At 48.4% G+C, this 70,444-nt stretch overlaps 1 protein-coding gene across 6 annotated transcripts; it reads left to right on the forward strand.

Annotated features, from left to right (window-relative positions):
• Positions 1–775: 775 nt before the first annotated feature.
• On the forward strand, positions 776–34,058 carry LOC110479561 (axonemal central pair apparatus protein HYDIN). 6 transcript variants are annotated; one of them, XM_085589451.1, is made up of 30 exons: positions 776–1,015; positions 2,708–2,813; positions 3,904–3,972; positions 4,284–4,403; positions 4,537–4,671; positions 4,872–5,071; positions 6,848–6,972; positions 7,553–7,754; positions 8,289–8,364; positions 8,721–8,820; positions 9,317–9,435; positions 10,466–10,689; positions 11,535–11,602; positions 12,387–12,622; positions 13,316–13,416; positions 13,800–13,935; positions 14,497–14,661; positions 16,872–17,024; positions 18,877–19,112; positions 19,464–19,719; positions 20,688–20,828; positions 20,996–21,139; positions 21,627–21,940; positions 22,122–22,281; positions 23,393–23,491; positions 24,154–24,363; positions 25,573–25,710; positions 27,851–28,028; positions 28,941–29,055; positions 29,660–34,058. In XM_085589451.1, exons 2-30 carry the CDS (start codon positions 2,742–2,744, stop codon positions 29,736–29,738), a joined length of 4,371 nt encoding a protein of 1,456 aa, XP_085445577.1. In that variant the 5' UTR covers positions 776–1,015; positions 2,708–2,741; the 3' UTR covers positions 29,739–34,058. The 6 variants fall into 6 exon arrangements, with proteins under 6 accessions (XP_085445577.1, XP_085445580.1, XP_085445579.1 ...); XM_085589453.1 differs by lacking the exon at positions 776–1,015 and adding an exon at positions 1,022–1,280; XM_085589452.1 differs by lacking the exon at positions 776–1,015 and adding an exon at positions 1,022–1,255.
• The last annotated feature ends 36,386 nt before the right edge of the window (positions 34,059–70,444 follow it).

The following is a 70,444-nucleotide window of genomic DNA, read 5'->3' on the forward strand; positions in this document are numbered from 1 at the left end:
GATGAACTTGGAAAGAATATTAAAATCTCAAGTGTAAGCAGGAAAGTTGCAAGAATTATGGTTCTAGTGTGTTTTTATTACAGTGCTTGGAATGCAGCTGCAAATCAGTCTTGCATTTCATTTGAAGATGGAGGTTGATAAATAATGTATACTGTTTTTTTTCCTTTTTTTGGCACATTTGTATTGTGAAAGAAAATGCCAAAGGGCAGGATGTAATAAGGTCGGTCTTCTGGAGCACTGATTCCTGTCTGCAGATGAGGTGAGGAGCCATGGCAGCAGGGAATGCCTTTGCTCGCTGTGTGTCCCTAAGAGGAGCGAGAAGCGGAGCGCCAGCGCAGGACCTGCAGCCGGCTGAGTGCCGCTGGCGCTGCACACGAGCGGCGGGACCCGGGGGGCTCCCGCTGTGGAGCCGCGGCCGGAGCCGGGCCGAGGCTCCGGCGACATCGAGCGCTGCCGCCGGGGCCGTCCCGTGCCGGGCCCGGCAGCGAACCGCTCCCGACCAGGGCTGGAACAGGCGGGGAGCGAGCGGGGCCCGGGGCAGATGGAGGGCGGCTCGAGGGGGCAGCGGGGCGGGACCGGGTCGGGCCGGGGCGGGATCGAGCCGGGCCGGGGCGGGACCGGGCCGGGACCGAGGCCCGCCCGGCGCCATCGCCCCGGCCCGGCTCTGCCCCGGCCCGGCTCGGCTCGGCCCGGCTCGGCCCAGGTCCCAAAGCTCTGCCCCGGCTCGGCCCGGTCCGGCTCGGCCCCGGCCCGGCTCGGCCCGGCCCGGCTCGGCCCCGCAGTCGGTTCCGCGGTTGCCGGGTAACCGGGACGGGCCCGCAGCGTCTGTGACGGCGCTGCGGCCTCAGCTGCCCAGAGCTCGCCCCGGGCTGGTTGTTCACAGCCCCGGCGCCTTCAGGCGGCTGCGCTCGGCCATTCCCCGAGGGAAGCGTTCGCGGAGCATCGCTCCGTGCCAGCGAGTCTTAAACTTGCAGAATATTGGTGTCTGCGAGGGACTCCTCAATTGCAGTTGAAGGTAAAGATTGCCTCAAGCTGTGCTTTCTGGTTTTGTCACAGCTATGCTCCAAAAGAGAATGCCAAAGGGAAATACAGGATGGGAGAATGCCAGTCTTCAGTTCGGTGGAATCTACAACTGAGGGGATGAACAAGATATGGTCTACTGATGGTGCTTTCTCCTCACGGAAGAAATGGAACATTTCCTAAATATACTAGTCTATCCATTTTCCCCTATAGTATTTACTTCAGCTGCTTAAAGGTGAATGAGTTCTGCTCAAGTTTTGGTGGGTTGTTATGATCTGGTTCTTAAAATGATTAGGGAGATGCCCCTGAATTAAGGTGCAAAATGAGACCATATGTCAAAGTCGATAGTCTGGATGTTATGTAACAATAAATGTGAGGAAGAGAGAGAAAGAAATAGAAAAAGGAGTGGGGGCGGGAGGGAGGGCCTGGGAAGGGGGGAAGAAAGAGAGTGACAGAGACAGATTTAGTAGAAAATTATCACCATTCCATGGATCTTATCCCATCCCACTAAATCCTCTTCCGGTTTTCTCTGTGGTGAAGTCTAGCAAAACGTAAGACTCCAGTGGATTAATGCAGATTTGGGCAAGGTGGGACTGCCCAGGTACCTCCCTGGGTTGGGCAAGTTGGACTCTGTCTCTTGCTACTTTTCAGTAATATCAAATCCTGAGCACCAGTATATCCTTTGGGTCTGCCACGAATTGGGTTGTGGATTTTCAGGTCTGTTGTGTTACGTGGCTTGCCATGCAGTCATCTGGTGCGAGGCCTCAGGGATGGTCTGGGGGCACTTTGGAGGTCTTTGATGAGTTATGACACCCCCTGAGCTGCCCCTCGTGGGAATGTGCCCTGGATGTGGCCTTCTGGGGCTGGGGGTTTTAGAGCTGAGCCAGTTTGTGTGAGGAAGGATGGGTGTCCACTGCCCCTTACCAGAGGTGACACCGCACACCCAAAATTTCCTCCTTCCCCTCTCTTGATGGAAGGTCTGTGTGCAAACCTGGCCTCAGCAGATGAGTTTGGGGCTATGACTTCCCCAGCCTGAAGGCAGACAGAACTGATTTTCAGGACAGCTGCTGGGTTTGGCTGTGTTGTAGATATAGTTTTCTCCCTCAGCCTTGTTCACTTCTCCCCACACCTGAGCTAATAGGAGAGTTGTGTCACCTTTATCTTGTCTCAAGTTCCCTTAGGCAGCTTAACTCACAGTCCCAAGTTCCAGTCAGGAGGCATTTTCAGGGCAGGGTGGGCTTGGGAGGTCTCGGCTTCCTTATTCAGTTTTGTCACAATGGGCAAAAAAATCCTTTATCACACTATTTAAGCCATTAGCCACAACATTCCAGTCTCTCACAAGTCCTGTGAGGAGCAGCTGAGAGAGCAGGGCTTGTTTAGCCTAAAGAAAGAGGAGGTCCACTCAAGCTATTTTTAAGTGATATTTAAGCAATAGGCTTTGTCTGTACTGTCATTAATATCCAGCTTTTTAGCTCCAGGTTTCAGTATGAGCCATCTTTGAATTGTACAGCATAGCCATATCGTTCAAATAAAGTCCAGCTAGAGGTCTAACAATACTAGCTACTTATGCCAAACGAGCACTCAGCTACTTTCAAATAATATCAAATATTTTTAGCACCACTATATCCCTTGAATGTGCCATGAATTGGGTTCTGGATTCTCAGAGTTCCATTGTTGCTCCTTCCAGTTTTGTTGCTCATCGGGGATAGCCTCCTTCCAAAATGGCTTCTGGATTCCCGAAAAAGACACCGGCACCTCGTCTTCTGCGCAGGGAAAGACTGAAGCCTGACACTGTGAGTAGCCACTGGGGCTGTGTTAAGGCTGGAAACTCCCCTCGTGTCCCTCCTCTCCCTGCCCCTGTTGTCAGCAGCGCTGTGAAGCTGCAGACCCCCTCGCCACCTCTTTGTGCCCTGCTCCTGCTCTTGGTGGATGCTGTCCTGGTGCAGCAGGGAAGGCTGTGTGATGTTTCAGGGACAGTCCAGCATCCTGCCTGGCTGTGCCACTGGAGCCAAGTGAAACCAATGTGCAGCTGAAGCCCTGAGCAAGTGCTTCTTTCCCTTTCCCTTTGTCACAGCAATTCCTTCTGTCAGGCTGGACACTCACCTGTGCTGCCCTGAGCAACCTGCCCGTGGGCACCTGGGCATGTGGGGGGGGGAAGCTCAAACAATGCTCAAAGCCTTGAGAGTCATGGCTGGTCCCAGCTGGAAGAGCTTCCAGGCCAGCTGTTCTCTCTCATCTCCTGTGTGGCCGCAGATCCAGCCCTGCAGGCAACACTGGAGTCAGGGCCACAGAGGTCCCTTGGTGTCTGGAGCTCACTGGAGTGAAGATGCCCCACTGCTGAGGCTCTGTCAAGGAGATCCCTCTGTTTTCTTCTGTGGAGGGGCCTGTGAGCCCAGAGAGAGAAAACAAATGCTAATGAGCAGAGAGAATGAAAACTTGGACACATTCCTGTGCACCTCACTCTTGGTACAACTTTGCTTTCTGCATCTCTTGGACTCACCCAGCAGTGCGATCTCCTTGCTGTGAGCTTTGAGTGTTGTGCAGGGACGGAGTTAGGGGAGTTCTGAGAGCTCGTCCCCACTCTCTGAAAAGGTCACTGCCTCACTCCAGTGAGGAAACAAATGCCCAAAGAGCAGAAGTCCCCAGACATGTCACAGCAAATCATGCAGAGACTAATGGGACACAGCCATGTGGTTGGAGTATGTGCATTGCCCTCTGTATTATTAATCTATTGGTGCTAAGTATTTCAGCAGGAAACTTCCAGGGCTTCCAGAACTGTCCTAGTTCCTCGTGATCACAAATTATGCATCGTTTGTAAGTGCAAGAAAAAAACTCTATAGACAAAGGAATTTCTGAGACTCTTGCTGGTTTTTTGCCTTTTAGCTGACTCCCTCTGCCTTCCAGAAGGAGATGTCTCTCAGCACCAAGCAGCTGCTGGCCAGAGCTAAGAAGGTGAGTCTGCCTCTGATTGCCCAGCCTCAAGACAAGTGTGAGACCTCCCATCACAAGGTAGCCTTTCCCTGCCCTTGCTGTTTGATGTGATCATTGAGGTGGATGCCAAAAGAGCAGCTTGGCATGAGCCTGCTCAGAGTGTGCTCCAGGAGCTTTTGATGAGCCCAGGGCAGAGGTGGAAGCGCCACTGTTTGTCCGGTGTGGGTGGGGCAGATGTACTCACCCAGAGTCTGTACTTGACTGGGGATCAGAGCAGAATCTTCCTCGCAGCAGCTGAACCTCTCCCTGCTCTCTCTGGGCTCTCCTTGCAGTTGTCAGCAGCTGACCCACAGCAGAGCTCATTTCAGCTTTGCCCACCAGAGGTGGTGTTTCAGAACTACACTCCTGGTGAGGTCTGTGAAGTGCCCGTGGTTCTGAGGAACAGGGACAAGGTAAGTTCAGGGACATGGAGGTTTAAGGCTTTGCTGGAAGAGGAGAGCGGAGAAGGGTGGTTAAGGATGGCACCAGGGCATGCCCACTTGTCTCTGCAAGTGGCAAAAGCATCATTCCATGTCTCTCCTTCAGGTTCCTCGCGTGATGAAGGTCACCTTGGAGAGCTCACCTTATTTCCAGCTGGTGGGCCCCAGTGGCGTGTACCGCAAGGTGCCACCGGGTCTCTCTGTCACTGTCCGCATCCTCTTCAGCCCTGAGCAGAACAAGGTGAGTCTGGAGGTGCCAAAAGATTGTTGTCTTCAGTGGAAATGAACCTGCAAGGCTGGATTCAGGGCATCTGGCCTGGGTTTTGAGGAGCTGTGCTGGTTTCCGTGGAGTTGCACGGGATCTAGAACTGGGAGATCCTCTTTGTCCATGCTGAACATGGGGATAAATGCCCTGTGCTGAGACAGTTTCTTTTCCTGCAGGATTACTTCCACCAGCTCCTCTGCACCAGTGAAAGGGAAGGGTTCATTGTGCCAATTCGGGCCATTTGTGCCCGAGCCATCCTGGACTTCCCTGACCAGCTGGACTTCTCCAAGTGCCCGGTCAAGTACTGCAGCCAGAAAACCCTGCTGGTTCGCAATGTGGGTAACCGGGCAGCTCACTACCAGCTGAGCACCCAGAGGTGAGGCAGCTCATCTATCCTTGGGCAAAGGATCTCACCCTTGGGTGATAACAGAGCTGGGAAAGAGCAGCAAAAGGAAGGAGAGCAGGGCAGCTGCTGCTCTGCAGCCTGGCTGGAAATGGGCAGGACGTGTGGGGTTTGCTGTTGCTTCTCATGTTTTCAACAGGATGAAGCCATTGAGCTTTCTCTGTCCCAGATTTCCTGGAGGGTACTGGAACATGTTAGTATCTGGCATGCACCCTCCTGAGCAGAAGCAGTTTCTGAAATGCTTACTCACCACTGTCAGCCAAATAGACCCATTCTCTGGGACGCCACAGGCACGTGGCTTTCCAGTGCTCCTCTCATGAGATGCCTCATGTCAGCTGTGCTGCAGACAGCCTGTGCTGGTCCTGCCAGTCTCAGAAGACAATCAGTGTTTCTCCAGTTGGCTGAACTGGAGAGGGTGATGCATTTTTGACACCGTATCTGCAAGGAAACCAGTTCAGTTGGCTGGTGGTGAGTGGAGGGTTCTGTGATCCTGGAGGTCTTGCTGTAGGAGCTGAGGTCAGGAATGCAGCACAGACCTGCTGTCTAAGCTTAGGCAGCTGAGTGGCTTTGATTTTTTTTTTTCCCCTGGCAAAACAGAGGTCAAAAGGCAAATTGACTTTTCTGCTGTGAAACGTGGGGTCTGAGAGGAGCTTCCACCAAAGCCTGCCAAAGCTATTGAAGCAGGCTGCTGGGATGCTGTTCAAACAGGCTGCTGCTTTTGACTCTGCAAATATGTAGGCAGGAACTTGTAAATGTGTGCACAGGTTTTCTCTGGGATTTCCAGCTCTTGTTTTGTCACCACCAAAAGAAATACCCAAGAAAGTCTGGTATCCTTTTACAATGTGCTTGCCATATGTTCTAATGGGTACTACAGAGCATGTTGGATCCTGCTTGCTAGGGTTTTAAAGAGTTTCTGAACTTGAGGAATGAAATATTGAAGTAGATTAAATAGAGCCTGGGTGCAGTGATAGAGGGAAAGATGGAGCTTGTGATCTGCTGACTGTATTTTTCAGCACAGAGATGGAGCTGCTTTAACCTAACAGACTGGATTTATTAGAATAGTCAATGCTGTTTGACGTCAGCTGTAACACCATCACTTGAAAGTCATATATGTTGAGATGATATTTGGGTTTCTTCCTGCAATAGGTGTTAGTGAACAGATGAGGCAATTCAATTAGCCATAACTTTTCAGTCTTCCTTGGGTTGGGGGCAGCTTTTAATGAGATCAGTTCTCCCCAAATCAAATAATTTAATCATGGCAGTTAAGGCAGCAGTGGACAGAAGAACGTCTGGCTGGAGCAGATAACTCTACCACAGGACTTGAAGTAGATTGTAGCCTCCTTGCACACAGCATTTACCAAAAGTGGAGCTGAACTTTGAGAGCCTTGGTCACAAAATTGCCAGCTTGGTCCTTGATATCCTCATGGCCATAACTTTTGCCCAGCTCTGTCAGTAAGGGGAGCTGATGCTTGATGAAAGTAAGCAAGATGCAAATGACCCTTGAGCCTCATTGCACAGAGCTGGATGCAGAGTATGGGGGAGATGAGGTCATTTCATCCCAGAGGATCTTGTGAGGGCTGGATCTCCTCACACTGGAGTCAGTGGCTGTTTCTGACCCCGTCTGTTCTGTCTTCTGCTGACTGTGGCTGCTTTGCTCTTTGCTTGCACAAGTGAGCAGAAGTGAAGTGGACTGCAGAAGGGATAACATCCCCAGATGTCCCCAAGAGTCCTGCTGTCTCTGTGTTGCAGCCCTTTCTCTGTCCTTCCGGCCACGGGAGCTCTGGCCGTCGGTGACGCCGTGCAGGTGACAGTGGGATTTCAGCCACTGAAGACCGGTGACTGTTCCGCATCCCTTGTGGTGCACTACGACACAGGTGAGAGCTGGGCACTGCCGAGGACACTCTCTGCATCCCTCAGAGCAGAGCCCTTTCTAAGCAGAAAGGCTGCTGTGGCCACGGGTTTAAAGAGGGAGATGATGATAGTTTTCATGGTGTTCCTTTAGTAGTCATCTCGTTTGTAGTCATATAGTTTGCCATCTTGATCTTTGTAGAGATCCATAGAAATGCCATTTCTAGAGAGCATGTCTGATATTTGTTGTTTACATCTGGCCTGGGAAACACTCGGCTACTCACCTGCAACAGGAATGATGAGCTTGAAGTCTGAGCTCAGATGAATCCCAGGAGTTGGTTGGGAATAATGAAGGTTTGAAAGCTCTGGAAACGAGGGAGCCTTTGGTAGGGGTCTGTTCTAGAGGGTGAAATGCTGGCAGGCTGTTCAGGACATCCTCCTGCTGTGCAGATGCAGCTCTCAGCTTGTGATAAATGTACTGATCCATGGAGCTGCTCACTCAGCTAAAAGCTGTGACAGTTTTTTCTATTACCTGTGGTTCGCTGTGTTCCTTGTGCTTCCATCAACCAGCGAGCTGAGCAAAGACTGCCCTTTGCTTTGTTCCAGGTGAAGACACCCACACAAGCCTTCATGGAAGAGCTGTGGATGCCCACATCAGGCTGGACCAGTACACTGTGAGCTTTGAGAAGACGTACGTCAGCCTGTCAAACCACACAGCTGTGCGCATCCACAATATGAGTGACATCACAGTCTGCTTCCAGTGGAAGGCTGTTGACAGTGGGCAAGAGGAGGATCAGCTGGAGCTGAGGTAGGTTTGAAAGATCCATTTCAGTGACATCCATTGCCCAAGGGTAAAATAGCATACAGCCTCAGGAGATTTCAGGAGGATGCAGGGTGCTTTTGAATGGCTTAGGGTAAGTAAAGCATCCCATCTCCACCTGCCTCCCCCAAGCAGCTGTGTGTCAGGAAAAGCTGCCTGAGGTTGCTGGTGGATTCTTCCTCAGCTGTGACAGAGGCTTTGAGCCAGGAGGTTCTCTTGAGGGCTGCTGCCTTTGGAAACCTCTCCTGAGCCTGCAAGTGTGGACTGAACAACAAGTGACCCTCTGATCCATTTGGGACCCCATGGCTCAGGGTCAGCCCTTTGCTGAGGAGCTGCTCGTGGCACTTCCACTTCTCTCTGCAAAGCCATGGCTTGTTAAACAACTTGCTGGGTTTGTCTTTCCTGTGGCTGCAGGCAGTATCACAGGCAGTATCAGCAGCAAAAGGAGAAGTTGTATGATTTTCTGAAGGAGTAGGGAGTGGACAGTACTCACTGAGAACGCTTTGCTCTTCACACCCGCAGCCTCCAGAATGAGATGGCAGAGGTCAGAGAAGATCCCATGGTGCTCTCTGATGGCATTTTCTCCCTTGAGCCAAAGGTAAGGGATGGCTGAGAAGCTGCCTTCCTGCTTCTCTTCCTCCTCTTCCTCCTCGTCCCTGAATAAGGTCACTTGACTGATCCCTGCCTCAGCTGACTTGGTGTGCCAAGAGAGAAGTAATCTGCATTCTGGAGAGGTCAGAGAGCTGGTTGCAAAAAGCGTTTCTGCCCTGTGGGCTCCTGGCAGGCAGCAGGAGCCTGACTAAAGCTTCCAAACTCTGTTCTCAGTGTTATTGATGAGAGTTACTCACTCCTTGCCTGTCGCTGATGCTCTAAAGAATGCCTTACAGGACTGTGGTTGAAACCAAGAAATGTGAGGTCTGAAGAGAAATGTTTTGCTGTCTCCTTCTGCTTTAGGAGGGCGAGATCAGGCCGAATTTTTGGGCTGAGATCAGCGTGTCCTTCAAGCCCCAGGAAGCCCGTGCCTATGAGCGAGCGGTTTACTGCGACATCTCAGGTACAGCGCCTTCCGCTGCCTCTCTCAGCGCAGGGAAGGCGAGGTGCAAATACTCCCCCAGATCACTGGGCTCCTGTGTCATTGCTGCCAAGGGTCCGTGGGCAGCAGGGCAGTGCTGGCACATGCCCACTGTCCCTGCAGCTTCCAGGGCATCTCCTCTATTCTGATTTTTTCCCTCTCAGCTGTTCTGAATGCTGCCTGTATTTAGTGTGCTCCTCCTCCCTTGGGAAAAACACTCTCTGAGGTGCACCCAGAAGGAGAAAGCAGAAGATTTCTGGCATTTCCTAAAGTTTCACTCTCAATAGAGGGGGGGGAAGAATAGATGGAGTCTGTGGATGTACCTTATTTCCTGAGGAAAGAGAAGGGTCTGGATCTTCTCCTGGGACATCAGGAGCTGGTCCCATGCAGCTCAGAGACAGGGACTAGCACTGAGGCAGCCTGGAAAATGCAGGATTACAGAAGGAATTACTGTATTGAAATAGAAATCTCTCCCCAGGCCGTGAGAACAGGCTGCCCCTGTTCCTCACAGGGGAAGGCCTCGGGCCCCGGCTCCACTCCTACTTTGAGGAACTGAACATTGGGGAGGTTTCTATCAGAGTAACCCACAGATATAAGGTGAGCAGCAGCCTTGAGGTGGATCCTGGTGGCTCCTGGGGTAGCAGTGAATTCACAGGTCCGCAGTGTGGACCTGTCAATTCCTGGCAACTTGGGTAGTTGTGATCTTGGTCAAATGTGGGGGGGTTTCTTGGAATCTCGATCTTTTGGATGGGGTCAGAAAGGTGTGTCTGTTGTTCGTGAAAGCCCAATCCCTTCTTTTGGGCAGTCTACCTTGGAGGTCAGCTGGAAGGCTTCCTGCAAAACCGCCTGACACATGAAAGCAACACTGGGACAAAAAGCTGCGTGTTCCAGTCCCAGCCACAAATCACCTCTGTGCTCAGGCTGTCCAAAAGCAGCTGGAACAAACTGGCTGCATTTGAGTTCAAGTGCATTGCAAACAGTTTTCAGTCATGTCCCTCCTGCCTCTTGGTGGGAGTCACGAATCCACCTGCCTGGCTCAGCACTGGTCAAAGTGCTTGGCAGTGCTTTCCTTTGCTGAGCAGTCCCTCACCACACTTCAGCCATGGTGTAGCTCTGGCTCTAGAAAGAGCAAAGTGTTTCTGGGAAGGAAGCAAAGAACTTTCTACATCTTTGCTTCTGGTTTTTCCCACCTGCAGTGAACAGGTTGGGCTGCAATGGAAGCTGAAGGTGCCCTGCCCGTGGTGGGGCTGGGCACACTTGGAGCAGCAGCAGCAGCAGCAGCTCTGTGCTGATGTCACTGGGAATGCTGCCATGCCCAGTGCTGCTCTGAGGGCCAGCTGTGACTGAACTTGGTGATGCTGAGCAGCTCCTCTGTGCTGCTGGTCAGAGTGGACTGTCAGTGCCAGTGGGAATACCCCAGAGTGACTCTGGTTATGTGAAGTTATCACTGCTTTGCATGAAAACCCCAAAGCCATACAAAATTGTATTTTTTGGCTTCTGCCATGCAGCAGCACAGGGGATCTCCTGCCTTTTACAGGTGTTAATGGTTTAATTTGGAAGTGACTCAGACTGGGGTAAGAAAGGAAGATTCCTCATGTATTTCCACTTTGCTTTTCTACTGCTCCAGGCGGTCCTGTTGAACAAAGGGCCCATTGATGCTTCCTTCAGGCTCATCCCTCCAAGCACAGCCATGGGCTCCTTTTTCAGCTTCCTGCCCCAGGAGGGCATCGTGGCACCGCACGGGCTCCAGGTCATCCAAATCTCCTTCTGTCCCACCATGCTGGGGCAGTTTAAGGAAGAATTCTGCTTCTACGTGCATAAATCCCCTAAGCCTGTGACCTTGACTATCAGGTGAGGAGGGCTTTGGGAGCTTGCTGGTCTCATCTGTAGCTGTGTCTTGGTAATCCCCTTCCATCTACTTCATTTTGTGGGGGAGCAGAGAAAAAAGGTGTTGCCTGAGGTCTTAGTCTTGGCTCTGACATCCTTTAGTGTGGGCGTGCCTGCTGCCCTGTGTGGGTAGCCAGGAGATGGAGTGACTCCTCCCTGCAGGGGTGTCTGCTGCTTAGGCTGTGGCAGGCAGCGGGATGGATCAGCTCTGGGCAGTAGCTGCTCTGGGATGTCCCCCTGAACAGCCAGCAAGGCCCCCAGGGCTTTGGAGGTGGGCCAGCCTGGGTGATTCTGCACCAGCAGCAGTGTTTGTAAAAACTTGTGTTAATAATCCATCCCAGATGGGCAGCAGCAGCAGCCTCACCTCACCTCTCACAGCCATGCTGTGGGGCACAAGCCGTGCTCTCAGCTCCTGTGCAGAGAGTGCCCTGGTAGCTCCTTTCCACAGCCAGGAAAGGGCTGATGTGGGAGACAGGGAACTGTGCCAAGGACAGGGGCATCATCCCATGGCAAGGGATAAAATCCTCACTCAGCAAAGGCTAGAGGTGGGAAAAAAAGAAGAAATGTGATGATAGGAGAAGTAAAACTCACTTCAGCTCCAAGGCCTTCCCAGATAGTCTGTCAGCTGCTGTGCCCACTTTGGCTGCCTCCTGTCCACATGGGTTCTGTGCTGAGCGCAGGGTGCTGGGTTGATCTGAAACCCAGGGTGGCTCTGCCAGCAGCTATTAGCCAGCCCCTCCCTAAGGGCACGAGAAGCCTTTGTGATTCCCTTTAACAGAGGCACTGCCTCCCTGCCTTTGTCCTCGCAGGGGCTCCGTGATGGGACCGACTTTCCATTTTGATGTGCCCGCCCTGCACTTCGGTGACATCTCCTGTGGTGAGTGTGCCCTGGGCTCGCAGCACAGTGTCAGAGCTTGGTGTGGTGCTGAAATGGAGCACTTGGACATAAGAGCATTCATCACTCGTGTTTCTCCAGCACAGCCTCTTCAGGGTGTTACTTCCAGGGCTGCTGGTGCCTCAGGTACCCTTTTGCCATCGTGAGAGCAAACAGGACCAAAGGAATAAAAAGTCAGCATCACTGTTTGGCCACTTCTTGTCTCCCTTTGAATAAGTGGCACAATAAAGAAAGGCACCAGGCAGGAATGTGGTTCTGTAAGAGCAGATTCATCCTGATTAATCAGGTTTTATTCCTAAGGTTTCTTCAGCTGGGGGCAGCTGTTTTATCTTTGTTTCTTTTAACTGCCCTGCTGAATGTTGTCTGCACGTGGTCACCTCAGTGGCATTTGAGATTGTGCCATCCTTTTTGTGCCTCCCTCGTGCCTGTTTTGTGCCACTTGTCCTTTTCGTGCCTCTCTTGCCTCCCTGCTGGAGTCACTGCAGGAGCTGACAGTGATCTCTGCTGATGGACATGGAGAAGCCCTGGGCTGTGCCTGCACTTGGTTTTTCCTCGTCATGTGGGTTTAAATGACTCTTGGTAAGCAGGCTGTGGGAGATGTCTCCTTCACACAGAGCTGGCCGGCCAAGCCATAGATCCACTGCAATGAGCTGTAGTTCAGATAACAAAGAAGCAAAATCCAAGCACAGTTTTCTCCCACCAGGATATTCACATCAGGAATCATGCAATATTGATGGCTAAGTGGATATTTGTGTCATTTTCTTAGGTTTTCCTCGCACCTTGAAGTGTCGTCTGTCTAACACCTCCCTGATACCCATGGTCTTCAACCTCCGCATTCCTGGGGATGGCTTGGGAGAGCCCAGCATTGATGTCTCTGTGAACATACTCCATCCCAGTAGCCAGGTTTGGAGGAAGGAAGCCCAAAGTCCTACAAGGCCAAGGGAATTTACCATAAGCCCCTGCAGGGGGAGCATCCGTGCCCTGGGAGCCCAGGATATCAAGGTATGGGAAGAGTCCAGTGGGTGGGGCTGAAGTTTCCCTGGAGTGTGGGAGGGCTTTAGCTCTGGTGCCAGCTTTGAGCACTTGGAGCCCTGTGTGAGTGAGAGATCTGCACTGGGGAGAGGCCTCTGCTGGCTGGCTTCCTCGGGATGTTCCTCAAGGAGCACTGTGTTGTTTCCAAAATCACAAGCTGAGATCACATACCATATGGTCAAGTACTGAAGCCATTCTGTGTTTTTTGAGAGCGATTTCTTTGATTGCAAGTGGGCAGAGGAAGGATGAAAACAAGGTTGCATTAAAGAGAGAGATACCATTGTAGAAAGCAGTTTTCTTTTTTTTCCTGGTCTCCTTTCTCATCTCCTGGGCAGCAGATGAGTTGTATTCACTGTACAGATGAATTGTATTCACTGCTGTATTCCTGCTGTAAAGCTGGACTCAGTCCATTCAAGACAACAGGCTTCTTCTGCATTTATGTCATTGTAGTCAGGTGAAAAATTACTCCCTTTAGCAAATCTGATCTTGCCAGAGAGCTTTTTTTACTCCCAAAGACTGTGCTCTACTTATGGACCAGCAGAAGAATTAGAGCAAAATCCTCCCTTTGTCTACCATGGAAGAAGAATTGGAGGACAGCAGCCATGAGTGATGAGATTTTGGGAGTGAGTAAATCCTTGCTACACTTCTTTTCTCTTGTACCAGGTCACCCTGTGCTCCAACACCATTGGAGAGTACAAGCTGGAGCTGGTGCTGGACGTGGATGATGTTGGCAAGGCGGCGTTTGCACTGCCCCTCACAGCCAGGTACCAACACTTCTCCTGCACTGCTTGTCCTTCCTCGTGCATCCAAGCACGCTGCCTGGCTGCAGCTCCAGAGGAGGAGTGTTGCTTCATGAGCTGGATCTCCCCATCTAGACATGAGCAGAGTGCTGAGAAAGCAGCCCATGGTGAGATGCTCCCTGCTCACAGCCAGGCATGGCCCTAGGCCTTTTTCTGAAGGGAGCAGGAATAAATTAATCATTGCCGTGGGATTTGGTGCTTGAAATGGAACAAACTTCCCAAGGGCTGGCTGTCCTCCTTCCTGCAAGTGGTGAACATGTGCTGGCTTGTGAGCACCCTGCTGCATTGGTTTGCTACCTCCATGCTGTCAGTCTCTCTAATTCCCTTGGGATCATTTCTTTGCCCAGATGCGTCGCTCCTACACTGCGAGTGCTCGACCCTGTGGTGTCCTTCGGGCGCTGCTTTCTAGGGGTCTCCCGTGTGAAGAAGCTGACCCTTGTGAATGACAGCGACTTTCCTGGCTGCTACTGCCTTCTCCCTCAGGTTTGGCCTTGCATCCATCTCGTCCCCTCAGCTGTTACTGAGAGGGTTACTGGGGAATGAAAGGGTTTGGTCAGAGCTGGCCGGTTTGTGCAGCACCTTCCGTGCGGCGCTGGTGCCGCAGCGCCGGCGGGCAATCCCCCGCTGTGGCGGGGAGGGCCACGGGAGCGGCCGCCCCGGCTCTGTGCCGAGGCTCCCGGGGGCGGCGTGGGCAGCGGCGTGGGCAGCGCTCGCACGGAGGTGCTACGAGGAGCCAAGGGGAAGGGACCAAGGAGAGGACACTTGTGTGAAGCCCAAGGAGGTTTTGTTCCAGGAACCAGCCAGGGACAAGTGCCAGAGAAAATGGGGTCTGGCTTCAACTAAAAAGGGTGTGGGCGCAAAGGGGTGGCAACATGGGACAACCAATGGAAGCAGATCACATCCTACACCTTGCATCTTGTTTTTTGCCTTTTTGCTTTCTCCTGAGAATTTTTCCAAGCGTGTGGGAGTTGCTCTTGTGGGTACAGGTTAAGGAGATTAAAGTTTCCTCAGTTCTGAAGTTGCTTTTGATTCTGTCCCTTCCAGGAGAGAAGTCTGGAGGCTGCTACGTGGTACTGCAACTCTATGGCAAGTGGGATTATCAAGGCTCACAGTTCGGAGGAGATCCTAATTGCACTCCTGGCCCGCTTGGTGGGAGAGTGCAGCATCACCGCCGAGCTCGCCGTGTTTGGGAGAGGAGGATCCCCACTGGTGAGAGCAAGGGGAGATGTGTGCCTTGAGCATCTCATCCCAGTGGGGTGTAAGCTGCACAGGGATTCTTCCAGGAACTTGTGATCTATGGCTGCTGTGGACAAGGACAGAAGGGACTGGTGGCACAAGCAGCAGCTTATGCCTAGAAAAGAGGAAGAGTGGAAGCCTCAGAGGTGGCAACCTCAGTGCCTGACACAGCATATGGTTACAAATGTGGGAGATGGGATAACAGCCCCAGTCTGAAACCCAGAGCAGCCCCTGGGTCTCACACTGCGCCGTGTTATCAGATGAGCACAAGTGCTGCTTCATTACAGCTGTTCAGGATCACACAGGGACATCCCTGAATCCTGCTAAAGCAAGCACTGTGTACCAGACCACACTGAAGGAATGTTTTGTGCTGAGCTGGACTGAGGCTTCTCTGAAAGCCAGGTCCCTCAGATCCCACCCATCATATCTCCTCAACAAAGGCCAGCCAAAACTATAGGAATGTCCACACAACTTGCATCTGGAGCACAGACTTTGCTTGTTTTTTCCAGCAAGTTTGGAAATGGATAAGGCAAGAAATTTCTGAACTAAAGCCTCCTAAAAGAGGACTCTGAAGATTCTAAAGAAGATTCTAAGGATTCTAAAGAAGATCCTAAAAGAACTCCTAAAAGAGGCACATATCATAACAGCAAAAGTGACTACAAAATACAGGCCCAGTCTGCCAGGCAGGGGTGCTCTTCATCCCTAAATAGTCTGGTTTGTGACAGGAGCACCCCACCAAAGGCAGCAGGGCTGCAGGATGTGGCTGTGTGTATGTAGCAATACCACTGAGGACAAGGTTGCTTTTATTCTCGTTCCTGTGTGTCGCATTGCCTGGAACGCTGGTGAGCAGGGCTGTTCTTGTCCCTTTGAAGAATACTGCAGCTGAAGGGTTTGTGTGGTTTTATAAGCCTTTTCCTCAGTGAGGATCTATCCCATTGTCACACACTAACTGAAGCCGGGCCAGGCATCCTCCAGCTGCTATTCTGCTCATCTCCAAAGGGCTCTGCCCTGCCTCTGCTGCTTCTGCCCCACTGTCACCTGGAAGCTAAGCCAGCTGCTGAGGCAGAGCTCCTCCCTCCAGCTTCTTCTTCCAGGGAGCCTTGGGCAGCATCAGCCAGGCTGCAGCCCCCTGGGCCTCCCTTCTCCCAGAGGGATAAAAGATCCTTCATCATGCAGGGCTTTAGTTCCTTATTGTGGAGGTACCAGCCACGCTACATGCTTTGTCTCTTCTTTGCACGCTCATGTATGTCCCAAAGGGATGTGCATTATTTCTGGATGCTGCTCCTTCTGACTGAAGGTCATTCTGGCAGCTGTCAATGCCATTCCCTCAAGTCAGACCTCACTAAAGGTTTGACATGATGGAGGCTGGCTTCTTCTGTAGTCAAATCATACTCCAAGCCCTCCAGTGAATCTTACTGGTGTTGTGAGGTTTATGCATTTGAGTCCTGTGTAAGAGTTGGGGTATTTAGGACCAGGGAAATCCAACAAGACTCAAGAAACTGTCCTGGTTTCCACCGGTGGGAGCAGGTAGTTTGGCAAAGGGATCCATGTTCGTTGTCCCCACCATCTGTGCCAGCTTTGCAAGAGGAATCCTTTTGAGTTTCAGACTACTCTTAAGTCAGTTCAGACTTCTTTTTTGAAGGAAAAACTACCTGAATTATGATGCAATTACTGATTAATACCCCCTACTCATATATATGAAGATTACACATAAGCACCAACTGAAGGCAGCTAACTTGCCTCATCTCTACTCTGAAGAGCCTGCTTTGCTTCTGACTTGTGCTGGTTTCAGCAAGCAGTGTAGCTTTTTGAATTTTAAAGAACTTGGTGTTCAGGGATGGCTGTGCAGCAGCAAAAGTTAGGGAGGTGGTTTGGGCCAAGATGGAGCCGTGAATAAAGCAGGCAGAAGGTGGAGGAAATAGCAATGTGGAGGAGGTGTGAAGAAGCAAGCATGGCAAACAGCACTTGTTTGTCCCCTGATGATAACGGGAGCTTGTGGCTTTCAGGTGGATCACTGCAGACCCCACACTTGCTCCAGGCCTTCTGTTTCAGTCTGCATCACTGACAGCTTCAAATGGCCATCGTTATCCCCAGGCTAGGAATGCTCTTAGAGCTGGCTATGTTTTTAAAACGGCCTTTGTTGCATGCTTTTTTTAAACTTTCCTACCTTCTTCCTGGGACAGGAAATCCATTTAGAGTGCATTGGCCAGGGACCCGTTGTCTATGTCTATCCAACGGAGATTAACTTTGGCTCTATCCCAGTCTTAAAAGATCGTTCCAAAACTGTCTGCCTCGCCAATCAGTGTGACCTTCCTGCAAGCTTCCAGGCAAAGATGGTAAGTGTCTGTGAGGCTGTTTTCCAGGGAAGAGTGCTGGCTACTAGCAGCCCTTGACTTGTTTTTTGTATGCAATGTTTCTTTAATGTTCTGTGTGAGTGGAAGCAAGATATTCCATCCGAGTGCAAGCAAGTGGAGCCAGGATCTCAGGCACACCTCTGTGAAAGAGTTTGCAGAGAGGCTGGAGCAGAAATGGGTCTGGATCCTGTTTGCAAGTTCTCTCTTGTGGAAGATACTCAGCTGTGCAAGTCATGTTTTTGGAGCTCTGAGCTCAAGAGAAGCCTGTGGCTCTTTGCTCCTGAGAGGGCATGGATTTCCCCATGCACCCCCCATTCCATCTGCATTTGCTTTGTGCCAAACTTGTGTTAATGGCAGAAAGCAGGCGGTGAGATCTGCCCTCCAAGTGCTCGTGCCAAGGCAACTTTCAGCACTCCTGTGGGTCAAACCAGTAGGGCTGTTGCAAACAAAAGCACCTGTGAGGGTTGTGCAGCCCCAGAGCCTGTGGTCTCCGTAGCATTGCAGAATATCTCTGGAGACCACCTGCAGAGGAAGGTTGTTTCATTCGTGGAGGTCACACAGGGGGACAAGTCACAGGGCTGGAGCTGCAGCTTCTCCTCTGGCAGGAGGAGCAGCCGGGAAGGGTGCGTGGCTTAGGGCTGAGTGGGATGTGCTCCCTGCTGGATGGGGCATCTGGGAGAGGCTTGAAAAAAGCTTTGAAAGGAGAGTTGATCTTCTCTGTCTTGGGTGGGTTCAACTTCTGGAGCTGGTTAAAACCAAGCCTGACACTGTGGACTTGTTTGTATTTGTGGATAAAGCACCAGGTGTTGTGTGAGAGTTCAGGCTCAGCCTCCTGGGCTGAGGAGGAGCGGGGTGAATTTTCCTCTTCCTGCTTTTCCAGCTGTTTAGGGGATAAATGTTACCCCAAAATGGAGGATTGCCAGGGCAATCCTGACTCCACAATGGAATTCTGCTTCCAGCCTCTGCAGGGATCAATGCACCTTGGCTGGGTGGTCGTGGTGTGTAAAGGATGGGTTTCACGTGCTCCTACCAAGGCCAGACCTGCAGAGCTGTGTCTGTACAGCAGTGCTGGTGCAAGGCCTTTCCTCCCTCCCCGGGACACCTGCAGCTCTCTTGCCCCATCTGTAAAGGGAGGTCTGTGAGAAAGCAGAGGACCAGACCGCTCAGGAAGGCCATGCCATGCCCAGAGGGCATGTCTTGCAGGTTTTGTTCTGCTTCCTGCTTTCCTGCTCTGCTCTAACCATGTAGAGGTGTCTTTTCCAAAGCAGAGGGCACTGGGGCAGCTGTCTACAGCTGATGATCAGTGGGAAGCGAGGGCCTCAGGCCTTAAGGGGATGTTGAGAAGCGCTGATGGCCCCTTGGGAAAGGAGACTTTGAGGTTTTGCTCAGCTGGCTTTGTAGTTATTCTTCAGGCTGTCAGCAGTGTCCTCCAGCTGTGTGGCTGCTAGGCTGGGATTTGAGCAGTCCTGCCTTCCTCCGGCCTTGAGCCTTCGTGCAGACCCAGCTCCACTGTTGGGGAGCCAGTGGAGAGGAAATAGCTTCCCTTGGCAGGCACTCCAAAGAGAGCTGGCAGGGGGAGTGACCTTCCCCTGAGGAGGAGCATCCCTTGGGTTGAGCAAAACGGGGCTAATGATCTGAGTCTGTTGAAGGAAGGTAAAATACAGGTTGTATAAGTTCTTGGGGAGCTGCTGTGCTGGATACCATAGCTTACATTTAGGGAAATTAAATGTTTGTGGTTTTTACACTCATCTCCTTAGCCTTCCTATTTCCTGCACCTCACAGCAGAGCGGGGTCCACGGCTTCCATCTAAGTTTGTGTTTGGCTTGTCTTACAGGCTGGGAAACGCTCCTGCTGGAGGGTTGAGCCCAGTGAAGGAGTGGTCCCCCCTAATGCTGAGCTGCCCGTGCATGTCATCGCACACCTGAAAGACACACTGAAATTCCAGGGGGAGGTGGAGGTGTCCATTGAGAACAGCAACACGACCGTCATCTCTCTCCAGGCTGTGGGCACTGGCATCCCAATTCGCTTTGACAATCTCCCTCCGGTGGTCGATTTCAAGTCCCACTTCAGGTAGGAGACTCTAGAAACTTCCATTTCTCCTGTTCGTTCATCAAAGAACAATTTTTCCATAGTTCTTCAGATCTTCTTCAGTACTCAAAGTCCTAGCTCTGTTTGCGTGAAGGCACAGGAATTCCTTCAGAAATGTGTCATCTGAGAGTTGCTAGATATCCTGGCAAGCCACAGAAATGGAAAAGCTGGAAGACCTGGCAGGGCTGAAGCTTTGAGCCTGGGCAACCTTTTGGGCAGAGGTTTGATTGCAGAGTGTGCAGTCAGGGAATGCCATCATGGTGAAGCTGAATCTGAGTGATGCCAGGGAAATAACAGCTCCCATGACATTTTCCATCTGCGCTTCTCTTCTAGCTTCACTCCCTGCCATTTCCATTTCAAAGTGACAAACACAGGACGACGCATGTATCGGCTCCGCTGGAGAACAGAAAGTTTCCACACCTTCCGGCGCAGGACTCGTGCCCCTGCCCGCGGTGGCAGCAAAAGGAAAGGTGCTTCCCAGATCCCCAGACCTGGCAGCCCCGTGTTTAAGGTCCGGCCGCTGCAGGTGGACCTGAGGCCAGGCCAGACTGTGGAGATGGTGCTGGAAGGCTGCTCCAGCACAGTCCAGGTGAGGCCCCTGACATGAGCTGAGCTTTCCCTATCCGATCCCTTCCACTGCAGCTTCTTCTGCAGCCCCTTGACATTTGCCTGGGAAAAGGAGCAAGTGACTTCCAGAAACTGTTTTAAGGCCAGTTGCTTTCCTTGCTGGCCACCATCAGTTCCTATGGCTCTTTTCTGTTTCCCTAGCTACCATAAACCCAACTTGCTGATCCAAAATACAAGCTGAAGGAAGTATTGCTCCTTTGGCAGGCAGGGGTTACTGGCGTCATGTGCTGAGGCAGAAAGCAAGAGCAGGGGAAAGAACTTAGACTAGAAGGCCAGGCAGGAAGCAAATGAAACTACTCTCAAGTGGTTTTTCCGAGGGAAGCAGGGAGTAAAACAAAAGCCCTGTGAATGGCAGCAGTGTCTGGGAGCAGCATTGCTTTTCCTCTGAAGACAAACATGGGCAGAGGGCAGGTCTAGCTGGAGGAGGAAAACACAGTGTACAAACACAGCTGTAATGATCAGTGCGATGTCCATCCGGGCAGGAAACTGTTCCCAGGGATCATTAGAATTGACAAATTTACTTTGGTCAACTTTTCTCTTACTGCTTGCCCCAGTCTCTCAGCCAGCCCTGGTGTCCCAGGGGCAGCCAGGTTTTGCAGCACCCCTGGAGAGCAACTCAGAGAGGGAGATTTTAGCAGTCTGAGAGTGTTCTCCTAGCTGGACCTTTCTTTCCAGGGGAAATGAAACTCTGCAGAGAAGCTGCCAGCTATGTCTGGTATGCATTCTCTGGCTCCAGGAGCCCTGGGCACAGATATTTAGACTAAATAGGTGGCAGCACAGAAAGAAAAGGAGACCTTTTGAGGAGAGTGGAGACTGATGACAGTCTCTAATAATAAGTGACAGGAATATGGCCCATGGGTGGGTGTCAAGCCAGTGTGGCCTGTTGGGCCTGCCAGCATGCACTGGGTGACAAGTGAATCGTGCATGCAGGAGGTGAAGGAGCAGCTGCTGTGTCACAATCTGGTGCGGAAGGAGGAAAAGGAACAGATCGCAGAAGTGGATGTCACCTGCGAGTTCATTTGCCCTGCTCTGCAAATGTCTTCCACAGCAATCGCTTTCTGTGTGGAAAAGGTAAGTCTCTGGATTGCATCCTGGCATTTAAGGGTGTAACTCTTCAACTGGGAGGAAGGAAATAGAAATAGATGCACTTCTGGGGTTGAAAAATGTGCAATGCATGGGAAGGGGAAGGAGGTCTATGGCCACTTGAGGTTGTTTTCCCTTGACTCCTGTTTCTGTAGAAACCCAGTGATGTCCTGACGCTGCAGTACCAGCCTTTGTCTTTAAAAAACACCTGCTCCCTGCCATTCAGCATTGTGCTGGACTTGGAGCAGCCATTCCTGATCTGCAGTGCGGACCAGCAGCCCCTCCCTGCAGATCCCAAGGTGAGCCTCTGTGGGCTTCTTCCGTGGGCTTGGAGGAGGAGGGATGTGGTGGTGCGCTTCTGCTGGGAGGTGCTCGAGCTGAGGTTTATTCGGTAGTGTCAGCAGTGGATTGGCCTGAGCTGCAGCAGGAGAGCTGCTGAAGAAATCAAAATCTTACCTGAATTGGTAACATCCATGCTGGCTCTAAAACATGAGGAGAGGGGAGCAGGCAAGCAGATGGAGGCAAGCCATGCAGTAAAGAGGTCTCCTGGAAAGCATGCCAGCTCTCCAGCAGCTATCCCCTTGTATTGCTGCTGAGCACAGAAACGTGAGCCCGAGGGAATCTCAGAGCAGAGCATGGTGGCTGCAGACAGATCCTCACTGTAAAGAAATGAGGGTGAACTGAGAAACCCAGGCTGGGGTCACACTTGGAACGTTTACTGTTTCCTGCTGTCAGAGCTTGGGACGTCATCCCACGGGTGATTAATTACTGCTCATGTCCTTGCAGCCCATGAGACTGGATGTAGGGGAGGAACTTCATCTCTGCATCCAGTTTAACCCAGCTCAGGAGAACAATCGGAATAGCTGGGTGGCAGAGAAGGTTCTCAGGATTCGCTTCTTGGAGCATCCTCGTGAGGAGCAGATCACTGTTCGGGGAGAAGTCCACTTCCCGAACCTCCATCTCCAGGCCGAGGCCGTGGACTTTGGCTGCATCATAAATGACACAGAGCAAGCGCTCTTTATGGAAATGACCAACTGCAGCCCAATTCCCGTCCAGTACCACTGGTCATTCCTGACAGACCGCCAGGTGAACACCATAAGGTACGTGCATCATCCCTGTGCTGCTCCGGGCGTGGACCTGCTCCAGCCTGGTTTTGGAGTGGCTGTTCCTGAGCTCAGCACACAGCACCCAGCCAGGGGCCGCGCCGCAGTGAGGAGCTGCTCTTGCAGGCACCTCTCTCTCCCACTACAGCTCCACAACCATAGGTATGTTGTTTTCCAGGTTCATCCCTTCACCACCTACATTCAAACCCAAGAAGAAGGCAGTGTTTCCAAGGAGATACTCCAGGCCCAAAAGTGTGGAGGAGCCAACCGAAACCCCGGAAAGGATGCAGGATTCTGCCCAGCAGCCAGCAGATGCAGAGGATTCCCTGGAAGCAGAGGTGGATTTTCTTGTGCACCTACCACTTGTATTGCCTCCTCAACTTCCCACCAAAAAGTCATAGTCGTGCCAACGTCCCTTTTGCTGCCCTTCTGTGCTGTGCCCTGAGAGTGGCAGCTGGATGTGGAGTGTCTGGAGAGGGAGAAATAGGAAAGTTTTGCTCAGAGAAGCTGGCTCAGGTCCTCCAGACCTATGCTGAGTTTGGGATTTTTGGCTTATTTCCTTTACAATGTAAAATGAGGTCTTCATCTGCACCATGATGAGAAGGCTTCCAGCTTCCTATGTGTGTCAGTCCATGAAGAGTCCTGATCTCCATGTACCCCCTTCCCAGCCCTGCTAGAGCGCTCACATCTCTGCCTTCACCCAAAAGCTGGTATTGCAGAGCTGTCTTTTCTAAAGCAAGGCTTTACAAAGTCAATGTCTCTTCCTCCAAACAAGGAAAAAGGCCTTTGATCTGCCAACTTGCCTGGTGAGCATTACTTTGGAGTGGGAAGTGACCCCTTGTTCTGCATTGGGGGAACAGAGGCTGCTCATAAGGCAATAAAAGAAAAGATGTAAGGAAGCAGAAGAGTTTCTCAAAGGCCCAGTGTTGGCATTAAGGAGAAGGGTTGTACCTGCTCCCACACAAACAGCAGTTGTTTCAACACTGCACAGGTTTTCTGAATCAGGAGAAACAAAGCCCTATAGATGCAACAGACAGGGTGGCTGAATGTTTTCAGATAGAAGCATAAAATCATCTTTATTTCCTGGTTGTTGCCGTGTATGCTCAAGTAAACCAGGGAAATTCAAGTGGCCATCCTGGAATCCTGGAATGGTTTGGATTGGAAGGGACTTTCAGAGATTGTGTAGTTGCAGCCCTCCCTGCCTGAGTGCTGGGGGCTCCCAGTTCCCTCACACGAGTTTGATGTAGGAAGTGCAGATGGAGGCCAGGTCTCATGTGGGGGTGGGCCTGGAGCCACACTCATCTGATGGCCTGGACATTTTCACACTTGATTTGTGCCCAGGTCCCTTTTCAGCTGCTCCTGGTGTGCTGAGGTGGTGGAGCCTGCAGCAGAGTGATCGTGCTCAGACCAGCCAGCTGCTCACTGCAGCCCGTGGTGCTTGTTTTCCAGGTGCTGTCATCCCCTGCTGGGGAGTCTCGGAGGCTGGGGAGGATGAGGGGATTGAGTCAGTTCTCCAAGATGGAGCACCCCAAGGTGGGAATGCAGGAGGTAAGTGGGAATTTGTCTCACGTCCATGTTTCCAATGTGGGAAGCGGTTCTGTAGCCCCACTGCCACTGGAGGGGCCTCACATCTCCCCAAGCCCAGCACAAAGCTCTGCTGAAGCAAGTGGTCACTGGAGAGGCCACGTGGGACGTTTTGTAGGGCTGCCCCAGGATGCTCCCGATGCAGCACCTGTGGAGGGCATTGCTCCCATGTACCTCATCGGGTGGTTGACAGGACATTTTTGGAGGAACTTTGCTGTAGCAGCTTGAGAGAATGGCACGTAAATCAGAGAGAGGGGAAGAAGCCTCAGAAGTCAGATGAGCCCCCTGCTCCAAGGGATCCCACCTCCAAGCCTCCTGTTTTTCTGAAGGCAGTGAGGAATGTTTCCAGAGACAAGTTCTGCAGCAGAGAGAGCTCCTTGCTGCCGGGAGACATTCCAGTTGACTTCAATGTAGTGTATCCTCATGGATAAGTGATTTTGGGAGAAGATTTTCCCCATGGTCCCTCCACTGGTCAGTGGCATGGACACAGGATGAGATTAGGATGATTCTGGCTGTGTCTGGGGAATAGGCCCCTCCAGCTATGACTCCACTTTATTCCAAGACACAGCTGCTCTTCTGCATCCATTTCCACTCTCAACATCTTAATCTCTCCTCCCCTCCTCCAGGTTTTTGATGTGCTGCCGGTGTGGGGTGAGCTGGAGCCAGGAGAGAGCGAGCTGGTCACCTTCACCTTCTTCGGCCACGCCAACATCATCGCCCGTGTCAGGGCTCTGTGCCACGTGGAGGGAGGCCCCACCTACGAGGTGGTGGTGACTGGGCAGGCTTCATGCCCCAGCTTCCAACTGGACGTGGAGGAGATTGACTGGGGGCTGCAGGTACCACAGGCTTCCCCTGGCCCAGCTGCTTGTCTTGGCATCACGGCCACCTCCATGCCAGGCTCTCTCCCCTTCTCGGCTCCTTTGCTGGCTCTGGGGCTTAGGATACAACCCTGGAGAGATATGTCCAGCATCCAAGCTGGTTTATAATGGCCATCTCCACCCCTCCCCTCCCTTTCCCCCTGGCCGAGGGACAGGACACCATGCTCTTCAAGGCACCTAACACTGCCTCCTGGGGAACACAAGGGTCCCAGTGAAGATGTCTGGAGGGACATGTCCCTGAGATATCCCTCCCCTGACCTGCTCCTAAGGCTTGGGCCCCATAGGGATGCTCTTGTCTAATGCTCTTGCTTGATGCACCAAATCATCCAGGGAGGAAGTTGAGCTTTCAGTCACTTCATTAGCTGAAAACAATGTCCCAGAATAATCCCCACTTTACTCCTTTTCAGTTCAAAGTCCACAGATTCTTCCAGTTGCTGGCACTGCCTGTGTTGTCCTGTGTGTCTCTCTTGTCACCTATATGTTTCTTGCCAATATTTGCCTTTTCTTCTGGAATGCCTCCCTTGGAAATGCACGAAATTTAGATACAATTCAATGGGGACAAAGTTGTAGAAGCAAAAGAAAACTGTTCATTAGGAACAATTCAGCTGAGCCGGGTGTGCGTCTCCCTCCCCGAGAGCTGAGCAAGCACACCCTGCAACAAAATGGCAATCTTTCTGTCCCCTTTCTCCTCGGCCAGGGTGCTCCCTGTTCCCTTTCCCTTTGGATGGGTACTGGGGAACTTCCAGCCTCTCCAACACCAACTTTCTGTCCCCTCCCTCTCCTCCTACTTCCTTTTGGTGAGGTCTTCAACCCCGTCCCTCTGCCAGCTCAGAGCAACACCAACAAACCAACCTAAAGAAATCGAAACAACACAAACAGCAACACGTAGAAGCAGTGGCTTTCATTCTTTCACTTCATAACCTTTTGGGTTCATCTCACACACCTCAGTGCCACCTCCTCTGTTTCTCCTGGCTGTTGGGGACCCCTCAGAGTCCAGAGGACCTGGTCCCCTGGTTCATTTATTACTGGCCCTTACATGCTTTTACCCCTTCTCTGTACTTGTGGGGTTGCATTGTGGCCGTGTGTTTTCAAGGCCAAGAAAGAGGAAGGCGACTGCCAGCATCAGGCCTGTGTCTGTAACTTCCCACTCCTCTGTCCTCTCTCCAGGTGTTTGACAAAGTCCTCAAAGCAGAGGTCACCCTGCGGAACACCGGGGTACTTGAATTCGCCTACGCGGTGCCAAACTCTGGCGCTGGCACTGCAGCAAAGCCTCTGCCTGGTGTGCCTGTGGTCATGCCCTACACAGTGAGTAGCACAAGTCATCGTCTCTGCCCTATGTCAGGTGGCCCAGGAGAGGGTTAAAGGAAAAAAGAGGGAAAAAAGTGGGGGGGAAGCCCCAGTCCCAGCCCTGAGAGACAGGGCAGTAAGCAGTTGCTGCTGGGGCAGAGGCCAAGCAAGTGCTCATATAATAGATTCCCCCATGGCCTTGGCTGGCAGGTAGCCCATGCCAGAGGCACAAGTGCTCAGCTCTCTGGCTGTGCTGATAGTGGAGTTGGGTGCTAGCTCTTCTGAGGATCACTTTCTTCCTTGTCCCTGCCTCCCTGCTGCCAGCACCAAGAAGCATTTGCACCTTCCTTGCTTGGGCTTGAAGCTGCTTTGCCAGAAGATGCAGGGTGTCTGTGCCCTCTTCCAGCTTTGCTTCTCTGCAGGAGCTTTGTGGGGCGGTGAGGGGAGCATGGAGGAGCAGGGCTGCAAGAGCACAGAGAAGAGGTGTCAGCATGCCACCATCCCAGCTTCTCAGTCCTGCTGGCTGTCTTGGAGCTCTGGCAGTATTGTGCCTTTGGCGCTCTCGGGAATGGGAAGGGGGCTGCGGTGCCGGGTTTCTTCAGCCCGGCTGGCTCCCGACACCGAGGGCGAGAGCGGCTGCCCCCCGACAGCTGCTGGAGCCGGGCTGGGCTGGGGGCACAGCTGCTCTGCGGCACGGCTGGGCTGTGCCCAGGGCAGGGACAGGGACAGGGAGCGCTCTGCTGTGTGTTTGCAAAGGTGTTTATTCCAGGAGGGGCAGGGACACAAAGACACGGAACAAAGCCCTCCATCGACTTCTGTATGGGGAGGTCTTAGGGGCGGCTACAATCTTTAATCCATTGGGAGGAACTGGGGGTGGAACACGAGGCGGGAATACAATGTTTAAACCAATAGGGGATTACAGGGGAGGAGAACATCTTAAGCCAGTGGGGCCTCAAAGGGTACAAAATGGATAGGGAAGTTTCTAGAGAAAGGGGCAGGCATGGGAAGGGATTGGCATTCATGGGAGCAGGAACAGGGAACAAAAGGGCAGGCCTTAGGGGAGATGGATAACTAGGGCAAAACTGACAATACAGGGGGAAAGGAACAATCCATTGAGAATAAACTATGCCATAACAGTACAAAATGGGTGGGGGGGGATTACAAAACTTACTCCTAGGGTGGAATTACAATCAAAACCATGCACTGCAACCAAGGGGAAGCCAAAAGGCTTTCCCATTATTTCGTGTGTGTCTCATGCAAGGGGTGACACGCTGGTGCCCTCCTCCTGTGGGCATCTGCAGACACAGCTCTGCTGGGCCGTGCACTCAGCTGCTGGAGCAGCATCCTGGCGCTGGCAGCTTGGCCGGGCTCCCTTTGGCTGCAGCCAGTTGTGTGCTGGAGTAACTCAGGAGACCCAGGGCAGGGCTTGTCCTGCTCAGCCGCTTCTCCCTGCATGGGGAACAGGAATGGGGAGCCGAGGATCCGGCCCGGTGTGCAGGGCTGAGCCAAGGAATGCTGCAGCCGTGTCCTGTCACCCAGAGCCGTGTTTCCCTTCAACCTCGCTGCTGTGAGCCCAGGCCTGGGGCTTGGACAGCATTTCTGAAAGCCCAAAGAGGAGGATGGCCCTTCCTGCCATCACTCCATCCCCAGAATTCATCCTAGTCTCTGCTCCTGCATTTCCAGAGCTGTATGTGTGCAGGAAACCATGAGTCAGGGTGGTGTAACTGCAGAGGCAGAAGGTGTTTTTGTTGGGATCATGAATAAGGGGTCAGGCCCTTGGGCACCAGCCAGAATTGCTGATGTGCTGTGCCAGGAGCTCCTGGCCCTCCTGAGAGTGCAGGCACTTGAGTCCTCTTCCACAGAGCCTGGCAAAGAGGTTTTATTTTTTGGGCATGGCCCTTGCTGGCAGAGGGCATATGCCACGAGCAGCAGAGCTGTGCTCACATCAGGCTGTGCTGGGGCTGCAGCCTTGTGAGAGCTCAGGAGGACTCACTGCACCCCAGGGTTGGAGGCACAAGCTTTTGGGCACAAGGGAGCTAGAAAGTGACGTGCTCTGATGGTTTCTTCTAGATGAGAAGCTGTCTTAGCCTGTCTGTCCCCTGAGCCATCCCACATCAAGCCTTTGATGCAGTCCCTTCCTCCTCTCCTGTCCCTGCAGGGCTGCATTGCACCTGGCGAGAAGCAAGTGTTGAAAATCTATTATCTGCCAGGAAAGCTAGGTGTCTTCTGCAAGACTTTCCAGGTCCAAGTGGCCTATCTGGAACCAGCAGAAATCTTCCTGAAGGGAGAGGGAACACTCCCTGGAGTTACCGAGGACCAACCCAGGATGTTGAAAGGTGAGCACAGTCTGTGGTCTCCCAGGAAGATCCCCTGTTTTTCCCCCTACCATCGCACATCGGGCAGCTCCCACCCATCTCCACAAGTCTGGAAGTTGCAGGGCTGCCAGACCAACACTTTGGCCTCTCTGGTTGCTTCCTGACTTTGAGCAGTTGAGTCCATTTAGGCTTTTCCCCAGGAACCATCCTGCAGATCTTGCCAGCACATTGTTGTAGGCCTGGAAAGGTGATGGCTAGGCAGAAAAGCTTGGGAAAGCTGCAAGAGAGGCTGGCAGGGTTTTGTGCCAGCTTGGATGTGCATGACTTTGCAGGGGATGATCAAAGCCAGGGACCTCATAAAACGGGAAAGCTGGACAGGGCAGAACGCACATCCAGCCAATATGATTAATGCAACGTTCTCCCCCTCTATTTGTGAGAAGATGGCAGTTTATATACACTTCTACATAGTTTACAGTTTACAAAGGCACTCTGATTGGCAAGCTAACATTGTTTACCTTTGCGTTAAGGTGGTCAGGCTTTTCACACTGCAGCTCTACTCTAATTCACACTCTGATAGCTGATTACTTTCTAGTTACCTTAGCATAATTTCTAACTGCACCACAACTGAATTCTCACTGCATCAAAGGCTTCTAAGCCCCATCAAGGCTGCTTATCAGGGGCCTAGTCTGAGTGGGTAGCTCAATTCTCACTCCAGACATAAATCATGCCCTCTCTCTCTCAGAAATTCTGTAACAGGATGACATGATCCCCTGTGAGGAGGAAGCTAAGTGAGAATGAACGTGAGGATTCCGAGAGGAGCAGCAGCATCCATTGTTTCTGGGAGGGGCCAGTGTAGGGGAAGTGGGTCTTCTCAACTTAAATGGGATTGGGAATGTGCCATGTCTTTTATTTATGGAAATTTTTTTCCTTCAGAAGATGAGGGGGTAGTGCAAGAGGAAGAAAAAAAATGGAGGAAGAAGAAAGGGAAAGGGAGGAATCATCTCTCATCATCTCTGGTCACAGAGTCACCGTCACAGCTGAACAACAGGCTAGTGTCCAACATCTCTCCAGGGTCTCTTCAGCTGAAAGGCTTCCCAGCAGCATGCTGGCTCTGGTGGGAGAGGTGGGAGGGTTATTATCACTTGGGAAATTGGAGGAGTAGCACCTGTGCTCTCTCCCAAAGTTGCCCTTGCTTGTGGCCAGCCCATCCCCTGTCCTTTGAGCTCTCAGATAAGACACTGCCATAATCAGATTATAAGATTTCTGGGCCACTTGCTGAATTTGCAGTTTGTGGTGTGTTCTCTTTTGTGACTGAGAGAGATATTTGTATTTAAGTGTTTATACCTATAAAGTCAGAATATTCAGAATCAGTGAAGGGCCAAGCACCAGCAAACTCTTCTTCACTTGCTGTGTAAATGCAAAAAGAGCAACTGAACTGGTGAACGTTGTGATCTCCAAATGGCCTTATTCATGATAGCCCTCATGTACTTTGTTGATTGGTGCCTGATTCCACAAAGCATTTCTCTCCTGTTCTGGAATACAGAGGTTAAGCAGAAAAAATTATTATTAAAAAAAAATAAAAAGCCAATTTTTATACCTGTATGATGGGAATGACATGAATGAATGAATGAATGACATGGTTTCTTCTGCAGTGCTACTGCCAACCTTGCGATTTCTGCTGAGGATAAAGAAATTGAATCATCCGTCTATTCTCCAGAAGACAAACCTTGAGAAGTTCAAGGGAAACTGGAAAGCTCTTTGAAGAACCTACTGAGCCATAAGAACCTTGAGGATCAGCTTTGACACATCTTGTTTACCAATAAAGCAGGGAGAATAATATCCTGTGTGAAGAAATCTGTGAATGCTGAGCTCTCTGCCCAGGCAAGGGGCACATTCCATGAGATCCTGTGCAGTCTTCCTCTTCTCCCAGATGAAGCTTTTCAGGATAGAGAACTGGATTCTGTCCACCTCTGTGAAGCACCTGGAGCATTTATAGCCTGCCCTAAGCACTGCTTGAAGTCCCACCATGACCCTTGCCACGGGAATTGGACAGCTAATACTCTAAACCCTTATCATGAAGCCAGAGACGCCCTTCTGATGATCATGGGTGATGCTCTGACAGTGAACACGTTACCTTGGTGGTACTTTGGCCCAGATAACACTGGGGATTGGAGTGGCACTCGTAGGGAGAAGACTCTGGGTCAGGTGTGAGAGGTATGACGCTGATGATGTGGATCATTATGACTAAACTTACTACTAAAAGAGGATCTCAATCTTGTCACTGCAGTATAAAATAGAAGCAGGTCTAAAGGGCTCTAATATGAGCAGGTTTGGCTGGAAACCCACAGGTTTACAGTCTTTGGCAGTGCAGAACTCACAGAGACAAAGCAACAAGGCTCCTCTGGAGCTGCTTCAGGATTTTATCTGGGGACACAACTGGATCTTAGTTGGATCTGCACTCAGAGGCACCAGGAAGCTGCTGGGGCATGCAAGGAGCTCCAGTGACCCAGGGAGAGGGTGGCAGGAGCCTTCCAGCATTCGGCTCCTTGCCGGGTGCAAGGGAAGCCTGCAAGGCTGGGCTGGATGCTGCAGCTCTGCCTCTACCTTCTGGACACTTTCCCATCCAGAATGGGATTTCAAACTGCTGAAGAGCAGCCTCTCTGAGGTGCATTCCCAAAGGCAAAGGTACTCTAAAGTGAAAATCACTGCTCTAATTTGTGCCACTTTGCTTCTGAGTTTAACAGGAGGAGCATCCCCACGAGCACCCACACAGAGGGACCACCCCATCTGGGCACCATTTCTGGAACCTTTTGTTCTGGGGGAGCCTGCCATCATCACTTGAGCATTACTTGATCAAGTGAGGACATCAATGTATTAGAACTAAAGACAATTCAGTGGCAATTTAGCAAATGGCTTTCCTGTCGGTGGCTTTTGAGGGTGTCTAACAACTCTCAACTGGCCATCACATGTTTCTAAAGGAATCTCTGTTTGCCACTGGACACTAAATGAGTACACTGAAGTTTGGTTCGTTCAAAAGAGAAAAAGACCACGTTTTATTCAAACATTTGATATTTATAGAATTCCAAAGCTGAACGTGGATTGGAGGATGGAATTACCACCTCTCCAACCACACTGGTCCAAAGATCCATCAATCAATCAATCATTTCTCTCCACCCACAGAGAAATATGTAATCTATTCTATTTATACATGAAATTGTGTGGGAACTCTGACTCTCAAATATGTAAATATTATCAGAAGTCTAAAAAAGTTTTATGAGAACTTTAAAACATTCAAAAGAACTATAAAACACTTTTAAAAATCAGGGCAACAAATCCCTGCCTTCAGGGAAGGAGTCAGTGCTTTGAACACTGAAGAAGATCTTGTCGGAAGGACTGCAGCAAAACTGCTCCTTGTTGAGACAGGAGAAGTGGGAGTGCAGAGATCTCCTGCTTGAATTGGTATCCCAGGTTGAGCTCTGGGGCAACTGTTTTGTCTATGACAATTGTGTGCCAGTGCCCAAAGCCACCAGCCAGACGGGATTGCAAAGTCGTTCCCAAGGAACAACCGGACAATGTCAGCAGAATTCCCAGTGTGATCCAGGGTTGCTGTGATAGTCACAGGCACCTCACCCCTAGCAGGGATCACTCCTGTGCTGGGATCAATGGCAAAGCAGTGGTGTGGTGTTCTTCGTCCTCGCCACTGCGCTCTCTACCCGCCCTGGAGCAGCCGCGCTGCGGGGGCCGCTGGGCTGCAGAAGCTTTAAGTGGGTGGACTTACCCGAGGACAAAGAGTGCGGTTTGGCAGTGGCTCACGAGTTGAGCCTGAAGAAAGGCATCTGCAGCAAGACCACCGGAGGCAGATAGTGGCCGAAACCAAGGCTTCGGGGACGAGCTTTGGTTTAACGGGAACACCCAGGCCTCCGGAAGGGCCAAACCGGGAAGGAACATCCCCAGTTTTAGCGCAACTTTTCCATCGAGTCGAGGAGAAGATTCAGGTCATCACCGCCCGGGCCTGGAGGGTAAGGTGGGCTAGATGGGGTGGGGGCCGCCCCGACGGACGGCTGGGTTTGCCGCTTTTCTTTTTGCGTTTTAACCCCCGCCCGCGCCCAGACTGGGGCTGTATCCCTGCATGTCCCTGGCAGGCGGGTGGGTTTTCCTTTTCTGGGGGGGGTTAGCACTGAGTGCTATTCTTTGCCCAGTCTTTTGTGGCAACCCATATTAGATCGCTTTTTCTTCCCCTCGAAAATATTGTCTTCTCTATCCTCCCCTCCCCATTCTGGGCTGGACGGAGGGGGTAGAGAAGACACAAGTGGGACAGACATTTAAAGGCGACACGTTAACTATGGGAGGGTTGTTAAAAGAGGCCCTTTACACCCACGCATTGCACCAACATCCAGCTGCATCGGGCTCCCCTCCTGTACATTTCCCCTGTTGGCTTCTGTGAAGCTCCCTATGCCCCCATCCCCTCGGACTTTCCTAAACCTTTTCCCTATCCTCCCTTGGGGATTGCTGTGGCCGAGCCGCCCCAAGTGCCCTGCCGGACACTGCTCAGGCCAAGTGCAGTGTATCTGGCACCCCCTCCCAAGATGGCGCTGCCCACGCCGCTCGGGACCCATTTCCCGCCTTGACCCTTCTTTTCCGCCCCTGGCTTCCCGCCAGTCCCATTTCTCTCCCAATAGCCCTGCACCGTCCCTGCACGAGGCTAGTCCCTATTGTGGGGAGGCGGGGTTGGATATTCCCCCGTCCTTCTTCTGGCTCTTCCTCCGGGGGGAAGGTCGGGAGGGACCTTCTCCCGAGGAAATAGAGTCGAAACCTGGGACTGGGGATCCGTCATCTTGTTTTCCCCCTAAGAGAGCGGCATCCTAGTCCCCCCCCCATCCTATTCCTTAATGTACCCTACCCAATGTTCCTTTTTATTTAACTACGAATTCCTCTTTTTGCTTTTGATTATTTTTTGAATAATCTGTTTGTTGAGTTATATTTTATAGAAAAAAAGATCATCCCATTTAATTAATACTCAAGATATTATGCCCACCTCTCAAACAAACATTCAAATTGGACAAACCACATCACTGTCCGCTGACCTGACTCTGCTCTGGGAATTTTAAGAAGCTGAACATCGCAAGTGCCGTGACAAATCAAGTTCTAAATCAGATGAAGTCACAAATCCTGCTGTGCTTTGTACCCTTAATTTGGAGTTTCGTTTAGGACAATTTTATATATTCCAGATGAAGTTTTTATATGTTTCATGTGTTGTAAATATAATTAGTTTATCCTTTTTGATGTCTTTCAACTTATGTCTTTTTAATAATATGTAATGTTACAATTTGATTAAATAGTAAGTTGTTTTGTTGTAATTATGATTAAGTTATTATTTTCTGATGTTTTTCAACTTAAATATTTTTCCCTTATTCTCCTGTTTTTGGGAAATCAGAATTTAGTTATTTGCTGCTCTTTGTTGTGTTTCCAACCATCATTTGCTATATGATTTTACTGTATTTTACTGTATTTACTGTATTTAGTGTATGAATTTTCTATTATTTGTGTGTTATATTAATTTGCTTAAACCGCAGAATTCTCCTTCCTTTTATAAAAAGAAAGGGGGAGATGCGGTGGTGTGTTTTTCTTTCATTTGTTATTTGTTCAATATCTGTTCACCCCCCCATCCCTAATCTCCTCCTCTCCCCAGTTGTCAATCTTCCCTAGCTCTCCCCTAACCCCCTCATCTCCAAGTTGTCAATCCTCCCTTTCCCTGCCCCTTTCCCTGGAACCTTCCCTGTCATTCATCCTAGCCCCCTCCTCTGCTTCCAGAGCATTCCCTGTCTATTTAGTGAGGCTCAACACCCTTTTGGTTACTTTGTGCTATTCCACTCCCTTGCTTCCCCTGATAGCTTTGTCATATGTTAGTCCTGCCCTAAACTCCTCCCCTGCTATTCCTTTATTGGTTGCTGTGCCTATACCCCTCCTCCTGAATTCTTATATAAAACCTCTGCTCCCGCTCCCGAGGGGGTCTTGGGGCTCACTGAATAAAACCATCCTGTTCACCCCCAAGTCCCATGTCGCCTTCGTCTGTCCCCGCGCCACCAACTGGGACAGCAGAGCTTCGCAGGGGGAGCGGCCGCCCGTTCTCTTCCCTCACCGCCCAGCCCAGCACGGCACCGCTCGGGGTACCGCGGCGAGGGGAGTGTGTGCCACAACACAGTGGGGTTTGCGAGCCTGTAAGACAAGCATAATATGCATTTAGGATGGGAACCATACACCCTGGTGTCTTGTGGGATATAAGCAAAAAAGACTAAGGAGGGGAGGATAAAAATCATAAAGGCTTAAAATCCCTTAAATACAGTACTGGGCAACAGCAGAGCTCCTACAACCTATCTTTTCCTCTTCTTTAATGGACTCACCCCATCAACCCAGTTTTGCCCAACCCAAGGGACGCTTATCCTCAGGAGTGTGTTCCTTCCCCAGTCTTTCTCTGGAGTGTGTGCCAAGGAAAGCTGCTTTCTGTCTCCTGGCTTCTCACAAAGGCTCAAGGCCACAAACAAGTCCTTAGTATCAGGTTTTAACCAACTCCACAAGTCCAACACACCCAGCATGAAGAAGAACAAACCTCAAGCCTCTCACAGAGCTCCCCCTCCAGCAGACATCCCACCCAGCCCAGGCCCTTCCTGGCTGCACCACCCCTGCTCCCCCTGCCAGGGGAGCAGCCCCAGCTCCTTCTGCCCTGTGCAGCCTCCAATATTGAACGGCCTTTCTCTGCAGCTGGTGCCCAAAGATGCTCTTCAATGGCACAGAGATCACAGGCTGTGGGGGTGCACAGCCCCACACATCTTTGTGTGGACAGCCCAGCTGGCCTGACCCACAGGAGGTGTGAAAATTGCCTCCCCACGAGCAGTCTGAGGACAGACCCCGCACCCTGCTCTCTACTATGAACAGCAGTCTGGCACAAAGCAAATGCAGATGGAACAGGGAAACCATAGGGAAGTCCACGTTCTCTGGGAAGCAAAGGAGCACAGGTTTCTCTCGATCTCAGAGCTCCAAAAATGTGACACACACAGCTAAAGAAAAAGATAAAATTAAGGGAGAACTTGTCAACACAATGCAGACTAGTTTCTGCTCCAACATCTCTGCACCTGGTTTCACTGAGGGGTGCCCCAGCTAACACCACTCCAGAGCCAGGTTCCTCTTGCCTTGCTCAGATGGAACATTGGAGTATCTTGCCTCCTCTCACACAGGGCCATATGGAAATCTTGCATATAAAAACCAAGTCATGGCAGCTACTGACCAGTCAATTTCCCTGGAAAACAGCCCCACAGATACTTACAATCTCCATCCTGAAATCTGCAGGGACGAGACTGTTGTTGAAGAGGATAAAGCTTCATGAAGTAGGCTGTAATGCTAGGATCTTGCCAAAGTCTGTCAGCCTTGGACTTGGGTAGATTCCTGCCAGCTGTCCAGAGCTCTGTGATTCTGGTCTCTGCTTGGAGGGCACGAGACACCCCCTGCCCTGCAGAGTGGGTGATCTCCCCTCCCAGGTCCTACAGCTCCCTCGGTCCCTCACTCCACAGCTCCATGCACTGACTGTCCCCAGTTGCACTTGCTTGACAAAATGGCAGCCCAGGCACTGACTGGCTCTGCCTGGGACAGGGAACAGCACCAGGGAGCTGCATCCCTCCTGTCATTAAATGACAGCCAGAGCAGCATAGCAGGATGAATTCTGCTGCAGCAAGAACGACTTTTGGGTTGAGCCTGGGAACATTAAAGCTCAAAATGGGAAGCAGAGAGAGGGAGAAAAACTAGAGCTGACCTGCCACATCAAGGGCTGTTTTCCCCTTGTAAGACCTTGCCCTCACCACTCTTGCTGTGAGCCACTTCCCCTGCCATGTCCCTCATTGACAGAACCAGACCCTGACTCTCAGCAGGCTGCTTGGTGTGTCCCAAACCAGTGCAGGGTGGCCACAACCAGCACAACTCCACCTCTTGCAGGAAGAAGGAGAGGAGGCCCTTAGGAAATTTGCTCCAGCTCAAGCAGCAAAAACCAGGCCAATAAAATTTATCATTCCTGGTCCCTTTAGAAAAGGGCCCAGGACCGTGCTGGGCTGTGAGCAGGGGTGCTTTTCAGCACAGGCTGCTGTCCAAGCACCGCTGTTCTCATGTCCAGCTGGGCACAACAGGAGGTCATTAGACAGCACTTCTCCTTGGGAGCTGCAGCCAGCAAACCCCGTGCAAGGCAGCGGCTGGGGGAGGCCAGGGAAGGGCTGGTACCTGGCTGTGATGACCAGTGATGCCATTCCCTCGCCAACACCCTCCAGGTCCACCAGCATTCTCCGACAGAATTCCATCACTGTGTTGGAACACATGGTCACCTGGTGAAGAGAAGAGCAGCAAATTCTTCCTTGCAAAAGCTCATCACCCATGTGTGATATCCTCCAGCTCTTGTTTCATGGTAAGGAAAGGGCAGATTTTGCCTTAATTCTTCTGATGGTCCATGTGTAGAGCACAGTCTCAGAGTAGCAAAAGCTTTCTGGCAAGACCAGATTTGTTAAACACACCTTGCTATCAGGCTACATTAAAACATTCAACTAAAGCTCTGGGTGTAAGGAAAACCTAGGAAGGACACAAATATCCATTTGGGCACCAATTATGGCTTAACCCTTGTGGTGAGTATCCTGGTAGGATGAAAGTGTCACTGGAGTTCAGCTCTTTATTGTCTGAACTACAGCTCACCGAGAAGCTGCAGGAGGATTTGATCATCACTTGGTTCCCTTTGACACCGATTCCAGACTGCAGCCTTGAAAATGCCCACTCCTAGCCCTGCTGAATACTGCAAGCTTCTCTCTTTGTGATGGGGAGGAGCTGCCTCACCTGCCCCAAACCAGCATCAGTTATTTCTCAGTGGTGAGTGCGCACCCAGACCGAGCATTTACTCTGAGAATTCAGGCTGTAAAATTCCCTGTCAAGGCTACCAACACTCCCACCCTTTTCAAGATCTATAAACAGTGAGTCGTCATTGAGAAGAGGCTACAGCAAAAGAAAGTGAGGATGTAGTCAGGAACTAGAACGTGATCCAAAGCACCCTAACGCAGTTCTCCTTTGCAGGACCCTTAAGGCAGCTCTTGGTTTGGGCCAAACAGACTGAGCACGTGGCAGCTCAGAGCCCACTCAGCTGGGGGCAAACCCGAGCCTTGCTTTGAGATTAGCAATTAGGAACCATGGCCCACCTCACCCAACAAACGGGGACATCACACCCGTGCTGCTCACCGTGATTGTTGCCTGCAAGGGCTTACCCCACTTTAGCTCTGAGATTTGACTGAAAATACTGACTTTCTATGCCTTGTTTCTGTTGGATCTCAGAATGGCAAAAGGCTACCTGAGGCACCAGCAGCCCTGGAGTTCACACCCTGAAGAGGCTGCTGTGGCAGAACAAGAGTGAGGGATGCTTTGATGTTCAAGTGCTCCATTGTGGAACACACAGATCCCTCATGCCCAGGGAACTCTCACCAAAGGAGATGTCCCCGAAGCTGAGCTCATCAAGGTCAAAGTGTATGCTGGCTGTTCAGGGGGACATCCCAGAGCAGCTACTGCCCAAAGCTGATCCATCCCGCTGCCTGCCATGGCCCAAGGCAGAGGAAGATCCCTGCAGGGAAGAGTCATTCCAGCTCCTGGGTACCACACAGGGCAGAAGGCATCCTCACACTAAGGTAACTCCAGGATCAGAGCAGAGATTAAGACCTCAGGAAACACCTTCTTTCTCTGCTTGACCCCAAAATGAGGAAGGTTGGGGATGTCCCAGATGTGCCCACCGAGCTCCCACAGTCCTTACTTGATGGTCAGGATTGCAGGCACAGGAGATCCAGCCACACTGAACTGGAATTCTTCCTCAAACCTCCCCAGCACGGTGGCACTGAAGGAGATCTGAATAGTCTGGATCCCACCTGGTGCAATGATGCCCTTCTCAGGTGCAAACTTGAAACAGCAGCCCACGTTTGCAGTTGAAGGGATACAGGTGAAGGGAGCATCAAGAGCTCCTTGGTTCATCAGCTTCATCTGCAGCAGCAAGAAAGCAAAATGGAAATACACATGGAATCTTCCCTTCTTGTGAGTTATTTTTTAATGATGCAATTAAAATCCAGAAAAGCTGAGGATGCTTTGTGCTGCTGAATGGCAGAAGTTAAAAGATACAACAGGACAAGGTCTGCCTTTGGGTTTTCATGCAAAGCCCTGGTAACTCCACATAACTGCAGTCACCCTGGGGTTATCCCATGGACACAGAGCAGTCACCTCTGGTCAGCACCACCAGGCTCATTCAGACCTGGCCCTGAGAGCAACGTGGGGTGACTGCAGCTGGGTAGTGAATCACCACAGAGCTGCTGCTGCTGCCCCAGCGAGCACAGCTCCAACAGTACCATCTACTCATTCACCTTTTCTCACACCATGAAAACAATACATTGATTAGGAGGCATCAGCATCTAAATGTATAGACAGCACCATCTTTTGGTAAGAAAACTCAGCATGTCTTTGCCTTCCCCAGCCAAACTTTTGAAAGTGTCTGCCTCATTTTCTACCCTTTGCAGTTGCTCTCTCATGATTTTTTTTGCAAACTTGAAACTACTGGGGGAAGGCAAATAGGTAGAAAAATCCTTTGCTTTATTCCTAGGAACACGTTTCTCTTTTGAGAGCCAGAAATGCACCAAGACTGAAGTGTTGTGAGAGATTTGTCAGCAAGGGAAAGAACTCCCAAGCCCTTTGCAAGGGCCAGCACTGAGCCAGGAGGCTGGATGGCTTTCCTGTGGCTTCCAGGAATGAGCAGGAGACACTTGACTGGAAGCTGTTTGCAGTGGACTGGAGCCCAAACGCAGCCAGTTTGCTCCAGATGCTTCTCAACAGCCCAGTACAAAGGTGCCTTGTGTCTGGCACTGCCACAAAAGCCTCTGAAGGTGCAGCTGTCTGACCCCCTGTTGCTTTCATGTGCCAAGGGGTTGTTTTGCAGGAAGCCTCCCAGCTGATCCCTAAGGAAGGCTGCCCAAAAGCAGGGACTGGGGCTTCATGAGCAACTGACACACTTTTCTGACCCCGCCAGATTTGACCATTATATCTAATATTCCCTGCTCACAACTGCCCAGGTTGGCAGGAATTCCACAGCTCCACCAGGCTTCTGCTGCCTCAGGAGCCATCAGGATCCATCCCAAGCCCTTCTGCTCACATCATAGACATGGAGGGTGTTGACAGAAATTTTCCCAAGGTTCAGTGAACGAGGGCTGAGCTCAAGCAAGGGTCCTTGGCCTTTCCCTGTGAGGCGCATTGCAAGGACTTCACGGGGTGGCCCTGGACTGGCCCCCCGCTTTCCAAAGTGCATTTGTGGGAGCCTGTGCTGATGCCACTGAAGCCTTTGGTCCATCCCCTGGTATGCCCACTGCCACCCATGGGGGTTTCGACTGTGCCAGCGGGACAGGCTCTGCCTCCCCGTCCGCCCCTCTGCGTGCTGTGCGGACCGGCTGCTTCGATTTCATTGACGGTACCGTCATCTGTTGTTGAACAGCACGTCTTGGGCGGGACAGACATGTTGTTCTCAGCCATGCCCACGCAGCTGCAGCAGCAGCAGCAGCAGCGGCAGCAGCAGCACCAGCAGAAGCAGCAGAAGCAGCAGCGGCAGCAGAAGTGGCAGCAGCAGCAGAAGCAGCAGCGGCAGGAGAAGCGGCAGCAGCAGCACCAGCAGAAGCAGCAGCAGCAGCAGTGGCAGCAGAAGCAGCAGCAGTGGCAGCAGCAGCAGCAGCAGTGGCAGCAGCAGCAGCAGCAGTAGCAGCAGCAGTGGCAGCAGCAGCAGCAGCAGCGGCAGCGGCAGCAGCAGCGGCAGCCGCCAGACTGGAAGAGACGCAGAGCGATGCTGACAAAAGCAAGAAGCTGTCCTTCTGGGGGTATCTGTGTTCCGAGTTCATTGGCGCCGAGAGGCTCCAAAGGGGATCAATGGTGCCTTTATCTCGTGACAAGGAGAAGTCCTCAGCAAGGTCATCCAGCCCACTGAGCTGCCAGGCCACGGGCAGCAGGGTGTTGTTTCTCAGGACCAAGGTCCTGCTGTCAGTCCTGCAGAGACAGGAAGGCACTTGGCGTCAGCTGCTGGATGGTCACACCAGCCTGGCCACTGAATGGAACTTGGAGCAGCTCCATCCATGCCCTGGAAACCAGAGTCAAACGTTTTCTCTTTGTCACAAGTTTTGGAGTGCTTGTGGGATGACTGACCTGTGCAGAAGCAGCTTGTCAAAAGACAGCTCCAGGGGGCTGACCTCCAGCTTCACGTGCACCCCATGGCAGCACAGGCTGAAGACCACTGGCTCTGGGTTCTTCCCAATGCTGCAGATGAGTTTGTCTTGCAGGAAGCCAGGGGATGTGGGGTATGCCCAAATGGTCAGCTCCTGGACACAGCCCCACAGGAAGAAATTGAAAGAGCTCTGTGTGTGAGCAGGAGGAGCAGCCCCTGGGCACTTCTATGGTGCCTGCTCTGCCTGCCCTTCTCCTACCTGCTTCTCCTTTGGTTTCAGCGCCATCCTGTGAGAGTCCAAGTGGAACGTCGCTGCTTTCCCATCATTCTCAAAGGAGAACTGGACCTCTATGTTCATGGGGGAGTTGTTGAGGATAGTTATATTCTCCGAGTTGCTGGGACAGTTCTGGCACTTGTACCTGTCCACAAAAGGGGAAAAGGCTGCAGAGCAGACTGCTGCCTTTGCCACACACAGAGGAGAGCACCGTGTGCACCTGAGGAAGCAGTGCTGGAAGACCCTACTCTAACAAACAAGTGAGGGAAATGGATCCCAGTCAGGGGCATGGCCGTGTGCTCAGCCTTGCCTTACTCTCATGCCTTCCCCCAGACTTGGTGCCTCCAGCCCAGAAGCCTGATGATGCTCAGGCCACTTTGAGAATCAAAGTCATGAAACTGGTTTGGATTTCATGGGTTAGCTCAAAGTCTGAGAAAGAAATATAAAGCATCAATTTTCAAGAGAAATACAAAAAGATAAAAAATGATCCTTCTCTCAGGTGTGAAAATGACTTTGGAGTGAAAGGGTAAAAGAGGCAAACAGAAATCCCAGACCATCCATCAATCTGGCTAATGATTATCTGCTTTTTTAAACTATTTTGATTTCATTTCCTTGGGTTGTCAAAATAGACTTAGCCCTCCAGAGTTCCTATGGAGACAAGATCTTAAATATTATTAAAAAAACCGAGTGACAGTAAAAGTAGAAATACACAATAGCTTCAATGACAGTGTGTTTAGGCAGACTTTATCCAGCAGTGAGGATGCAACGTTATTACAGGAAAATGTAATTCCTGCTGTACGTTCCTCCCGATACCCATTGGCAGGTCAACCCTAAAATCTTATTAATAATTACAGATTAATAAAAGGTTTACAAAACCATCTACAGAATAATTGCTTGATCAGGCTACTTGCAGAGCTCAAAGCATTTCAAAAATCACCATAAAGTTCATTTCCTAAGGGGTGAAGCTGAGATGTGGAGAGGGACAGAAGTTGCCCCCAAATCACTTTTGGACTGGCAGCAGCTTGTGGCTCTGGCCACCAAGGTGGCCACCAAGGCACCCACTGGGCAGGCAGAGCAGCTCCTCCAAGGCTCATTTGCCTCTTATCTGCTCAAGTTCACACATCTGTGGTCCTTCAAACCCATGTGTCTCCCAGGACTCTGCTGGGGACTGCCCTGGATTGTGCCACCAGGACAGCCTGTTCTCCCTAGGTGTGTCCACAAAAGTGCAAAACCCAGCAGGGAGCACATACCAGTCTCTTGATTTCCCACACAGCAGCGGTCCAAAGTGGAATTGCTTTGTGCTCTCAACATATTCCTTGAAGATGATGTCATCTGCCTCCATGGTCTCCCTCCACTGTGGAAACACCAGCCTGGGCAGAGAAAGTGGGGAAGGAGGAGCTATGAGATGCTCCAAGTAGGAAATGTAGTCAGAAAGCCAAAACCCTTCCTGGTGGCTGAGGCACCATCTGCCTTGCCAGCTCCAGCACAGGAGGAGGTGCTGGGTGACCTCAGGCAGCACGATCTGCCCAGGCAGAAGCCCGAGGGGTCAGCCCTGGCTGTGAGTTCAGGGGCAGCTGTGCTGTGGGGGCTGCCAGGGGCCAGCCTTACCGTGGGTCCTGGCTGATGCTGGGGTACAGGCCGGTGCCACAGCAGGGCAGCTCGTACGGGTGCTTTGTCTGCACGAGCTCAAACCTCAGTGTCTGCTCAAATTTCCCTGGCTTTTTGGCAGAGAAGTGGACCTTCAGTTCCACCTCACCGTGGGCAGGCACTACCCACCGGTACCGTTTCAGCCTGTCAATTAAAGAGGAGCCTTCAGACATTGCTGAGGAGCAAATGAAACAAGGAGGGTGCACTCGCCATCCCGTGGAGGCACTGGCACAGGGTCACTGTGGAGCTGGGGATGATGGGCCTTGTTTGGCCAGAGGACCAAAGAAGCAGAGGCATCACTTCCTCCTGTGCGCCTCACCTGAGGAATTCTGTGGGGTTTGAGGCACTTTCCAGCATACTTTTGGACCTTGTTGCAGAGGAATCCTGGGGACTTTCTGTTCTCTGCTTCTCCTTTGCAGAGCTGTCTCTGCTGGCTGCTGTACCTGTCTTTGGTTGGCCCTCAGCAGAACTGCCCTTCACATTTGGGGCCTTGGCCTAAGGGGAGAGAGAAAAGGGAGGGAGAGGTGAGCCCTGAGACATCCCCATGGTGGAAAGCAAAATGGGGGTTTGTTCACCAACAGAAGAGAGAATAAGGAATTAAGTCCACCTGCCCATGGACTTGGTCTTCCTTATTGGTGTTTGCTTTGCCTAGGACACTTCTCACTCAGGACTCTCCTCAAAGCAAGTTGATGGTTTTAAGTGATTTTTTGTGTCTTGTCTTACAAAACTGCTCTGTCTCCACAGAGCTGTCTCTTTTGTCCCATCTCTGACAGAAAGAAGACCTGCAGACACGAGGCCCCATCACATCTTCACTACCTCTCCACAATGCTCTTTCCATCCAACCTGTCCCCCATGCCCCCATCCAGCCTGGTCCCTGCCCTGGCACCACTGGAGCACCCACCAGATTGTCTTCCACAGCAGCACCTTCTGGTGCCACAATGGTGAAGGGCTCCACATGCTCTGCAGGGCCCAGCCGCTCCTCTGGGTACTCGACTATGGAGAGCACAGCAGCAGGGGCAAGGGGAGGGCCGTCGGGACACAGTCCCAGATGTTGCAGCATCTAAAACAGAAGGGAAAATCCTCTTTATACTTGTGTCACCTTCATGCCCACAACTCCTTCTTCAAAGGAACTGGGCTTTTGGCAATGGGTTTTTTGACTTGTATGAAGTATAAGTGCTTTGTTATGCCCAGTGGGGTGAGCAAGCTCCAGAGCAGAATCAAGAGCTACAAGTGGGACCAGGAGAGAAACCTCTCCCAAGTGACTCAGCGGAAGAAAACAATGACTATGAGTTGCCCTGTCCTGGGACTGTTTATAATGATTTCTGGGCTGGGAAACTCTGAACAGATGGGAGGGACACTTGTACACAAAGCACTCACACTTCCTGCCCATCTGAGGGATGGTGATAACCTCCCCATCCACACAGATGGTACAGAGCCATTGTGGAACATCATCAGGGGCCTGGACAAGGCTCTGTGCCATTATCACCTGGGGGACACAATGCTCCAGGGCCCATGACCATGGCAAGCTCAAGATCTGAGCCTTGCAGGGTTTTATCTGGTCTTCTGTTGGCAGCTTCCCATCCCTCAGGATCTCCCTGATCATGGCCTTGGGATCTGAGACCTGGATGTCCAGGCACGGCACCCCAAAATGCTTGTCACTGACTGCCCCTTCTGCAGCTTCACTTTGCATCACCAGCTGAGATGACTGAAGACTCCTTCTTTGGCCTACACGTTCACGTTCAGGCTTCTTCACCTTCTCCTGAGGCTTACTGGTCTTCTTTAGACCTTTGTTTTTCACCTGAAGGTTGGGACTTGTTTCCCTTTTGGATCACAGGTAACTGCACAGTACCCTGAACTCTGTCCCAGGAGGAGAAAACCTCTGCGATGTTCTGCTGTGACGACTCGTAGATCTGAAACCTCAGGATCAAGTTCTCCATCTCAGCTGGGTCCTCTGGGATTTCAGCTTCCCCCTTCTCTGGGGCTTTGGTTTCCTCCTTCCCAGAGGCTTTGGTTCCCCTCTTCTGTGGGGCTTTGGAGTCCCCATTTTCTGGGGCTTTAGGTGCCCCCTTCTCTGGGGCCTTGGTTTCCTTTTTCTCTGGGATTTTTGTTTCCTTCTTCTCTGGGGCTTTGGTTTCCTTCTTCTCTGCAGGCTTAGTTTTCTTCTCTGAGGGTTTGGTTTCCTTCTTCCTGGGGGTTTGGCTTCCTTCTGTGTTTTTTCAGGCTGCTTCCCCACAGAGACACCCTTATTTTCCTTCTTCTGCCTCTCTTCTTCCCCTAAGTCTTTTGCCTCCTCCTCAAGCTTTTGAGCCACCTCCTTCAGCTCCCTTCAGCAAACAAAATAGAAAACATCACGGAGAGTCACCACCAGAAACTTGGGCTCACTAGTCCTGGCTGGCCCTGCAATTCATTCCTTGACCCCGAGGCCAGGCAGAATCATGAGACCATTTCTGTGGATTTTCCTCAACCCACAGAGGTTGGGAACATCCCAAGTGAGTGCCATGGTGGAAGAGGACCTCCAGGACCAGCCAAACCAAGGTTTGGTCTGTGCCCCACACCTGCCCATAGCACAATTCCACCGTTTTGGTGAAGAAGGGAGATGATAAAGAAGGCATAAATCAACATCATGGACTTGAAGAGACTTCTACAGGCAGTGCCAAGGCAAGCCCAGAGCCCAGCTCCCTGCAGGCAGCATCTAAGCCAGGAGGGCTCACCACTAAAATAGAGAAGATGATGTTCTAGCTCAACAGAAGAAGGTGCTTCCTCTCTTGGGAGCCAGGGAGCTAAGAGAGTGGCCATCCTTGTGTTGCTTCTGGCCTTTGCTATCCAACACCTCTGAGCTCAGAGTCCTTGGAAACCCTCAAGGGACCCTGAGCAGTAACCCATGGATGGCTTACTCACCCCTCCGTCTGTATAGTTTTCATTTCCAGTATTATTTTATCCACTTCTGCTTTCTTCTCCTCAGGGAGGGTGTCATACTCATCCTCATCCATTTGCAAAACATGTTCTCTGTTCCTCTGAATAGCTTTTTTCTGCTGCAGTTCTTTAAACCAGAGGAGAAACCATGAGTGACTGCAAGCAGAGCTGGATGCTCGGTGTCAGCTGCAAGGATTCACAGCCTTTCCTGACCCAAACTATCATACCAGGAGATATTGGGGAGCTCATATCCCTGCTCCAAAATTCAGACAATCCCCCAGACTATGGCCGGGCAGTGTGGTTCTTGGGCTTTGCCTGGCTTAAGTGCACCAAGGCTGAGGACAGTCGTTTGTCACTGAGCTACAGCAGCTGGCACTTGTGCCCAAGATTTAATGTTAGAGATTAAGGCGAGTCTTTAAACCTCAGTTCTCCTGCAGCTCTGAGATGAGTGCTGGTTACACCGAGGCAGAAGGTAAAAAGATTAACAGGAGTGCTGGTTACACTGAGGCAGAAGGTAAAAAGATGAATAAAAACATTTCTTACAAGCTCTGCTGCAAATCCAGATACACAGAGATATGGTTGAGGGCTTGAGAGAGAAGATTTGAGAGGGATTGAGATAGCTCACCTTCCTTCTCTCTTTCAGCTTTCTTCCTCTTTCTTTCAGCTTCCTTGGCTTTCCAAGAAGCATAATCCTGATGTAGGTTCACCATGTAGATATGATGACAATTCTTGACAGAGCAAAGAAGATTCCAGGCTGCTTGCAAAGAGGGTCTCCAAGCCATCAAAGACCACTCCCTTATAGCAGTCTTTACACTGTGAATACAGGGAAGAGTAAGTCAGCCATTGCACACAGGGGACTCACAGCTGCACCATAAACCCAGATGTCACCAGCCATCCTTGTTCCAAGTGCAGCAGCTAAGAGCAGCTTGGATCTGTCCTTAGGCTCTGCCAACTAAGGGCAGCTGCAGCTTCCCCCAGGGCTCCCTGCACACAGTCCAGCATCCTCCAGCAGCATCTATAGACCTACTCCTCCTTCTTTCCAAGTTGTACCCTGTTGCTATCGCACTGGCGCTCTGGGAGGCTGTCCTTCCTCTCACTTGCAAGGTTACACTCACAGTCAGTCTTCCTGTGGCTTAATGAGCCACTTCAGAAGACTTTTTCTTTGTTAAAGTGCAGGGCAGAACTGCTGCCCACGAGGAGCAAGCTCAATTCAGCTTTGAGGAAATATAAAATACTTGGGAAAGAGACAGGCGTGCTTCACCACCCCTAGAAAAACAACCACGTGCCAAGAATGGCAGCAAAAGGGGCTATAAAAGAACCTCTGACTGAGCCCTTAAAATTGAATTTTTTTTTTTAGACAAGCCAGAAATGCACTTCAGCCATGTTCCCTAAGAGACCCAAGGACTGAAAATCTGCTCCTCTGAGTAAGCAGAAGTGGACAGTCGTGGTGGGTTTCTCAAGCACTGGCTCTGGGTCCTTACCACCATTATCTTCATCATTGCCTTTTGGCTCCATGGCAGCGTTGGTGCAGAGCTCCCGGGCACTGAGTCCTGCTGGGCTCCCATTGTTGGCCATGGCCTCTTTCACCACGGTGTCAATGGATATGTAAGCAGCATCATAGTACTGACACAGGCCTGCTGCTATCTCTGTCTTTCCTGAGAGAGAGAGGAGGATGCTTGGTGACACTGGCACAGGAAGCATTGCGGGGACAGGCCGTGGAAAAATCTCCAACAAGGTTTTCAAAATTAAAAGGGCAGTGGGAAAGCAAGTGCTCCTCCAGAGGAGGCTGTGAGGGAGGCAGCTGGAGCATGGGTACAAGCTCTGAATTCTAGAGCCAAGAGGATCATCTCCACCTCCTGTTCAGCTGAGGACTTTGCCTTAAGCACCATGGCCCACCAGGATACGTTCCTCCTGCCCGCCCTCTCCCTGCAGCCCTGGGCTGCAGCTGACGTACCTGCCCGGGGTGGCCCATGGATGATGACAACAATCCCTCTGGGCTGCCTCTCTGAAGATGCATCAATGCTCAGGTGGCGCATGACAGCCCGAGAGACAGGACTGCCAGTGCCTTTCACCATGGACTCAGGACAGAACGTGAGAGTCCCGTGATGTGCTGCAGTGCAAAACCAGGTCAGCCTCCGGCCTACCTTTGATCCTCACCATCCTCCCCATCCCCTCAGATCCCAGGAAAGGAAACTTGGTGAAAGCAACATGTTCTTGTTCTTTTGTTGCTAGGAAGGTGCAAATATCAAAGAGCCACTGATATTAGACTTGGTCCTACTGGCTGAGGAAGTCATCCAATCCTAGTCTTTGTGGCTAAGGGACACTAGGGAATATCCTGATTATTTCCCCAATTTATAGCAGGCAGATAGGAGCTTGCTTTGGCTACACTCAGGGTTGGTAGAGGATGCCACAGCCCTTCAGCCAAGAGCTCCTTCACCAAGCTGGGGAACAGGCAGCTGCTAAAAGCATGGACTTTCCCTGAAGAGTAAGGTGACAGAGAGCTCAGGGTGTATGGACTGGAGTCCCAGCTGTAACCACAGTCAAAACAGACACCGCCAAACCCTCACTGTTTTTCTGACCTAGTGCTGCCTTGCCCTTGGCCTCAGCCTCAGTCCTGGCCTTGGTCTTAGTCCTGGCCTTGAGCTCTGCCTGCTGGGCCTTTGTTCTCTTCTCTGTTTCATAGTCCACCAGCACCTCTGGGGGCAGCGTCTCACCCATGGCACATGGAGGCATTAAAAAGCTCTTTTGGTACTCAGAACCCACTGCCATCCGCAGGATCTGTGTGTGTAGGGAAGAGAAACCACACACAAGATTCCTTTTCTTGCCTTTCATCGCACAGACTCAATAAACCCATTTTCTGTCTTCTCCCTTCCTCCCAACAACAAAAACTATTTAAGTCCTCCCAAGGTATGTCAGCAGAGTTGCCTTTGCCCTGGGGATTGCCTCCATCTCCCTGGCACAAGCCTGGGAATGCTGGAGTGCTGTGAAGCTTGGGCAGCACGTACATGGGGACCAGACCTGCCTTCTCACCTTCTCCTCCTCAAGGTACTGCTCATCAAAATCCAGGGAGTAAAACTCAATGGGGAAGTCGCATGGGTTCCTCACCACTGCTGTGGCCTCCACCCCATCGCTGTCCACCAGCACCCATCCCATCTTTAGTGCTGGGGGCTGAACTCCAACTGTGGCTCCAGACCTTGTCCTGAGAGAATCCTGGTGTGCACTGTAACTGGGTATTTGGTACCAGGTGCATGTACAATGGACTGTCAGACATTTTCCCCTAGTCATGCAGGAGTGCAATGCTCATGGGAAGGGCCCTCGGGGTTACAGTGTCCAGACACTGTCCTGGCACTGCTGCATCAGGCAAACATCAGCTCCAGGAGAGAGGCAAATCAGCTCTCGCTGGCCAGAAATAAGGGTCATCATCTCTGCTTAGTGTTTGGCTCTGGTCCAAGCCAGACACAATATGGTTACATCTCTTGAGCAATTAAAAGATCCCTGGGACTGTTTGTGAGCACAGAAGCACTTGTGTCCATGCTGGTACACACTGCCAGTTTCTGAGACCCAGCGGCCACAGGCAAACTACTTTTGGGAACCTCCATCCTTTAAGTTGAATCCCCAGATGCATGGGAATGTACAGGCAGGCCAGAGCCCCAGGCACTGCTGGCAGCACACCACTACAGGTGACTGTCCCACCATGCCCAGGAAGGTGTGTGGTGGCTGTTTTGTCTGTCAGTCCTGCAGTAGGATGAGCCTTGACTGGCCATTCCAGGATTATCCTCTGCGAGTGGGCAGCTGCTCTGTACTGAGTGTTGCAGCTGCAAATACAGCCAGGCAAGGGGGAGGCTGAGGAGAGTTGGGCACATCCCCCCATATGCTGAGAGGCAGCCCTGATGCTCTCTGTGCAAGGTCCCTGTGGGCATTTCAAAGCACATCTCATGGGAATGCTCTGTGGGGTGAACTGAGCCACGCTGAGTATGGGCCTGGCAGAAAGCTCCCTGTGAAGGCAGAGCTCACACCACACCCTCTGCACCAAGCCCTCATTTCCACACCCTCTGCACCATTTCTCATTTCCCATCCTCCAGCACCCGCCGCTTCTGACGTACGGCTGGTGTCGTGTATTTGAGGTGATTGATCTGGGCACAGAAACCAACCGTGTGAGGTCTCCTCATGCTCTGAGACACTGATATGGTGCTGAGAGCACCCACAGGAGACACACAGCCAAACCAAGTGTGGCCCCAAAGCCCAGAGCTGGAGACAGGGCAGGCAGATAGGGAACTACTGTCTTCAGAGGAGGAGGAATGGGCGAAGATGGCAGAAAAGCAAAGCATCAGCTAATGGAACAGGTCCAGGCAAACCAGCCTGGATCCAGACCCTCAGAAGCTTCCTCAAATGCACTGTAGACCCAAATGCTCAGGCAGCCACAGGAGCAGAATTTCCTCAATAAAAGCAGAATACAGGAGCTGTGTGAGCTCCAAACAAAGCGCTTCCAAAACACAGCAGACCCCACTGGTTGGCAAAACTAGCCCACAATGCCCAAAACTTGCTGCTTGTGGGACCCAAGGGCAGAAGATGCTGAGAGGCTGAATTGGGCCTCCAGCGAACCATTGCAAGCTTGAGGTCAGTATGTGAACTGGCAGAGCTGCAACAGCCTCTGCTGAGCCCCACGCACCACGTGTCAGGGGAGCCCCTGCCAACAAGAACTGCTCCCCGTGGACACTGCAAGGACAGCACAGAGCGCCCTTGAGCTCGAGCCCTGGCAGCAGAGCTCGGCTCTGTCAGGCTCCCAGCCCTGCCTTTAGCTGCAGGGCTTTTCCAGAATCATTGAATTAAGAGTGTATTCTGTTCAGCTGAAGCTGGGTGCATATGCTGAACACCCTAGCACATAGCAGTAAGCACAGTCAAATAAAATAGAAATAGAAGTATATCTACTCTTTTCATTTAGAAAGTAATACCACAGTCCCCACTTCCAAGTACTTCTCTTGTTAATTAATACATCATTTAAATCAGCGCATGTCCCTGGAACACGATGGGAAAGGACACAGAATGAGGAATATAAGTCAAAGTCCTGCTATCATTGAAAACATTGGTGTGGCAGCAGCTCTCTGGCTACGGAGAGCAGGCACAGACTTTCCTGTGGTGGCTACCAGCTAGGGCCACGAGCAGATGAAATGCGCCAGCTAGCACCGCTCGGGTAAGGCCGGGGGCCACCACAGGTGCGCACTGCGGGGAATGGCTCCTGCCACCCTGGCAGGGCTGAGTGCTGCGGCGTGGGTTACACAGCTTCCATAGCCAAACACGCTGGGAGGAGACAAAGAGACGAGGAACGGGCAGGCACAGACAGCCGCTCGCATGCCCAAAGTGTCTTTATTCCCCCAGGCACTGTAGGAGCAAAGACCTTCTCTCGGCGAGAGCAGGGATGAGTGTCAGCAAAACCAGGGGTTACAGCAACTTAAACATGACGTGGGCAGACAGGGGTGTAAACCTGCCTCCTCCAATGGGGGTAAACTGTAAGGGGAGCACATAGCTCAAAATAACCAATGACAGCATGACAGGGGTGTGTACAAAATCAGGGAGCAAATAGAGAAGCTAAACTGGGGTGATTGACATAGAAACTTCTGCAAGAAACTGGGGGTGGTTGCAGGATTGACAGCTGGAGGGGTGTTGGCAACCTGAGTGGCAGAACCAAACAAGGAAGGAGCAGGGAGGAGTGAGGAGACTGACAGCTAACTGGGGAGCCAAGTGGCGGGAACTTCTGGGGTAAACAACTTGGATCGAACAAATCGTGGGGGAAAGAAATGGGGGGGTACAAGGAACATACCACTCTAACCTAACATTGATAAAACAACTATGTCAATCCAACCCTTATGAACATAAAAACACACCACAACACTTTCCCAGGCATTTTCCTGGGGAAGGTAGTGAGAAGATCACAGAAAGAATGAGAAACAATTCTTATTTCCACTTGTTGCAATGGTTGTTGTGAACATGTGGAATGTGTAATGGAGATTTATTTACCAAAGGGTGATTTCTTAATTGGACACTAGATGGTGTTTGGACTGATTGGCCAGTTAGGTCAAAGCTGTATCAGACTGGATGTAAGAGTTACTGAATTTCTTAATAAGGTTAGTATAATATCAGATAAAATTATATAATAAAGCAATTGATCAGCCTTCTGCAATCATGGAGTTGATGCTAATTATTACCCAGCTGGGGCCCTGCAGCAACACATTGGCAAGACTTTTAAAAATTGAATCTGAAAGTTGGAAGTAAAACCAAGAAACCCCAACATGTTCAACTCTATGAGATGGAAAGCAAAGAGCAATCTTGAATATTAAACTATCTTTAGGTGAGCAACAGCTCCTTTTAGTAGATACTATCACTGTTTTGAACTGGTGCAAAAACCAGTTCAGCTTGTGGTAAACATTATTGGAAAAAATCTGCACCATTTCAGAGACTAATAAAGCCTGAGGAAAGGAGTGCACCTGCCCTCAAGGGGATTGAGGACAAGGATGATGTACATAGAGAGGAAGAAGGATTCCATCCCCCAAGGCTGAGAATCTGTTGAAATCTCATACAGCTTTGAGGAGCCAATTCACACAATTGTTATACCAGGACAATAAATCAGAGAAAGGCTGAATGAACCACACTGAGAACAAACCAGTAACCCCATCTAGATGTTGAAAGATGTCAGGGATTTGTATTTTAAATCTTTAAAATTACCATCTTACCCTGACCATGGGGATATAAGCACCCTCATCTCCATCTCCCAATCTTTTGTCCAAACACACATCTCCTCTCAGTTGCAGAGCTGACCTGGTCATTCACCATAGCCTCTCCTAAAAGCTCCTGACACCAACACCTGGTCATCACCCCAGGCTCTCTTGCCACACCTCGTTTTCCATATGCAGGAATTGTTAGCATCACATCATGCAGTTCACTGGACATTGCCATCACGATTCAAAGCAGCATTCTAGGACATTTTAGTGGTTTTGCTTTGGGCCATTTCAATCCTTTAACCTAAGGCTGCCAGTAAATCCAACAATAGACTTTGTCTTCTGATTTATACACACCCATACAGATTTTCCCCTTATATGGAAAATACAGGTGTTTAAATGAAAAAAAAAAAAATCAAGTGAGCTTAAACCCACCAGTTTTATATGCCTTTCTGAGGCTGCAGCACTTAAAACCTCTCAGCATAGTGTGTAAAGCAGTCAGCAGCTCTTGCTGTCTAATTGTCCTTTTCCCCAGGCACTTGCAGTCAGGAAGGGAGCACTGGCATCTCCGTGCCCCAGCTGGGCAGACAGAGGCAAGAAGTTTATGTCCCTCCTGAAGTAACATCTACTTCAGAATGAGATCTGCTTAGAACTTAGGAAAGTCACCTTAAAATCTGTCTACAATCCTATTAAGGAAAATAATGAAAAAGTAGCAAGAGACAAGCCAGCTGAAAATTGAGAACAAGGATTAAAAATTTGCAAAACGTTAAAATATGAGCATGGAAGGAAAAACCCTCTGAAGCAGGCAGTAGGTAACATATCTGTGGTTAAGATGGACTACACAGTAAACCTGTCATAAAAGCTTTCTGCAGACACATGAACAACTATATTTTTAAAAAAATCTAATAAGAAACACTGAAAACGATCCAAATCCAGTATCACTAAATACTGTTTCTTGTTGATGTAAGCTCTGTAGGCAACTGAGTGTGGTGCTCGGTTAAATCTCCGGCACTTAGCATCAGTGAGAGAAGGACACAATGCAACCTTGGAAGGCAGGCAAAGACAGATGGAAAGGTACAATAAATGACACAGTGACTAGACAGAGAGAAAAATCTCACCCAGTGTTTTATCTTCCATCTGCTTCCTTATAACTGTACCTTTACAGAGCCAGATCTCCCTACCTGACACTGGAAATAGCACAAGGAGTGTTTATGACAGGGGGAATGTGTTTAAATACACAAAAAACCGAAACAACAAAATGAGAATCTGAAGGTCAGAATTTGAGAGCAGACACTCTTGAGAAATACTTCTTTAAAATAAAATATTCTTCTGTTTCCTTTGTTTTCCCATGTTGTTCTTTAATCTGTCCCTTAAAGAGGAGGCCTGAAGAACATTGAAAAGTAAGCAGAGAAGAGATGAAAGAAGGAAAGATGCAGCTTTGAAGAAGTGGAATGTCTTTTTGTCCCACTCTCCTGCATCCCCTGCAGCAATAGTGGGGAGCAGTAGGGAATGTGCTGAGGAGGGAGTTTGGCTGCAAGTCTCAGTTCCAAATGGAACATTTTTCCATGGCACAGAGTACAGGCTTTATCATCCTTCCCATCAGGTTTGGTGATATTGGACACTTACACTTTTACATATACTATGTTATCTTGAAACCATCTTTCATTTAAATTTAAATTGCTCCTGAGGGGCAGAAGAGAGGACAAAGCATCCCAAGTAGTTAAAATCTTGGTAGTGAGTTTTCTGGCTCAATAGACTGCAAGAGTCTATTACAGGTTCTGTTACAGGTTTTCTATGTACCACATCACCGCAGATGCTGCAAAGATACAGAGGGTAAATATTTGCTTCTGTTATCAAAAGTGCAGGGGTAACATGAGAGCAAAGCTTTATCTTCTTCTGCATAGCAAGAGATACTTTGCTACCTAATGTAAAATTAGTTTTTTAAGAAAAGAGTGATAGTCAAAGCACCCTTAGGGCTGAAGGGACATTTAGAATGCAGCCCTGGATTGTTTCTACCAAGCCAGCAGACCTAACATGCTGCAGGGACCTCTGCCTCCTCTTCAGGAGCTCTGCCTTTCCATCTCACCCTGCACCTACTGTAGCTCTCACCTTCCATCCCCATTTACCAGACTCAGGGAGAGTAGGAGAAAACCATTTCCAACAGGATTAGCAAATTTAGAATCAAGGGGTTTTATTGATGCAAATGACAGAGGGATTTCTGGTAGCAAAAGAAAACATACACCTCCAAGCTCACATTACTTTCAATTTTTTACTTAAAAGCACCAAAACACTTTTGAGTTGTCCTGGTGAGCAGTTCTTAATTAGAATGGAGTTGTCATGGAGCACTGAATCAGTGCAACAAAGAACATTACTCCCTAGCACTGATGTAGAGGCTTTTTATGGCAAAACCATACTGATTTCCAGAGCATTCTGTACTCAGGCATTTCAGTCTTTGCAAGAATTGCAGCACTGAATTTTATCAGTTATGTCAGTTTGATTGGGTTGTATTCCAGCTCCAGAGGTGCCAGCTATATAGTAATATTTCATTGCTTGTATTGCTGACAAAGACTGTATCATCTAGCTCTGGAAATGTACTTAGAGGGCTGTAAATAAAAAGGAAATTTTGTAGAACTAATATTGCAGGTTGTGAATGGCAAGGGGGCACATTTGCAGTAGAACACTGATAGCACTTTCTGGGTATTTTAGCAATTGGATAATGATGGATAGAGCTACAGCAACTTTGCCTTGGGTCTCAAGGTAGATCAGTGCATATACTAGGGAACACTGTTCAGTAACTAGAAAATAAAGGCCTTTGATTTCATATCAAAATTAAATACTGAAGACACTAATTCTGCTGAGCAGGAACTTTGCACAGAGCACATTGTAACACCTCTACAGCACAGGGATGATTTTTCTGAAGAGATGTCCTGACCTGCATCTACTGCCTGTGGCCACTCTTTAGCACATGGCTTGCTTGGCAGGATCCAAACCAGGACCAACCCAGCCAGGGTTTATTCAGCTGCCATAGTGAAGAGCTCCTCTGAAAGCCAGAGCTGCAGTTTGCATTTCTGTGATGTGCTGAGCCTGATCCAGCCCCGTTCCAGCTGATGGAAGGGACTCCTGTTGCCCTCAGCATGTGTTGGATTCAGCCCTTGGTGCTGTGGGGGGCAGGGACTGTGTTTGAACGCTGAAGTTCTTGAACAATGTGGATGTTTCACAACTTAAGAAACACATAAAAAACATTTCCCCTCCCTTTCAGTGCTCATGTTACAGTCTGGGACAAAACACCTCTGGCCAGGTTCTCCAAGCCATTGAGCAACCTTCCTTGTTTTTACATTCTTTTGTTCCTGGAAAAAAAAAAAAAGCCAGACAAAAAATATCAGCTGCATGTCTCAATATTAAACAGCTACTTCAGACAAGGACTGTCTTATTTTTTCCAACACTTAGCGCATCAGATGTGGATTGTGTTGAGAGATGAAAGGAATTAACCATTTCATTTAGTGAATGACAAAATCCTAGTTAAAACCTGTTTCCATTTGGAAATATCAATACTTGTCCCTGTATAACACAAGGCCATGCACTGCCTTGATCATGGACCAAGATCAACAGTTCTCTCCAGGGATTCAGTGGAAAATGTCTCAAACATCACCTAATTTTAAATACCTTTAAACTTGCTAAATGATGAATACTTTTAAAGCAGTTTTCATCTGATTTCCCACCACCAAGACACGTGTCTAATACTGTTATTGCACGCCTTCTACAATAGGCGTGACACAAGTAGGACTGATTCCTTTTGTCAATGCTGTTTTCTGATCTGGTGTTTTGTCACACTAGTACTGTGATTAAATACATTAGTTTTGAGCAGGAACTACAATTGAGAGATCATCAAGCACTGGAAGTGCTCAGGGGCCAAGAGGCTGTATATGCAAACAGGATTTTCCATGTCTCTGGCATTTTTTTTCCCCTATTCATAAGTCCCTCCATAATGTAACATGGGAAATTTAAGTTACACTGCATTCTTTGTCCCTTCCAGCAGCCAACCTTTTCCCTTTATTGTTCATCAGAGCAGTGCCTACATTTGGTGGCAGTGCTGCAAACAAAGCTTGCCACATTATGAGCCAGATTTGAAATAAAGGGAAATTCTATGGCTATAAGAGTATATTTTATTTTGGACTTTGGTTTTCATGGTGGCTTTTTTTTTTTTTTCCTTTTTAACTTAAGATGGTATCATCATGAGAATGACATATCCTGGAAGATTGTTTCAAAAGAATGAGGGTTACAGGCTAGGCATGGAAACAATCTACTTGAGTTGTTTCCTAGAGATCTTATCACTGTCATAGCAAAATTTCAATGTGTGAGGCAGATAAATATGGATGGAAACTGAGCTGCAAATTGACCTTGTAGGCTTGGGACAGATTTAGTCACTGCTGCCAAAAAAATTTTCAGGTACATCAGAGATTTGTGCCCAGGGGTCCTCTTCTTACCCAACTAACTTGTAATCACAACTGTCAGCTTCAGAGCATTTATATGACCCTGTGGAGTGTAATGTGACTCAACCATCTGAATGTGAAATTCGTTAGACAACTGCAGCATTCTCAGTGGGAGCAGGCTGTGAGACAACAGCGATGGATAAAAGAAGATGAGAACAGGTTAAAGGGTTCCTGCAGTCATTTTGCAGGTTTGGGAATAGGTGTGCACGTATTAAGTGCCAATGTGCCTCCTCACACACCTCCAAAGAGATCATTTGGGTGCTGTGAAAATTTCAGCAGTAACAGAACCTGACACCTATCTCTTCCAGTATCAGGGTATAACAATGATTGGCCTTCACTTTAATAAATCTTGCCATTCCTTGTTTATCAAGGACATCGTGCTTTGAAAGAACAACTTGCTTAATTTTAATCTGGCAGTGAGAAGTGTGAGCAGCCCTCCTCACAGCACTTTACCCATTACCCAGAGCACTTCTCAGCCCATGCTAATCACTCCTGTGTGAATCACTCTAACTGTATAAAGGGGTTTGGACACTACTAACTTGTGTCTGGTACAAGCAGCATTGATTTATTAGCCCTCTTCCACTTATACTTGTTTTAAGCCCTGGTAGTCCAAAAGGAATCTATTGATCTAGTTAAGGGCTCTATGTAAAACTGAACCCTTAGGCAGTGAGACTCCTTGGCAGGCTCTCACTGAGTTATCATTTATTTTTTTGTTATTTAGGTCTAATTTTACTTCCCCTGTCCATTTTCCTCCATAATTTCTTCTTGCTGAGGTGGGCACTTACAGAGAAAGGCAGTGCTGCAATTGAGAGAATCAATATTTCCATTGCAGGGTACTTACAGTGCTTCATTCTCTTTGCATCCTGTGCCCTTCATATGTCAGGGATAAGGATCAATTATGAAGATCTGTCAGGTTTGTTATTACATGAGAACATTTACTCTGTTAAGAGGATAAAGCAAAATCAGCAAGCCAAGAACATTTCAACTGCAGTTTCCAAGCCTACAGTTACAGCCTGTTATAAAGACAAGAACATTTCTTTTATTCTAAACTCACAGAACAAAGGGACAATTCTCTTCAACCTGACCACTGAAGAAATGTAATTGAGAGTCACAATACAGAGCTTGAAAATACATGGAAATTTTTTTCTAATGGTGTTTTTACCTAAAGGCTTTCCCCCAAATGCTTCTCCTGCTTCACAAAAAGAGTCAACTAGAACAGCACTTATCAGATCTCTTTTTGTACTAGACCAAGAGCATGACTTAATTTTCCATGGCTGGCCCATTTCAGGCTCTCAGGGAATTACCAGCAGGGCATGCAGCTGTGCTCTTCTCTTGCCCCTCTAAGACAGTGTCAACTTGAATTTGCCAAAGCTAGCAGATATCCAAGTACACGCTAAGAGATAGGAAGAAAAGCAGTAAGTGTGAGCAGATCCTGGCTCCCAGATCTCTACGAGCTCGTTACTAGTGTGATTAGCTGTAGTGCTGTAATTGACTAGTCTGGACACATTAATTTGCAAACACATTCAGCTGCTGGCTAAGAAAACTCTTGTTCCACATGTGTACACCTGATCCAAGCAAGGGCAAAGTTGGAGACAAGCTTTGTTCCTTAAGGTTTTGTTATATGTGTGTATGATAATTCGTGCAAATTGTCATATATTTTATAGTTATGTACTGTTAAGATATACTCTTATAAGAGGTTTTTAAAAACACAAAAGCCAGCAATGGGGAATGCAACACAATGTTGAAACCACCTGGACAAAGGAGGGAGGACTCCATTCACAAGCAATTGAACATGGCCAGCCTGGAGATGGATCATCCATCAAGGTGGTCTGAGGTACTCACGGCAATAAATATGAGATAAATATCCGAAATTGAGATAGCCAGAGCCATCAGGGAGGTACATCTCAATACTGAATTCCCGTGATCATGGTGCTCATCACTCTCCGGACATGCATTGTTCAACTTGCCACAGAGAAAAGAATTCCACCTGAATACTGCAGTCCAAAAAGGAAGTAAAGGGACTCTGCCTCGGGCAAGAAAAAATCTTGCAAAAATCAACCAGCCAGGACAGTGGTGTGAAGCATAGGGGACCCTCTGCTGCAGTGGTCAAACCTGTGTCTCACCCAGCACGAACCTGGGCTCAGCACTGACCTTTTTTTTTCTTTTTGATAGTGGCTTTTCTTTTTGTTGTCATTCTCTAAATTTATATTTGGTACATTTAATAACTTTTCTTAAATTAATAAATTTGGGCTTTCATTTATAACAGTTTTATGGCTTTGCTTTTCTTCACAAGACAAAAGGCAAAGACAAGAGCAGAATTTATTATTGTGATTTTCAACTAATGCTTTGAAGGTGAATTCTGAATATTTAAACTTTTCCTCACAGTGGGAATTCTGATATTTGTAGCCTCTGCCAAGGAAGGGTCTTTTACTATTAAAGTGGTTGAAAATGAAAGCGAACATACTGCAGAGTCCAGGAGAGATGCCAGAAGTGCACGTTGTCTGCATAGCTAAGGACAGGTACAGTGCAACTTCAGCATGGTGAAGATGTTATCTACACTCAGCAAACATCTCAGCCTAATTTGGAAAGGACCACATTGAGGGGAAAATGTTTTTTTATTCTGCACTTCCATTTAGCAGTGATTTAAGGAGCTAATTAGTGCCAACATTTGAGGTCCAGATCCTGAATAAGCTTGAGTGCCTATTAGCTGTTGCATCTCCTGGCAGCTGCAAGCTGTGTCCCTCAGAGGGTGTGAACCCTGACTCTGCTGTGAAAGGAGCAGCCCTACAAGTGGAGCCTGCTCTTGCTCTCCAGTGAGAGGAAAGCCAGCATTTGGAGATCAGCTCACACTTGTGCTCAGCCCTTGCAGGCAGCCAGAATAGACACAACTCTGAGAACATGAAGAGGGATTTGATTCCACATACCAAATCCAGAAAGGTTTAAGTTATTTCAAAGCCCTATATATCACTTAACATTTCAAGTTCTGAAGCAAATTGTTTCTATTGAAACACATTAGGTGCTAGAGATCTGCTTGGAGTTATATATAATACCACCACCACCCTTACATTAGCTGCTGAGCTAAAGAATGACACTTAAATAGGCTTTTCTCTGTCATTCTGCTTTATGGGACTCAAGGCACAAAATATAATCTCAGACCACAAAGACCCAATACTTCTAGCTCAGCATGCTCCTGGCTAGACCTACACACTGGTCTGTACTATTTCCAGGGCCAAATTTTCTTCTCAGTACACATTCAAACTCCACATAATGCAGCAAAGATTTTCCAGACGTAGCAGTCAGAATGCTTTTAAAGTTGAACTTCTCTTGTTTCTTGTTTTCTCCCATATGCCTCATGTGCAGCTTTCTTTTCAAATGTGAACAGTCTTTAAATATGCATTTGCATCTATGAAACCAGAGTTTGCATCCTGCTCAGACTGTGACCCTGTGACACTCATGGTGCTGTGCCTGTGCCGAACCTGCTGCTCTGTTTCACAAGGACAAGGTGCAGGGAAACAATTTAGGAGGACAGAAATGCAATTCTAAATCTTTTATGCTTATCTACCTTTGTAATTCCAGTCATCGTTCCTATCTGTAAATTCTAATGCAAAATACCTCTGAACTTGCTAAGTTGGTGTGGATATGCTCATCTTTTCCTTGCTACATAAAATTAGACACATACCAGACAACAGTGGCCTGATTAAGAGTCTCTCTAGCAAAATAAAAGAAGATAGGTCTTGTTATCAACTTGGCTGCTGACTCTTGACAGAGGCAGGAGTGTAAGGTGCATTGAGATGCTTATGAGATTCCTACCCTCTATTATGAGAACTTTCAGCAGTAGTTTTATGCTGAAAAGTGACTCTGAATAAATAGCATTGTGAAGTTCCAAATTTATTTTCTCTCAAAGTCTTGCAGAATAAATTTGCCCACTTCACAGGAAAAGATGCATTTTCTCTTGCTGACATCCTTGCAAACTCTGAAAGTCACAGATGAGTTCTCCTTTCATTGCTGCTCTCTTGAAGTGCTGTCTTAGTTAAAACTCTGTTGTTAATGTAACAGAGAAAAAATTTCAATACCTTCAGAAAGAAGTCCCTTAAAAAGCCTTCAATATAAAGAACAACCAATGCATATCCTAAGATTACTATAAAGTTATATCCATATTTAAGGGGGGGGGGGGAATGCAAATCACTCTGGGATTTGAATTCTTTGAATCATAAAGATTCATCATAAAAATCTAGTTATGAGGCTCATTTAAAAAATGAGCTTCAGAGCATGAAATGTTACAGACATTTGCAATCTTTTAGAAAAATAGTGTCTTGTTCAAGATCAGATTTTAAATCATCCTTCTTAAGTTGTCTGAATGCCAACTTCTCACAGGCAGGTCAAGTAGATATGAAGAAATGTTGGCAAATGTGTTTCAAAAGTGTGATGCAACACACCCAGCAGTGTCATCTTGTGGTCTTCTCTTCTCAGAAGGGGATTAGGGTCACACTTTGATAGGCTTTTCATTCTTAAAGATGCAGGTAAATACCTATTGATAGTTTTGAAAAGCTATTTAATCTCACCCTTGTCAAAGACCATTAAAACCCAGAAGCATCTCAGCTATTTTGAAAATTCCAGGAGTTACTGAGCATGGCAAATGCCCAAAGAACTTTAAGAGTCTGATCATCAGTGCCTGTAAATGGTTGGCAAAAGAACATGTAGAACAGACCCTTCCAGATTTAAAGCAATAGATAAATAGATCACACAGTGTAATGGGATATTTTGCACTGCTCTGCCTCTGCTCCTTTTATTAGAATACATCACATTATATGATCAAAGCTGACTGCAGGATACAGCTGTGAAATCAGGATGAGACAAAAATCAGGCCTAACATAAATGTGTAAAAGCCACAGTCACATTTCTTGTTTGTAAACTTGCTGGGAAGTCATGATCCACCTTTTTTGGGCGTTTCAGGGTTTTGAATAAGGAATGAGCACAGTTATTTGCTGGCTTTCACCAGCATGTTGCCAGCAAAATCTTTGCAGCAGAGGTGCACATCAGCTCCTGCTTGGGAGCAGGATGAGAGGACCTGTGAGAGAACAGACTGGATGTTGAACTTTCCATGGGTCACTTCAGGACTCTTGATTTGAGTTCTCTGGATTTTTCTTCCAACCATTGCCTAAATGGCAGTGCAATGGATGCGGAAAGTGGATTTACCTGCTGATCTGGGTTCTAGACTTTCAGGAAGTTCAGAGAACTTTTCTCAAGCTAATAGGAGTTTGGAGAGGATTAAAAAATATCTATTAATTGATCTTTTTTGTAACAAGTCACATTCAAATTTGTTCATGATATTCTACAGCAATGTTGTTTTGAACTTATACTGCCATATATTTTATTTTTATTGCTCCAGTGCTAAACCAAACATTTTAAACTCCCTGAGAAACTTTCAGCCACAGGAGAACTGGAATTAGATCAAAATGTCCATATGGCATCAGGGGCATTCTTGTTGGAATATAAATAGAGATATAGAGAGCAAAGATCCTTTGCTCTCCCCACTCCCTTTGTATGGAAATGAATATTCCAAACATTGGTTGTCAGTAAAGCCCTTGGATAAATCAAGGGATTGCAAAATGCCTCTTTTCATGGATGTATGGCCACTTCTTCTCAGGGTCAGCTCTGGCCCTGTCTCTGTGGAACATCCATTTTTTGTTCAATTTTACAGAAGAATCTTCTCCATAGATGCTGAAGTAACACTAGAGGGCAATATTGTATGAGATATTCAGGATTTCTGAGCCTTAGAATATCTGACAAGGATGGTCTCCATTTGTTAATTCATCATTTGCTTTATGTGTTTGCTTTAATTAAAGAAGGACTTGTGCTGGGGTAGGAAAAGAAGAAGAAAAAGCTTCACAGACACCCAAAAATTAACAATCACTTGCTTTCACGGTATTGTGGTATTAAAAGAAATTGAGGAACCACTTTGGGAAGGAGATCTGCATACAGGGGAGGGGTGTCTCTTCCAAAAAAGTATTAAAGGACATTTTAAAAACTCTGAATTTGTTTTAAATTTTGCTGAATAACTGACAGCAAAAAAATCTTTGAAAAGACAGGAGAGGGAAAAGGAAAAACAGAAAAGAAAAAAAAAGCAAAAACAAAAGGAAAGAAAGGGAGAAGATAAGAAAAAAATTATAGATACATGGCATAAAAAAATGTCTCTTCGTTAGAGGTATCTTATCTGCACAACAAAAAGATTGTACTTTCCCTTACTGTGGAGTCTCCCCATAATATTTTTTCTTTAGAGCCAGTTGATCTGTAAACTTTGGCAAGGGAGGGGAGGAAGGGTTTGGTTTCCAATCTGATCTGTCACACTTTCCCGGTGTCTTGGGTCACACACTCTTAACAGCTGCTCTTCCTCAAATTGCTGTGAGAAAAGGATATTGTCTAAAGCTTGGACACTGTATGTTGCTGGAAAACAAACCAAAAATCTTTGCATCTTGCTGTTTTCAAGTCCTAATAAATGTGAGGAACCTGGATGGAGTTTTGTCTTAAGTGTATGTCTCTGGTGATTAACATCTTCAGGGTGCACTCAGACATCAAGAGAAGGTTTTGCTTCAAAAAGAAAAAGCTTTCTTTTAGGAATGCCAAGTGCAAAATTAATGGTTCAGGATTGAGTCTGGAAGAAAGAGATCTAAGTGTGAAGTGAACCTTTAATGGTCTGTAAGAGGGAGTGACTGCTTAGAAGAGTTTTTATAGCACAGCACTCTCTGCTACTTGGGTAATAATAACAGCAGTAACAGTAATAATGCCTGCCTCTGATAGCTCACTTCCCATCAGCAGAACACAAGTAATTATGTTCATTTCTTATCTTAAAGCAAGTGTTACTGAAGAGAGGAAGGTGATAATGTGGTGTTTGCTGCTATCTGTGTTTTTAAGCAAAGTATCAAGACTGGTTTTTTCTGCTGAGGCAGGGAAGGACCAAATGTCAGATAAAGCTGTTCTTGAGCACCCACATTTTAGACAGATCATCTCTTTAAAGGCAAGGTGTCATGGCCACAGAGGATGTTTGGCTCCTTTGAGTACAGAAGGAGTGTTTGTGACGTTTAAAAGCCTCACCATTTCTGCTTTCAACTCTGCAGCACTGGAGTGGCACAAGACCACCTTGCTACAGCATGTTATTGATGGCTGATGGTATCTATCCGTTCAAGCCAGGAACTTTAAAAACAGAAAGTGATATTCCTTTTAAGAAAATTAATTCAAAGGAAGTCTTAAAATGCTCATCAGCCCGAGCAGGCTTCATTTTTTCCCCCTCCTACAGCCAAGAGGAAATTATCACGCCACAGCAAATTAATTCAGGTCATGATAGTGTCATGGTAAAGCTAGTGGCCAGTTCAAGGAGATGGCTCAGAACAGCCTCTCTGTTTTCATGTTGCATTTAATGAACCTTTTGGTTGAAAAATTTGTTATGCTGCACTTAGATTCCAGCACAAGGTGCCTATGGCTCCTGTGTTTTTGAGCCTCTCCAAGAAAATTACTGTGATTCCACTGTTTCTCCTTGATATACGTGTGTTCGTGGGGCTGCACTCCCTCTGTCACTAGCAGAGTATGAAAGGGAACACTGAGGATATTCACACAGGTCAGGCTTCCCTGAAGACATCTTGCCTCTCACACCTGTGCTCCTTCTGCTAATCCAAACGTAAAGATGAATAGTAACAATTCATTTCAGCCATGTATTATTAATTTTAAGCAGTTTAGTTTTTCTATCAGCACTTTCTATTACCCACGTGTAATGACCCTTGCCCATATAAATCAGCCAGAAAGATTTAATTTGCTTACTGATGAGACCAGTTCTGTTCATTTCCAGCCTTTTCCTGAAAAACTCAGAACAGAAAACTCAGAAACAGAAAACTGGACTTCTTGAAGAAGTAGTGCACAACTAAACCCTTCAGTAAAACTTGGAAATTTGCCCTTCAGTGCCTAAATGCTCACTACTAACTGCAGGAATTTTAAGTGTTTTTCTTAATTGTGTTTAGCCCTGCTCTGCTAGATTATCCTTGATTTTTGCACTGTCCATTTTTGTTGAATGAGGTGATAATGAAACACATGGAGTCTATGGAACAGAAAGTGTTATTCAAAACTAATCACAAAGGTCATGGAATAAATACATTGACAACTTGCTAAGAAAGGAGATTACCCAAAGTCTTGACTTGGTGTTATTTCAAATCCCAAGACACAAGAGAGTTTTTATTTCCTCTCAATTCCTTTGTTGTTGGGGGATTTTTGTGTATTGCTTGGCTTAAATTTCTCTCAAAGCCATCCAATCAACTCTGTTGACTGCTTGGTAAAATTCCCTTCTACACTTGGGTCAGTGTGTACTGAAGAAGGTTATCTGCACTATTAAACCTTTGACTCCTTGTCTTTTGAAGAGATCATTTTGTATTTTGCTATGGCAGAGCTGTAATTAGATCTGTTAATTAAGGACAGAATGAACTTTTTAAAAACTCTAAACCCCTCTGCATTTTTGATAAGTTTGCTTAGGTTGCTGCTGACCTTCGTACAGGGTTTGCCACTGCTTATTAATTGTTAAATTTTAATTAGGCATGCTGATGAATGTGCTAGCCTTTGCAGTAAATGAAGGTAGCTTCATTTATAATCGGATATTTACCAGTCTACACAGAAATTATCTGCTTCCCTAGAACACAGTTAATTTAACATATTTTGATAACAGTAATTGGTGGTCTATAAAAACGAAATGCAAACAGATAAATATAATGACTCCCTGGTTCAAAGATTGAATTAGCAATCCTAACAAACTGAGTTAGGACATGGGGTCTTAAAAACATTCCACAGGCACTTGACTTCAACAGCTGGTCAGATATTCATGGTATTTTTATTGGAATTCCTTGAAAACATGTTTTCTGGGGAATAATCACTTCTTATACAAAAAGAGCAGACTGGGGAGATAGAGGAGTAGGAGGATGAGGAAGGGGATCATCTTTCATGCCTAAGGGAAGTGAAATTTTGCAGCACTAGTGAACGACCCGCTTTTTCCTTTGGCAGTCATAACTGTGTGGTGAATCCCAGTGCCCGTGGGCCCCCCACCCAGGGACTCCATAGACCAACCCACCAAGGCTGTAAAACAAAATATCAGGAAGTCAAAGGGCACCAATAATCAAAACAAATTCTTTTACGTTGACCAATATCCCCATAACTGAAAGAAATATCAGTTATGTATCCTGTTTGATTACTCTGGTAGAATTGGTGACTGCATAATTTTAATTGGACCTCCTGCCACTTTTACCTCTTGCCTCTGTGGAAGACATCACAGGATCTTGTCCTGAGGAATGATACATTTAATTAGCCATGTCCATTGCCATGAAACAGTTAACAATCTGCAGTTTTGCCAGAGCACACTCGGATATGTAAATTTATCCCTGATTTCAGTGCCATAACTTAACAGCAAACTCTGAAAATGCTGGAGACAGTGACTCAAATCCTGGTTCACATAGAGGCAAGTGGCAAAAGCCACCCTTAATTCTCACACAGTCCCTGCCATGCTTCAGAGATAATGGTCAGATGCTTTACTCTGATCAGGACCCACCACCTCCATAAGGAATTACTGCTGCTTTGTCAAGAAAGTAAACTCAGGTTTGAAAGTTGAAGGACTGAGGCTCCATTCATTTACTTTCCATCCAGTGCTGATTTTCCAGTAGTTTCACTGTTTGCCTTCAAGAAGGAGCACATGTGAGTCGCTTTTTGTTGAGAGTTTTAGCACCTATCTCTTCTCAAGGGCCGAATAAGGAGATAATTACCACGTTGCCTGCATTATTAGTGCTGAAATGCTACCTCCATTTCATTAGGATATTCAAGCAGGTTTGGCAGGCTGATGGAGTGCACTGCTCAGAGCTGTGTGAGCAGTGCCAGGGGCTGCCTGTCCCCTGACCATCTCAAAGCGTGTGGTCACTGCTGTCTGGTTTGATGCCAGTTCTTCAAGCACTGAGTGCTGCTTTCAAGGTTCTCACTGCAAGGAGAAGGGCAGGTGATTGACTTGCCAGGGTGATTTTGGGCACTGATGAAAGCAGGACTTTTCAAAGGCTGGTGCTTTGGGAGAATTCTGCCAGACTGAGGGAATCTTTTGCTAGTGGCACACCTAACTGGTCTTAGAGTGAGAATTCAGAGATAGGTAAATTAATTTTCTAGGTCCTAATAAGTATGGACCAGAAAACAAGTTTCAGCAGAATCCTGACATGGGACTCAGTGATATGTATTTGAATATCTCTTGACACTGAAAAAGACAGTTTTCAGAGAGCGTTTGAGCAACCTGTCTACTGTTAGCCCCGGTTTATCCACAGATGTTCTTGCAGCCCTACTGAGAATCAGCTCTTTTCCTTTTGAAATCAGGTATGACTGCATGCCTGGCTTCACTTTTCCCTGCAATGGAAAAGCAAGGGAAACATCTGAAAGCTTTCCCCCTTAGGGACATAAAAATGACATTACTTCCTCAGCACAGGGTGGGATGCTTCACCTGCTCCTTCCAGACACAGCCTGACAGATTTTACCTGTGCTGTTGATGTAAATAAAGACCAACACTCTGGAAATACAGTTGTTACTGCAATAGAAAATGGGCCATGAAATAGGGGCTGCAGATCAGTCTGTTTAATAATGATCTCCTCAGAGCTGTATTAATGAGCTGGAAGTGAGGAGAGCAGAATTTCTTCCCCTTGAACTTAGACTAGCAGCAGGACATGAAGGAGCTGTAATAGAATGTTATTTTACAAGAAGTAAATAATGTAATAGAGTCTATAAGGATGTCAGCAGGAGAGTTAGAACTGTCATAGCATAATCCTGACTTGAGCAGCAATGTGTGAAAAAGTAGCCTGCAGCAGTTTTTCCAGTACTTCAGTAATTTCTGCTTTCTCACTGATCTTTGTTTACTCTACTTACCTTGTCAAAAAAATGTTTTACCTTATGTTAAAATGCTAGCTAAAAGAGGAAACTATATTCCCCAAAATCCCAACTTTTCAAGCACACACAATTTCTTTTCTTTTCTGCTGTTGTTGTGGAAAAGATGGAAGAATTGTATTCCCTTCACTTAAAAAATATGACGAGTAGTAAAACCATAAATAAAAAGAAGCTGCCTGTGTCTTTGTTGCTTCTTGTTCCTTCAGACTAATGAATAATTCACAAAATTGGCAGTATTAGACTTCATATCCTTGTGATATGATGGCAGATTTTCCAATGAGGTCTCAAATGTAAGCTCAGGAGGGTCATGAAACTACACAGTTATCATTATTGGAATGCAGCAACATCTTCCAAGGTACTGCAGCACCTTTATATCATCAGTGAAGCAAGGCAGAGTGGACAAGTTTGCAACTAAAGAAAATGCTAAGCATTAAATTGAAACTACAAAAAAAAGGGGAGGGAGCCAAGCCTCTGTTTTGGCATTTCTCTTTTCATATGGCACCTATTTAAATTTTCTTAAACCATTATTACAGCAGTGCTGTAAAGGCAAGGGGGACAAACAAACCCAAATTTTCAGGATGGTTTTGCTTGTGCCTTGACACTGCACAGAGAATTCAGATTATGTACCCCCAGAAGAATACTCTCACAAGCCTTCCCTGGAACAAATCCTATCTGACTTTCCACAAGATCCAGGTTCTTCTGTGTCCCTTTAAAAAACTTTGCTTCTGTTGTTACTTTGCTACTGGTGCTCTTGCAGGCCCCAAGCTCCTCTGCAATTCTCTCACCCCATCCCAGCCACAGCTTTGGGAATACTCTGTTTTAAATTCAAATTGTATTGGCTTCTCTAAGTTTGAGACAGACCTTTAACATCAGCTTGGTGTAATGTATTTGTATGGTATATTTGTCTTGGCTTTAAGGAAATACATTAAAAACCTTTCACTGAGGATATGAGCTATTGCATTGTCCTTGAAATTGTGTTTGGACCTTCAAAGCCATTTAATCTCAATTAAAGCAGAGCGTACAAGATAAGGTGCTCTGAAGCTGCATTAAAGCGAGTTCCAGTGCCAAGCCTGTGTGACTCTGACACATCCTAAAAGCGCTGTGGCACTGGTTGGGAGGTGGTTGCAGAACTCTCCCCGTGCCCCATTATCCATGGATCATTAGCATAACTCAGAGCTCTTCCATGCACTGTGCCAGGGGGTGCTAACAAGTGCTGCTAATGTATGAAGGCTTGACATGATAGATTGTAATGCCTCTGGCTCTGTCATGTCACAGGCAGTTTATGCATTAAATAAAGCACACCAGGGGATTACACAGTTAAGAGACTGGAAATGCACCACGGAGCCTTTTAATTCAAAATCTCCATTTGTGATCTATGCCGGAGCTGTGAAGTGCAGCCTGAAGTTTGACCTCAGATGGGTGGCCAGGGGTTGGTTTGAAATGAGTTTGGGGTTCTCAGAGCAGCCCATCCACCATGGGACAGCAGCCTTCATCTCCTTCCTAGCAGGATGCTGTGGGGGAGCAGAGCCAGGCTGCCCTCACAGCTGAGCGAGCACGAGACATTTCAGGGTGACAGGAGCAAGTTTATGCTGCCATTGATTTTGCTGCACTAATTCAGAGGATAAACAGAGGACTCAATTCTCCAGAGTTATCAATCTGGCACCTTTCAAGCACATTTAGACTGGCACGGGCTTTTATTTTCTGTTTTCTCTTTTTTTCCCCTTCCCAATTACATGTTAAGTGTAGCAGTGTTAACAGATGTCACTAGAATATAATCTCCAAGGATTCCAAGAGCAAATAACACTAGGAAAAAATTGATTCACAAAGAAATGTTTAGCTATCATGATCATTGAGAATAAACCACATTATTTTCTTAAATGCCTAGTTCAACTACTGTTTTTAGAGTTATTTTGACAGAAGATTCTATAAAAGGTGCCAGCAAACAGTGTGGAATGACAATCACATAGGAATAAGATGGTGCCACAGTCAGAATTCACCAATGACAAAGATGAAAGGCATTGCTTCATGTTTTTTGCAGGAATCTAACCTCCACGCCTACAATATGGTTCATATAGCGGAGTCCTACTGTGCCAGAAAATACATTTATATTTGTAACATGCTAAAAATACTGTGAGTACCATGATACCCTGGTTCTTTTTCCTACTTGCTTTTTGGGCTTAGAAAACAATTTTTTTTATTCCTGTCCTTAATTTTTAACTGCTTTCTTTTAAAAGCCACTCACCAGATAAATCTGTTGTTAATAAATTTACGGCTGATAATTTTTTTTAAAAAAACAATATGTGGGAATATGAAGTAATGAATACACCAGAATGCCTATTTAGAGTCCTAGAAAATAATGATCACAGAAGCACAGAACCCCTACAGCTTCCAAAGAAGTGAAAGCTCTGAAAGCAGAGCTGTTTCAATACCTCTGCCCGCATGTGGACATGCACATTAAAGCTGATGCCCACAAAGTTTATAACCTCTGTCATGGTAACTGATTGGTAGTTAACCTCCTTTTTGGAGTTCATTGTCATTGCCCCTTTATTTTAGACTAATAGATAATAGTAATTTTTAATATGCCTGTTTTGTACAGGGCAAAGCAGGGCACAAACAGCTGAGCACACTGAGGTAAAAGTACTGAACACAGACTGTCTCTGTAGCTCGTGCACAAGGACTTCATGCTTGTTTACTGCTACCCAGATCTATTGGCACAAGTAAGACCAGCAGAAACAGAAGAATAATGAGTGAAAATTGATTTCTGTGTAGGATGGGAACATCCCTGACCCTTATCAGACCCCCTGTTGTTCATCCTCCACTGGACCCCAGTGCCTGGAGCTTTATCGATGCCTCAAGCTCAGAAAAGTGCCTTCAGTGTGTCCTGAGTTGGCTGGTGGGAAGGAGGGCTTTCAGAGAGAAACTAGCTTGTCTGTCTCCTCAGGGAATGGAGAAATCAGATCTGTCTGCAACTGAGCAGAGCTTTTTTACCCAGTTTTTTCCCCTTCCAACTTTGCCTCTGGGCTCTGGGATAAAATCCCTGCCTCTTGCCCATCCTGAGTAGGGTCTCAGGGAGTTCATATCCCCCTGGAGAAAGCCCATTAGCAGCTTCCCACTGGCCTGAAGGGCCTGAAGTCTCCAAAACCAAACCAGGCTGCCCTTCACCCATTGCAGAACAACTCCAGCCGTGTGTGAACAGCTCCTACACAGTG

This window comes from Lonchura striata, chromosome 11 (assembly GCF_050655825.1).
Source record: "Lonchura striata isolate lonStrDom1 chromosome 11, ASM5065582v1, whole genome shotgun sequence".
Lineage (NCBI taxonomy): Eukaryota > Metazoa > Chordata > Aves > Passeriformes > Estrildidae > Lonchura > Lonchura striata.

Coding starts and splice junctions, on each gene's coding strand:
- LOC110479561 (XM_085589449.1), top strand. CDS start 4,131: ATGAGCCCAGGGCAGAGGTGGAAGCGCCACTGTTTGTCCGGTGTGGGT. Junction 5,072..6,847: donor TACCAGCTGAGCACCCAGAG/GTGAGGCAGCTC, acceptor TCTGTGTTGCAG/CCCTTTCTCTGTCCTTCCGG. Junction 12,623..13,315: donor TGGGAGCCCAGGATATCAAG/GTATGGGAAGAG, acceptor CTCTTGTACCAG/GTCACCCTGTGCTCCAACAC.